The sequence below is a fragment of the Lathyrus oleraceus genome, chromosome 3, assembly GCF_024323335.1.
Source record: "Lathyrus oleraceus cultivar Zhongwan6 chromosome 3, CAAS_Psat_ZW6_1.0, whole genome shotgun sequence".
Taxonomy (NCBI): domain Eukaryota; kingdom Viridiplantae; phylum Streptophyta; class Magnoliopsida; order Fabales; family Fabaceae; genus Lathyrus; species Lathyrus oleraceus.
In genome coordinates, this window is record NC_066581.1 from 390,185,812 (window position 1) to 390,257,900 (window position 72,089).

The 72,089-nt window shown below is 34.9% G+C and overlaps 2 protein-coding genes and 1 pseudogene across 3 annotated transcripts; 2 read left to right on the forward strand and 1 right to left on the reverse strand.

Annotated features, from left to right (window-relative positions):
* Positions 1 to 10,446: 10,446 nt before the first annotated feature.
* LOC127127895 (rust resistance kinase Lr10) lies at positions 10,447 to 12,969 on the reverse strand. The gene is made up of 2 exons (XM_051057172.1): positions 12,077 to 12,969; positions 10,447 to 11,748 (listed from the first exon to the last, which is right to left on the reverse strand). The coding sequence occupies exons 1-2, from the start codon at positions 12,921 to 12,923 to the stop codon at positions 10,637 to 10,639; spliced, it is 1,959 nt and encodes a 652-aa protein (XP_050913129.1). The 5' UTR covers positions 12,924 to 12,969; the 3' UTR covers positions 10,447 to 10,636.
* Positions 12,970 to 13,279: 310 nt separating this feature from the next.
* LOC127127897 (nucleolar GTP-binding protein 1) lies at positions 13,280 to 24,767 on the forward strand. 2 transcript variants are annotated; one of them, XM_051057173.1, is made up of 14 exons: positions 13,280 to 13,463; positions 13,617 to 13,747; positions 16,008 to 16,128; positions 16,223 to 16,287; positions 16,360 to 16,473; positions 16,663 to 16,737; positions 17,166 to 17,204; positions 17,281 to 17,352; positions 17,539 to 17,652; positions 19,472 to 19,543; positions 19,640 to 19,676; positions 21,008 to 21,120; positions 23,557 to 23,763; positions 24,281 to 24,767. In XM_051057173.1, exons 1-14 carry the CDS (start codon positions 13,391 to 13,393, stop codon positions 24,356 to 24,358), a joined length of 1,311 nt encoding a protein of 436 aa, XP_050913130.1. In that variant the 5' UTR covers positions 13,280 to 13,390; the 3' UTR covers positions 24,359 to 24,767. The 2 variants fall into 2 exon arrangements, with proteins under 2 accessions (XP_050913130.1, XP_050913131.1); XM_051057174.1 differs by having other exon boundaries at positions 13,390 to 13,463; positions 15,932 to 16,128.
* Positions 24,768 to 35,041: 10,274 nt separating this feature from the next.
* Positions 35,042 to 36,579, forward strand: LOC127127898 (metal transporter Nramp6-like; annotated as a pseudogene).
* The last annotated feature ends 35,510 nt before the right edge of the window (positions 36,580 to 72,089 follow it).

The window sequence follows — 72,089 nt, forward strand, 5'->3', positions numbered from 1 at the left end:
GTCATAAAAAGAGAGTTCCAGGTCGGCACCCTGGTCCTCAGAAGAAACCAGAAAAACCCGAGAGAGGGCAAACTGGCGGCCAACTGGGAAGGCCCTTACCGCGTCCGCGACAAAACGAGCAACGGGGCCTATTACCTAGAAAACCTACAAGGAGAACAACTCGCTCGACCATGGAACGCAGAAAAACTTAGACAATATTACAGCTAAATACACCACGGGGAGACGTGGCAGGTACGACCACGCTCTTCGTCCCCAAAACCCCAGGGAGGAACCACGAGACCCGGGAACGATCCGGGGTCACATAACAAACACAACCCTCCCCGACGGTTGGGATCTTGACCAAGACTCAACGTCGAAGTACCAAGACTGGCAGGGCACCCAGCTCGCGATGGGAGGACCCAAGCCTCGGGACCAGGGTTCGAACAACGGACCCGGGCTTCGATACCCACGGGCACAAAGCCCGACACTTCGTCGGTTCCCTAAACCGAGGAGATTAACAAAGTCGAGCAGAGTACGAATTCATACAAACAAGTATCAGACACAAACGAGCACAATGAATGATAACGAAAATATTCATACATTAGAAACGATAAAAGCGGCCGAAGCCAAGTACGCCCGAAGGCCATATTACAACGCCCGAAGGCCAAAATACATAAGGCACGCAGGCCATGATGACTAAAACATATAAACTAAGACTCCGCTCGGAGCACCTCTTCATCTTCTTCTTCTTCTTCTCCCCCCAGCTCCTCCTCCGCTTCAAACGGGCAGATAATCTCACCATCCCGGACGCAGCAGTTATAGGCCGACCCTACTGTCACCAACTCAGGGTTCAGAAGCCCGAGCTGCTCGACAGCATTGTCGAAACCCTCTTTGAAGCAGGCCACGAGATCTTGGTTGAGAGTCCGAATATGCCCTAGCAGCTCACCGCGCGAACCAAGGGCGCGTTCCTCCTCGGTCTCATCTGCCAGAGGACGGACCTTTCCCTCGAGAGACTCAACCTGAGCCCGTAGGCCAGCGTTGTCCTCGGTCAGCTTCTGATGGTCGACCACCTGCTCTTCCAACCTCGCCTTAGCGGCCTTCAACTGGTCCCTCTCCTTTTCCACCTCCTCCAACTTCTGGCTCAGCCCTTCCTGCAGCTGATGCTCTTCTTTGTAGTCCGACAGATCTTTCGATAGCCTTTCCTTCTCCGTCCGAACCTGCAAAAGGGCATCCTCCAGCGAGGCGGTGGAGACCGAAGTGTCGGTCAAAACCATGGCCGTCTCCATCACCCGGATGACAGCAGCAATATCCCTGGCCAGATCTTTCCTCCGGGCAGCAACATCCTGGTCCAGAATAGCCTTGGCCTCAGGCGCGGGCACAACAATCGACTCCTCGGCCTTGAAGAACGACCGTTCCACATAGCAGGGAGGTAGAAGATAGCTCCCCGGTCCGTTCGGACTTCCTGGAGACGACCTGGTAAGGGCCCCAGCCGGACGCTTCCGTTTATGGAGGGGAGAAACCGCTGGCGACGGACTGCTATCAGGAATGTTGATCGGGTTAGATCGAGGAGGAGAGGAAGGAATCACGCTCGCCGCCTGCGAGGGACCGACCCCGGCATCGCCGGCAGTCTCCGAGACACGGGCCACAGTTTTCTTCTTCTTCTTGGGCACCCGGTCAGGAGCGCCGACCTGATTCGCTAGCTTCAGCACCCGATCACGAGCATTGGGCATGGCACCTGCAAATAAATTACACACAAACATTAGCGACCAAAGTCATAAACAGAAATAAAAAGCTAAACAAAGTCTGCCTACTCAATAACGCCAGAGCTTCCTCCTCGGTATCACACTCGAGCAGAGCCTTCGTATTGATATAACGCGTCTCGGTGATTAGCTCCCCGGCCTCATCCAGGTAGGGCACGCCCTGTCGATTCGCCCAGAACCCCAAGCTGAAGCTCTGCACGTAATCGACCAGCTTCTTGTACGCGAGCCTATCCTCCTCGCCGAGCATCGCATACTTGACCCGGTAATGCGCCGTGGAGAGATCGAAATGATCACGCTGCCACCTCAGCGGTATCTTCGACATCAGCGTCTCCTCCCCGTTGGGTTTCCGTTGATAGTAGTATAGAGAGTGAAGGGCAGCCCGGGTAATCGGCATCACCACGTACCACCGGTTTTTGAAATGGCGAACAGAATCCTCGTACGTCTTGAACAGACGCACGGGCTGCTTGAAAGAAACCCAACTGTGGCGACCACGGGAACCGGACCTCTGGAGATGGAAAACGTGGAAGAAGAGAGCCCGGGTGCAGCCAATGCCGAGGAACTGGCAAACTAACTCGAATGCCCGCATAAATGCGAGAGCATTAGGATGTAGTTGGGACGGCGCCAGCCGGAGCCACTTGAAGACCGACATCTGGAAGGAATTGAAGGGCAGTCTGATCCCCGCTTCACGGAAAGCAAATTCATACATGGTGAACTGCTTCCCCGGGAAATGATGACAAATGCGGTCTTCTTCCTTGGGGGCGCAGCAATACCAGTTTGGTGGATCCTCCCGGCTTATGGTCTCGACCATAGCGTAAGCAACGATGGCCTCGTCACAGAAGTCTGATCCCTCCTCCAAGGGCTCGTCCGCAACCCATGCGAAGTCGACCTGCCTGGAAGAGGAGGCGTGTTCGGTACCATCTCGGACACTCCCGTCAGGGAGACGAGCGATTGTCGCGTCTTCGGTGGAGGACCCAGAATCTTCCTTCCTCGGTCGTAAGCGCCCGGTAGCACCTGAAACGCAGACAGAAAGAGTGAATTCGACGTCATATCAAATCCACCCTTCCACCGCAGGTCAAGTGAAATGGCGTAGCGGCGACGGACACTAACCGTGCTCAACTCGGTGGCGCGCGCATTCTATGGAGACCGGGCATAAACTTCATACAGCCTATGCGAGTATTGCCCGGCATATGAAGTTTATGCCCGGTACAGTAGGATCCCAACCCTATTTTCTACCATCTAACATACACCTACAGTCCACTACGCTGTTCCTAAGTTAAACCTAACCACATTTCTACAAAAATAGCATGCGTTTGACAGAAAACAACAAGGAAAAACAGTGGGTCACAGTGGAAAATCATACCTGACATAGTTGAGTTGAAAGGGGTACGGTGGTGCCCGAGCAGAGGACGGTGGTTCAGATAGGAAGACGGGCGGAGACGGCGGTCCAGACGGTAGAGCGAGCAAACGAGAGAGAATGTGGAGAACTCCGGTGAACGTGTGAGCGAAAAAAGTGGAAATGAAGTTACTCAACCCCTTTTTTATAGGGCTTGGCACGTGGACCAACACGCTAGGTCATCATTGCCTAGCCTGCCTACGCCGTCTTTGCACACGAAACGAAGCGACCCCACTAATTCTGAGACACGTCTATCAAAGATAAGAAGCTGAAACGACCCGAGCACCTATCCGTCTCCTCAACTCACCAAGACGCCACCTCCCCGCGTCATACCCACGTTTACTACAAGGAAGGTGCAGATCAACCGATCACCTCCAGCCCCGACATTCCCGAAGAAAGGGTCGGTCATGAATAGGTCTGTTACGACCTCACCTGTCTAACGATCAAGCTTCCCCATCGTCTCGGGGAACCCTTAGTTGAAACATAAGTCATCTCTCTGGCTCAGAGACTCGACTTGGGGGGCTCCTGTTCTGGACTGGGCCATGACCCTAGGCACGGCACGGCCCAATGCTCGCCAAGCCCACGTCCAAACGGCCATGTCCACGCGACCACGAGGACACGTCAGGTGGACGACCGTCCGCCCGACGAACGTCTCCCCGGCCCCTTAAACACGTGTCGGACAACGAGCGGGTCCTCCTCATACGATCTCCATCCACTCACCGTCAACCCACGTCGCGGACACCTAAGTTGTGTCGGGCAGAGCCATAACGGCATCTCACTCACCACGTCACCCAACTCCCCTATATTGTCTCCTTAGGGATAGGGGCAGTTGGACCAGGGGGCAGACCTTAGTCTAGGTCTTAACGCTTCTTACGCGTCCCCTGGCAGCTCCTCCTTGGGCCTAGCTAATCCAGCCCATTAGGAGCCTTGGCCCAGCGCTGGGGGCTCACTATAAATACCCCTTTCATGGCAAAGGGGCAGGTATTCTAACTCACACTCTGATAACCTCATTCTGTACCTTTTCTGACTTAAGCATTGGAGCACCTTGCAGGTACACCCCCCTCTCATTTCAGTCTCCGGCCCATTCACCAAGACCTTGGAAGGCCCTCCTGATCAGGTGAGATCAGAAGTTTATTTAGATTTCTAGATCTTACAGATTTTGCAGAATATTTAAAGGCAAAGGACTTTGACTTTTTGACAGGTTCATCTATATTGAGCTCCATCTCATGACTCTGGAGATTGTTGATAAGACTTTCAAGACTTAATATATTAAAATATTTAGCCTCATGGATAACTGTTACCTTGGGTCTGAATTTGAAAGGAAGACTTCTAAGAATCTTCTTGACATGGCCAAAGGTAGTATAACTCTTGTTCAACACTTGAATACCAAACACAATAACTTGAAACCTAGAAAACATGGTTTAAATGTCTTCATCTTGAAAAACTCATATTGTTGAACTAAAAGGTTAGCCTTGGCTTCCTGAACCCGTTGATTTCATTCATATGTAGCACATAGGGATTTAAAGATGGCCTGAGCAGTGAAATTATCACTGACTTTGATATACTCAGAATGAGGTAGAACATCAACCAAGATGCCTCTTACTTTATGATGTTTTCTGTAGATATTTTTCTAAGCAGGTGTGAGAGACATTTTGTCAGACACCATTCCAACACCATTAATTTGAATGTTAATGCCATCTTACAAGATGTCCCATAAATCATCATTAAGACTTATGATGTGGGTATACATCTTGCTTTTCCACCATTCAAATTCAGTAGAGTTTCCACTGAATGTTGGAGGTCTAGCAACATAGTTGTTCCTCTCAGATGTACTTTGATCATGATTATTATCACCACGAGGAAAGCCTTCACTTGAACCAATTATTTCAGATTCATCAACCATGAATAATATGTATTTTTCTCAGGATCTTTTATGTACCAGTATAAAGTGTTTAGCACAAACCTTAATCTGATGCCAACTGAAGGTGAGAAAAACACAAGAGAGGAGGTGAATTATGTTGGCTTTTTCTTCTTTAAGCCTTTTCCAACTTATGCTTTCGATGTTTCTTTACCAAAGTCTAAACACTTAGTTCAGAGTCTGACTTAGAAAACTAGTTTGACTTCTAAAAGACCTTATCATATTTTGAACCAGAATCTGATTTGGATGATCAGAGTTGACAACAGCGAAATATTTAAGTACAAAAGCAAGAAATTAAAAGCAATAACACAAGAAGTTTATCCTAGTTCCTCTCACAACTTGAGATTAGTCCAGTCCCCTTGTACTTCCAAGGGATTTCCAATATAACCAAACTGATTACAAATGCTCAAGCATACAAGCAAGAGACTTATTTGCTCACACACATAAGTATAAGACTTCCTTGCTCAAACACACAAGTTTGAGACTTCCTTACTAAAGCATACAAGCTCAAGACTTCCTTTCTCTAACACACAAGTTTGAGACTTCCTTTATCTAGCACACAAGCTAAAGACTTCAAAGGCTTAAACACTAAAACAAGAGACTTATGACTCCATAACAATCTGTTAAGATAAACAACTACACTTGATCTGCAATCAGAGGTGTATATAGAATACAACTTAGAAAGACTTTAAGACTTAAGAATTTCTAAAATATACACAAAGTTAAGATGTTCGAAGTCCTGTTAATTTGACTGAGTACCTTTTCTTTGAATGCCAATGAACATAGTCTGTAATAGTGTGTTATATTAAAGCTTGGTAGTAGTATTCTTCAGCCCTTCTGCTCCTTATATAGAGAGGGAAAAAAAGAGACGTTGGATACTTTCACCAAAAGGTTGGTTAACCTTTGTACTTGATAAGATATATCAAGCAAACACCTTTCTGCAAAAGGAATGATCCGTTGAAGCTCAGACAACCAAGAGAGATATTTTTTCTTAAGTCTTCACGTGATCAAAAAGGTCCTGAGTCTGCCAGATTTTCCTCGTTTGAGGAGCTTCTGATTTAGAGACTGACTTCCTTCAAAGTTCACACTTCACAGACTGATCACATCAGAGTCCACTTCTTGGCTTCTGAAGCTTCATAGTCTGGGCCACCAAAGATTGACTCTCTTCAGAGTTGACTTCTTCAGAATCTAGATCTCCATCATAGGTAGTATCTTTAGAAGTGATCTTTAGAGACAAAGTCTGATCTTCAGATTCAAATTCCTCAAGAATTTCTTCATCTGTTCTTAATGATATAATCCTGCATACTTGAACATATGTTAGAATACCCAAATTTTCTTTAAATACTTTGTTGTCATCAAAGCCCAAGGGATATGGTATTAACCAATTTTGTTCCAACATATAGGTTTTATGACCTAAATGCCAAAGTGGTCACAAAATCAAATTATATAAATTCTATGAAGACAATTTCCTTTCAAATTGATAAATAGTAGGGGAACTAAAACGAATCACATTCGTGTGGTCAGAAGCACCGAAGGCAACGACTAAGTAAAAACAAAACTTTGACGAAGTAAAAGAGTAAGATTTTCTAAAGACTATGGACCCGATTATACGGCGTATATAGTAGAAGAATATCAAACAAATATTCAAGAAGCCTTGTCATCTCTGAATGTAAATTTATGGAAAGAAGCTATTAACGATGAGATAAATTTTTTAGAATCTAACATGACTTTGCACTTAGTAAACTTGCCTCCTAGTTGCAAAAACAGTCATTCGTAAATGGATTTTGAAAAAGAAACTAAAATCTGATGGAACGGTTAATAAGTACAAGGCCCGCCTTATAGCCAAAAGGTTTTGGGAAAAGAGAAAATATTGATAAGTACTTAGAAGTGATCTTTAGAGACAAAGTCTGATCTTCAGATTCAAATTCCTCAAGAATTTCTTCATCTGTTCTTAATGATATAATCCTGCATACTTGAACATATGTTAGAATACCCAAATTTTCTTTAAATACTTTGTTGTCATCAAAGCCCAAGGGATATGGTATTAACCAATTTTGTTCCAACATATAGGTTTTATGACCTAAATGCCAAAGTGATCACAAAATCAAATTATATAAATTCTATGAAGACAATTTCCTTTCAAATTGATAAATAGTAGGGGAACTAAAACGAATCACATTCGTGTGGTCAGAAGCACCGAAGGCAACGACTAAGTAAAAACAAAACTTTGACGAAGTAAAAGAGTAAGATTTTCTAAAGACTATGGACCCGATTATACGGCGTATATAGTAGAAGAATATCAAACAAATATTCAAGAAGCCTTGTCATCTCTGAATGTAAATTTATGGAAAGAAGCTATTAACGATGAGATAAATTTTTTAGAATCTAACATGACTTTGCACTTAGTAAACTTGCCTCCTAGTTGCAAAAACAGTCATTCGTAAATGGATTTTGAAAAAGAAACTAAAATCTGATGGAACGGTTAATAAGTACAAGGCCCGCCTTATAGCCAAAAGGTTTTGGGAAAAGAGAAAATATTGATTTTTTCGATACTTATTCTCCAATCACTAGACTTATATCCATTAGGGTACTGATCTCAATTGTTGCTATTTATAACTTAATAGTACACCAATTGAATGTTAAAACAACTTTTTTAAAGGGCGACTTAGAAGAAGAAATCTATATGGACCAACCAGAAGGGTTTGTAATTCATGGCAAGAAAACAAGATTTGTAAGTTATATAAGTCTCTATTTGGTCTAAAACAAGCTCCAAAGAAAGTGACAAATGTATTTATTACAAATATGAAAAATGACATTCACACTATCATATGTCTCTATGTAGACGATTTACTCATATTTGGATCAAACCTTCATGTAGATAATGATGTGAAATCATTGTTGTGCCACAAATTTGATATTAATAATATGAGGTGATCATGCTAGTATAAATAAGAGAAGCATGAATCCTGAAGCGATAAGAGGATGAGATAATAAAAACTCTTAATGAGATCTATACTTTATACGAGGGAGTATCTAACTACATGGGCACTATTGATATGCTCCTTCGTGTGATTGTGGAACTTAGGTTAGTTCCTATAAAATTTAGAGGCACAGTTTCTAGAGTTTTCACTAAATTGGGATAGACGTGCAAAACCATTAAAACAAGGCTTATTAGAATACACCTTAAGAAAAAGTTGTGTGTGAGTTTGATGTCTCAGATAGAGTTCAAGACAATTGTGTCATTCTTGTTGAACCAGAATCCTACTTATTTTGCAAATGTTTAAGTCGTATACATCTCTGTTTATGCACAATTTTAGAAATGTTTAATGTTACTTCTAAAATGACTTTTTAGAATTCAAGTTGAGATTGTTGGAAATCAAAGGATTAATGGGGATTGGAAGAGATTAGTTACTTTAAAAGGTAATAAACAAAAACAAGCATGAACTAATGTGTATATGTAAATTTAAAAAAGTTCATTAAAGTCCCATATTAGAGGATACCAAACTTTAATAGTGCTTATATGTGAAAGATTTGCCTCTTGGGTGTGTCAAAGAGGTAGGCAATTTATGAAAGGGTAGGGGCACACCACCCTCAACCATCACACATGCGCGCCTACCACCGCCACAATTCAATCGATCGACCGACTCGATTTGGATCGGACTTGAATTTGGGGATCCATTATTTTTTTTTTACCTAAAGTAGTGAAAAATTATTTAATATATTTAATATTAATTAATTTAACTACTGGTGTTATGTATATTAATTAATATTAATTAATTAATTATGTGTGGTAATCCTAAATTTTGACAAAGTTACAATGTTTTGCCTTGCCTTCAAAATTTCAATGTTTCCTTGTTGATCAAGTTCTATAACAATTAGTATTGGGTCGAACCCGCTCCACTCTCCTACGGTTTCTGCCATTCAGATCAGAATTATGCCTATAAATAGAACTTTTCTCCTTTTATTTTCTTTACTTCTGATTTTCGCATTCCGAAATCTTACTCCTCTCTCGTCTTTGTTTCATCTAAACTTTTCTTTTCGGTTTCTGATTCGATAGGCTACCTTGCGTAAGATACAATTGGTTTTTATCAGATACATGACTGATTTTTATAACAAATACTTCGTATTTATACCATTATCCACTAATCTTTATGTCATTAGAGGAGATATTTCTAGACCGATTATCTATCATACAAGTAGTCATTATATATTATAAAATAAAGTTGTTTTATCCTAGAGGCGTCATAAAATTACTTTTAAGTAAGTAAATATGTGAGATGCGAAATAGTGTCTTGCCAACTTGTGTTTAGTCTAGTTTAGTCTATTTTTATACTTGCTACTGGTTGAGTTCAATGGGTTTAACATGCTAGTCCATTGTTCAATCTTTTTAGAAAATATTTATTTATATATTAATGTAAATAATTTATTGATATTTAAAAATCAATAATTTTAATTTTTTTTACTATTTGTATTTGTGAAATATTATTTATTATTTGATTGTTTCTTTGATATTAATATTAATAAAAATTATAATTTTATAAGTTGAATATTTAAGAATTGAGTAAAATTAAACCGTTGAATTGAATTGAACCTAATAATTTTAAATCAAATCAAAATGCTTGTAAGATGACTTTTTATCAAAGACACGATCAAATAATACATTTGATGTAAAGTGTAATATATAGTAGGTTAAAAGTTAACATTATAAAATGATAAATAGTATTTCACACATATAAATAGTAAAAAAAGAAGATTAAATTAGACTAAACAATAAAAAAATTCAAAGTCAATAAATAATATATTAATGCTGATGCGAATAATAAAGTAAATATTAAAATATATTTATTTGAATTAGTTCAATTTTTAAAAATTAGTTTAAAATTCGATCAAAAAGGTTTTGTATAAAATGACATCTAAATTTTTTTAAAATCAATTTGCAATTTTAATATTTGCTTATAAAAGAAACTCTATAGTGTACTTTTTTCGTTTTAAAATAAATGTTATATCTGACATTTTGACATTTTTATAGAGACTAAAAATATGATAAATAAAAGACAAATTATTTTTATTGATTATTGGTATATTCAAATTATCATATGTAAGCTGAGAGATTATTGGTATTTTTTATTGATTATTGGTATATTTAAATTATCATCCATAACGTAAGGTGAGAGAATTAGTATCAATTAAAAGATTAAAATTAGAAGGGGAATTAAAAACAACATTTATTTTGGGACAATTTTTTTTACAAACACTTATTTTAGAACAGCAGGGAGTCTTTGACGAGACCCAACACAATTTTCTCCTTGTTAACAAAACTACTTTTGTGCATCATTCAAGATCATGAGTGTATTTTTCAGGAAGAGACATAAGCTACTAAAACAAATCAATGTTCATATGTTGATTCATATAAGTTTCTTAACAATAAGCTAATAATGTTTCAGAACAAATAGCTGTCATAACAGAATTCAGATAAATCAATTATGGTCATTAATCAATGTAACAAAAATAACAGATTGATGTACAAATTGTTGTAACCAAAAAACTGTATAGTAGAGCATATATCACATTTGGTGAATCTGAAAGTTACTCTATTTCAGGAATAACTTCTAACTCAAAACTCGAATGCCGGGTTGGAATAACAGCTTTTGTTCTATCATATCCAACAGAGTCAAAAGGAGTAGGGGGTGCCATTAATTTTTCTCCTTTCCCTTCAAGCATTTGTACCACAGTTTTCATAGACGGACGATCCACCGGATTCCACTGAATACACCAAAGTCCCACAAGCGCGAGTTTCTTTGCAATTCTAACACCCCCCTCATCCTCAATATTAACTAGCACATCTTTTCCTTCAATCAGATTATGGATCCATTCCGGATACAAAACTTGGAATGTTTCCTCCGCCGACACATTAGTATTCTTTCTTCCACCAACCATCTCGAGCAACAACATTCCATAGCTATAAATGTCAGACTTATAAGACACATTTCCAAAGTTTCTTGAGAAAACTTCAGGTGCAATGTAGCCCAAAGTTCCTCTAGCTGCGGTCATAGACACGGTGCTTTGATTTTTCGGACACAATTTCGCAAGTCCAAAATCAGTAAGTTTGGGACTCAGATTATCATCTATTAACACATTGTGTGGATTGATATCAAAGTGAACTATTCTATGATCACAACCAATGTGAAGATACTCAATCCCTCTTGCAACACCAAGAGCAATTTGTTGCAACTTTTCCCAACCGAGAAAAACATCCTTGTTCTCCGGTGGTGCCAAGAAATTTTGCAATGACCCATTTGGAAAGAAATCATAGACAAGCGCACGGTGGAATCCGTCGGCGCAAAATCCAAGCAAACGAACTACATTGACATGATGAATTTTTCCCATGGTTCCAACTTCATTAATGAAATCTTTTCCATCTCCTTGTGTTTCGTTGAGTACCTTCACAGCAACCAAAATTTCTTGGGATAACATGCCTTTAAACACTGCTCCATGAGCTCCTTCTCCTAATCTCTCCTTAAAACCATTTGTTATTCTCTTAATATCAGCATAAGTGAATCTTGTAGGTTTCATTGCTCTATAATCCTCTAAGAACTTCTCTATCCTTGCCATGTCATCTCCTTTCATCTTAAAATAGCGATAAATGTGAAGCAAACCATTCACCAATAGCAGCAAAATCATGGAACCAACTACAACCCCTGTTCACGAAAATCATGTCACAAACATAACAAATTATCATCAAGTATATCCTTTGTTCATCCTAATCATGTGACATATAACTCAAAACTACTTTTTTACCATAATTTTCAAGTTAGTCCTTTTATCATATCTTATTGTTCTAAAACTTATTTTGCAGCAAGTTGTGTTCTAAAACATTAAAACAATCATCTAACAAATAAATGTTTCTTTCATAAAACAATAGCATATGACAGTTAAACTAGTTGATGACCGATAATCTAGCTAATAGCAGATGACTGATAAGTTAGCGGATAGCATAAGAGAAATTGATGAACGAACGTTGCATACCAGCAGTAATTAGAAGAACAGTAGATCTAGCAATCCCATTTGATGAACAAACAAAACATTCAACTTCACCACTTCTAGTACCATTCTTCCATTGACATTTCTTCCCTTGAACTTCACAAAAACTACAATTAGGTTTAGACCATTCCATAATCAAACTCTCTGTAAGATCATCACCCTCCCATTCTTCAATCATCCAACCCACATTTAAAACATCACTCACTTTTCTACAAGAAACCAATTCAGGATCAATAAAATCCGCACCAGAATCACGCTGCTTAATCAAACATCCATTTTTCGAATCACAATGAAAGAACGAAACATTGCGCTGTATATTAAACTCATGGAAGTGAAACTGGAAAGGCGAAACCGACGAGTTTCCTAGTTTGAATAACTGATTTGAAAGACAGTTATTTGGGTCGTAGATTTGAAGTTTTTGTGTTTTGTAGTCTATGTGTTTGATGAAAAGCTTGAGTGAAAGTTTGGGAAATTCTAACACTGTTTGATGTTTATCAGTACATGATAATTGGAAGTTTTGAGGATAGTGTTTGGTGTGATTGATGTTGTTTTTGAGATGAAATGGAAATTGAATGTGAAGATTACCACATTTCTGAATGCATCCATTTTTTGATGTTACTGATTTTCCAAATATGAGAAACAATAGAGTTACAAGAAGAGGGAATTTGTGAAAATTGTTCATTGTTTTAGATGATTGATTCCACAAGTTTGTGTTGTTGTTATTATAGTTTGAAATGATTGTTATTTTTGTATAATATTGAAATTTGCATGTGGGATAGTGGAGATGGGTAATGAGTTTGTTGAATGTTGAATACTTGATGATCATGATCATGTGGGGAGTTGAGAGTTGTAAAGTGAATGATATATTATTCTAATAAGTATTGAAGAAGAAAAGCCATCATAGTCAAAATTGTTATACTTTGACAAATTTGTGCATGTATTAATATATTTTTAATTTTGAAAAAAAAGATTAATTATTATATATATTGTCATTGTAAAAATTTTTACACCGTTTATATTATAAATTTAAAGAATTTATCTAAATGCTCATGCACAAAATTATACTAGTATATTTCAAAATTTATGCATGAGATTTGTAAATTAATATACTTTGAAAATATTATAAATGTTTATTTTAGATTGATGAGTTTGTAAATAATAATAAATAATAAATAATAAATTAATAATTTAACGAAAAGGAATAGTACACCCTCCGTTATTGTTAGCCACTGAAGTGAGAAAATAAGGAGAAAGAAGGTTCTCTCTTTCTTAGCCGTTGCCGCCTCTATCCCCAAAAACATGAAACCCCCTTCCACTCTTTTCCTCAAAACCCAAATCCCTTCTCCCATTTCACTCTTCTCAACTTCCAAAGGTACACTCTCCGCAAACGTTCCTCTCCCAGTTTTCAAATCCCCGTTTTTCGATTCCAAATAGTCGTTTCTTTTTCTTCATTTTTAGCATAACATTTTCAATTTCACACTGTATATAGTTTGATTATAATTAGGGTTAATACATAATAATGCAGGAACGTTCAATGCTAAATTGCTTCCTAACTTGTGCTTTTGTAAGAGTATTCAAACGAGTTCGTATGAAGTTGCTAAAGGAAGTTACGTTCCTACTCCTACCGTGGATTTGACAAAAGAAAATATTATAGTGGTATGTGTTGATTTTACACAAATTTAGTCGAAATTGTTTTACAATACTGGTTGAATCAAATTTGAAGATGGAAATGGATTAACAAATGGCATGGCCACTAGATTTTATGAATTAATATGTTCTTGTTTGTTGTTTTGTTGTTTTGTTGTTTTTCTATTCATTTTCTTTGGGAAACAGTGTTTAAACTGGAATTCACTTTCTATTGGTAAATTAATGATAGGATGGTGAAGTTATTGATAAGGGGAAAGCATTTCTGTATTGTTTGGTAGCTCAGTGAGTTTTTTTTGTTGAGAGAATCGAGCGAAACTAGGCAAAATGCTGAGTTCTTAAATGCTTTCACCTTACAGGCTCTCTGCTTTGGAGAGTGCGTGCCATGGCGTTGATCGGTTGAACCAATGATTTACTAGGTTAGTAGGCCAACAGGGGGAAAGAGGATCGAGTATGTGTCTTCACATCCACATGGAACCTCACGTGCTGGGATGTCTTCCATCGCGCTTCTATACATTTATGCAATCATTCGATTTAGAAAATATCTTGGGAACTGTGAGATTTTTCATTTACGGGCCTTGCCCCAATACGGGTTTGACTATTAAGGTTTAGGGAGGATTTAAACACCTGACATGTAATGGGAAGAAAAGACACATATTGAACAGACCTAGAGTTTTGGTCTTGGTGACTGATTCTGGGGATCATTAGAGTAGACCTACGGTTCATACAAGTGAAAAATCACAAATATGATTAACATGAATGGGAAATTATAAATGAAGACCTTATAAAGCTTGTGCCAGTGTCATGTTATTTCAACAATGTTTCAACTTTTTAGGCCTCATGATGATATTGGACCTAATAATGTACTGGTGCAAAAAACAGTGTCAGGCCCAAAGGTGTGAAGAGTCTACACACGTGGAGGGAAACACGTATCAAGTGGGGAGTGAGTCCTTAGCTGAGCTGGCAGTTCTAGAAGAGAGAGTATCTTTTCTGTTACAAGTTGAGTTCTAATAAATAGAGCAGTAATGCGAACTTGTGGATTATCTGGGATTTCGCTTAGGGTCTGTTTGAAGTTGGTTTTTGGAGGGGACGATTTTGGAGGGTTGCGTCTATATTTTGATATATATTTAATATTTAAAAAAGTTTAAAAACAATATGATTTTATATGCTAATGTATTATATTGTTTTAAAACTTTTTGAAAATATCAAATACGCATCAAAATATAGACGTAGCACTCCAAAAACCAACTCGCAAACAGACCCTTAGAATTTGTTAGAATGGAGAGCAAGGGCTCTCTATAGGGGCTTGGCCCTGTGGCAGTATGAAACTCTTTCACCTGTAATTTCCCTTCAATTGATATCAATAATACTCAAACTCAATACTTCTCTCATTTGTGTGTTTGATTGTGTTACTGCATTACAATTTCTTGGTACATAACATAACAAACTGGTCTGACTTGCCGGATACGAAGAACGGGACCGGTGCAACTTCTCATTGGATGCCACCCAACAAAAAACAAAAGTGTTTTGATGTATCTTGTTTAAATTATTTTAATGTGATTGGTCATGTTAGGACAAGACTAACAGACACTTGATTGAGAGAACATTGGAACTAATAGAAGTTAGTTTGATTAATGGAAGTAGAGGAAGATTGAAGACAACTTTAGGAGAACCAACATAAAGAGCCTTGCTCTGTATGATTAATTAGAAATTTGGTTTTTGATAAAAAAGAAGTAGAGGAAGGTTTTGTTTTTGTTGTCTATTTCTTTTCTTGTGTTGATGTATACTGGGGAGTGTGGATAATCAAAGGGGAAACTTGTTGTCTCATATGGACATTATATTGAAAACAGAAAGAGATGGGTGGATCAATACTTACTGGACAATGAAGAAATAGAGAAGAAGGATGCTTTTGTACATAATCTCATTGCAAAGATTGCTGTAGCGGATTTGTTTTTAAAATGGTTATCCTTGACCGTGGTTTCTTGGGACAGTCGGTGGATGTGATTATTTGATTTCTGCGTTATTTCAAGGATGCTTCAGTTTCACCTTTTCTGTCTGTGCTTTTTTTTAGCATGACTATGTTTGTGATATTGATATTGTCAGATTGAAGTGTCAATGTGTCTTATTATTTTAGATTTTGGCTTCAGCCTTCACAGCCTCCATGTTTTGATTTTTCAAATCTATCATCCAATGTAGGAAAAGCCATCTAGAACAATTGAATCTGTTGGAGCAAATATTGACTACTGTTCCCTCTTTAACATTCAAATTGTAGGAAAAGCCATCTAGAACAATTGAATCTGTTGGAGCATTTCAAAAGTTGCCTATAGTAATGCCATCTATTGACATTCTGGGGTCAGCACTGAGAAAGGCGAGGAGGGTTTCTGCAACAAAAGGTTCTTGGCCTTTGTTCTTCAATCCCAAATAGACTTTTCTGTTTGTATCCTAAACCCTGTGGTGGACTCTAATTTTCAAGTTGGCACAATGTAGGAATTGTCAATATTGCAAAAAGAGAGAAAAACAAAGGTGCAAAACAGCTTGACGCGCTGATGAAAGTATGTTGTTAAAACTTCTAAACTTGTCATGATTCAAGTAATGTCTGATTCAACTTCTATTGTCCATCTTAGGAACTTGCTGTTCCATTGAGGACATATGTGGAGAACTTTCCTAATAAAAGACACCTTCATCCTTATGAAAGGTCACTTATTGAGCTGACACTTGGTGATGGGTACTATGAAAAGGTATGTCAGAAAAATTCCAGAACTGAACTCATGTTTTTAACTTTGGCTAGCATGTTCCCTTAGTTTTTGAAGACATATACTGTTTTGACTATTCATCTTTCCTATTTAAAAGGCTACATGAATAGTTAAATACATGCAAACTTGTTTTTTTAGACATTTTCTAATTGCAGATTTAAAATTGTTCTACAGGTGCTAGGGAATGTAGATGGTTTGAGGAAGAGGATAGTATCTGTTGGAAAGGAACATGCTTCACTTTGTGCTAAGGTTTTATTTAGCAATTTGCATTTTGATTTCGACCAGTTTCTTTGCTGGGTGTTTTTGGTGTTTCATTCTTGAAAATGTTATCTGCATGAATATTTAGAAAGTTTTAGTAGGAAAAAAGAAAGGAATCCTTTTGCTAGGTCTATATGTCAATTGTGATTTATGTCTGTTAAAGGTATGGGTATCTTATCTTCAAATTTATATGATTTTATGATGTTTAAAATTTTCCAAGGAGATCTTTATTAGAATTTTGTCGTCACATTTGTTTCATCCTAATGTCAGGTAGCATTGCCCATGCCAGTCTATTATTTTTTCTGGAAATAAATTATTTCGGGTGGAGAGTTCTAATGTCTCTTTATATAATTATCTTTTTACTTTGGTGATTTTATTTTGTCATCCTTTGCTTTAACTTGTAACCTACCATGTGACAGTCTACGACAAAGCGTGAAGCAGAGGAAAGACTGAATGAGGTGAGGTGTATATCCTGTGAAGGAATATCTGGTTTTTAATTTCTCTGATTTCACAATATATGTTGGTGTTATGCAGGGTCTTAAAATAATTGAAGAGAGTTTTGGTCAAGATCGGAATGTTGTCGACGACTTGTTAAACATAGCGAAGGTAATCTGCTTTCCAATATATGAAATCCTTGTCCGTCTGTCTATTTTTTTATTCACCCGTGCAATTTCTGTATTATACATATTGCTATGCTTAGTTGAGTGGTCAGTGAAGCTTATTTTTCTGTTCAATTATTTTCCACATGAGCTTAATCCACATCATCTACCTGATAGCTGATAAATGTTTCAGACTCTGAGGGCAATGCCTGTAATTAATTTGGAAACATCAACTCTCTGCCTTGTTGGAGCCCCTAATGTAGGCAAATCTTCTTTGGTTCATCTACTCTCTACTGGCAAGCCTGAGGTATGCACAGCTGAATTTGAATATTTCTTTGTTAAAATCCTTCTTACATACTCTGTTTTATTTTATGCTTCTTAGATGGTTTGAATTGAATATTGATCTTGCTAAGGTAACCGGTTCTTAGAAATTGTGTCTCATGCATCTCTGATTTGTTTATGGGTCTGTCAAAATATTTAACACATAACAATATCAATAAGGATGCAGTTTACCTTGGTTGAAACTTGAAATTGCCACTGTTCTTCAGAAATGCACAAGGGCCTTATATCACGATTACTGTGTTATTTTCCTTCTATTCTTGAGAGCATGGACTTTTTTACTAGACTTTGAATGCAAGTAAACTGATATGGACTTTTCAGACTATAACTCATTGGTCATAACTTGGTGTACCAATATTAAAATCAAATTTGGAATTTAGAGTGTTAGATGCAAATATATATTCCTTCCAACTCATAGAAAAGTGTCTCATTTGCACTCTTTTTGTCGCAAAAAATTGCCACTTTAGAATGATAATGCAACATTTATTATTTTTTTCTCCTACTATACCCTTATTTATTGACCTACACTCCACTAACTACAATTAAATAGAATACTTTAATAAATGATACAAATTTTATCATTAAAATCAACAGGTCAGATCATTTTCTTAAAAACCACACACTTTCCAAATACGACATTTTTATGAGATGGAGGGAGTAGCTAAAAACTAAAACAGTTTTGATAACATATCAATAGAGTACTCATCTACCCAATTGGTGATTGAGAAGGAAAAAAGGAGAGAAAATCACAGACAGAAAAATGCTTTATTGATGGCCTCAGCCAGGTGACGGAGATTGTACATTCTTGAGGATGATCCAAGAATGAGTGCTCCTCAACTCTCCGTTATTCTTGATTTGAATACCTTCCCCAACTAGTTTGGTTTCCTCCTTATTTATAGAATTGCCTTTATAACTAACTGCATTTGCATTATGTTACCCCTTTTATTCTTCCTCACATATACTCTCTTAATAAGGGGTCTTTTTAATCAATTACCCTTTAGAGTTTTAGGAGCAAAATCCATATTGATGTACTTTCTTCATTTTACCCAAACCTCTCCACTACAGGAAATGTCAAACTTCAGATCTTTGCGGGTATCAATTGTTCATACTCATAGGTAAGATGTTAATTTGATCCTATAGCTCTAATGTGTTTTTGTTGGTCATTCTTCCTTCAAAAATGTTATTAGTACTGTCACCCTCCATGTAATAGGTTCTTTGTCATAGGATGTAACAACCTTCATTGAAAAGGTTTATTTCACTCAAACTTATCTTATGGAGAAGATTTTTAGAAAGATAAAGGAAATTAGTCTTGGGTTATTTAATCTTCCAAACTAGTCTAAACCATACTAACCCGAAATTGAGCCCCGAGTGAATCACGTTGGTGTCTCAATCATCTCTATCTTCTTTTGAAGCTGGACCTAATTTAATTGATATCAGCCTTCCCAATGAATTTGAGTTTGAAAATGAAGTGTGATTTGGAAAAAATCTGGTGTACACAAACTAGTCAAAGGTCATTCCAAAATCTATGTCTATACGGATCCAAGAGTCCAACTCAACTCTTTCAAATAAGTTAACAATTTCCAAAATTCTCATTTTACACCAAGTTCCAAATTTCATCATTTTTATCTTTTGTTGGTTGTCGTCTTCATCAGATATTAACCTAAGCTAGATTAAATGCTTTGCTTTGGGCTTCAGCAGATCTACTTAGCTGCAGAAGATTTGAAGATTCCACAATCCATATAATCTTTTCTCATGCTTTTTCCTTTCCTCTCTACCTACTATTTCAGATTTGCAACTATCCCTTCACAACAAGAGGAATTCTTATGGGTCATATTATTTTTAACTATCAGAAGTTTCAGGTTAACAAAATAATCTTGACTCATTTGCTTTTTTGCATATTTTCTCTTTTTACTACATATCATGCAGTTGTAATGGCATGCCTGATATGATTGTAGGTAACAGATACCCCAGGCCTGCTGAAGAGACATGATGGTAAGAGTTTTTTTTGCTTCAAATTTTCTAGCATTTGTTCGTCTTGTTTGGTGAGCCTTTATATATCCAAGGTTTTTACTCTGGTTTTAGGATTAATTTTCCTTATAGGGGTGTAGTATTGAGCAGGGTGAAGAATGATGGTTATTTTTATTTTACCTTAGTTCTTTAAGCTCCTAAAAATTAGGAGTGCTACATTTGTTATCTCTTAGGCTATGTTTGGATTGATGAAACATTATGGAGCGGAGTGGAACGGAATGAAACATAACGGAATGAAATGGAGGGGAATATATATCCCACTCCATTGTTTGGGTATTTTATCAATAATACCCCATTCCATTGCATACGCCCCAAATCAGATGGAACAAAAATGAAAGTTTGGATGGAATAGATTCCATTAAGTTCCATTCCACTCCATCTATTATTTGCAAATCCAAACAATAGAATCTCATTATTTACCACTCCATTCCATTCCACCACATACCACCAATCCAAAACATACTCTTAGGCTATGTTTCGGAGTTGGGTTTTGGAGGAAAAATGAGGGAAAGGCTTATTTTTCATTTCTAAATCAAAGGAATTATAAAATATTTCTAAATTGATTAAAAGGGTGATTTAAATATTATATGATTATCTATCATGTCATAAATTCAATTTCTATAGATAGACTCACAGCCCTTCAACAATTTCCTTTCAATACCCTCCAAAATCCAACTCGCAAACATGTTATCTAGCTGGTTTGATAGCTGGAAGTGTGTCTAGTCATTAACTCACTGTTATCTAGCATGTTATTTATTAATTATATTCATTTATTTCTTGATTAAGGATTATAGTTACTGTATCCGATGGGTAAGCTATCTCAAACTGTGAGGAAAATTAACAGTTTGCAATTATGGCCAATTGATTTCGAAAGGGGTTGTTTTAAGGTAGTTTTCAGCCGAAGTTAGAAGCAGGGCCTGAATGACGATTTCATTGAACAATCAAGTATTTTAATTTCTTAGTATTGAGGTATCTATTACTAGTCCAGGAAAAGAAAATATCGCCCTGTTCTCTAACCAATAATCCCTTGATTTAGGGGATTTTCACGGATTTAGCCTAATTACAAATTACAAACTAACCGCAGTTTATTATACTAATTCTTATATACATTCCTAAAACATCACAGAAATTTCCATATTGTTATTGGGTAATATTATGGATTGTTGGTGGATCTTAGTTCTACTGTTCGTCATAATTATTTCTAATAAATTATAATTGATTTCTTGGTCTCTAGTCTAGTTTTAACATAACCATTCTTCCTTTTGTAATTTTTTTATTTTGTTTTGTAATCGTAGATGACAGAAATAATTTGGAAAAGTTGACCCTTGCTGTCCTTCAGCATCTACCAACAGCAGTTTTGTATGTTCACGACCTTTCAGGGGAGTGTGGAACCTCACCTTCAGATCAGGTGTGCTTTTATGACAATTGAATTCTTAAAATAAGCAAAAATTAAATGTGAAGTTGATCTTTAAATGGCTATAAAAAAGGGTTGTCTTGTTTATTGTTTTCAAATTTATGCCGCATGACATGATTTCCTTTGAGCTATTAAACTATTTTTCAGGGACTGCAGCAAAGTTGTGTTGGATGTCACAACTTTTAACTCATCTAGGAGCCTCTTTAATACATCTTATCTTAGAATACATATTGATGCATCCCAATGATCAATATAAGGAGATTGCATAAGTTAACTAAAACTACCCAACTGCCAAATAAGCTTTCTTCAATATAAAAAAGGGTGTGGTAATGCTTAGATAAATAAGCTTTCTGACCAATCATTGATATCTCTCAAGATCTGGATAAGGCTCTCCTTGATAAGGATCATAAGACTATAACAGATCTACAATCTAGCATTCTTATTTCTTTAAGGATGTCTTATGCATACATGCTATGTGAAATGACAATTCCTTTCTTCGATTGAACAACTTGTATACCAAGAAAGTATTTAAATTCCCAAGATCTTTGGTCTGAAGGTGATTCAAGAGGTACTGTTTCTGAAATTTTTGTATGGTCATTGCCTATGATGACAATATCATCAACATAAACCACCTAATAAACACATTTTTTTTGGAGAAGCATGACAATAAAAAAGTGAATGATATTCTTAACATTGAACATCTGAGTTGGAATGCATAAAGGGAGAGTCTGATTTTGCAAATAAATCAAGATCCCCCTTGAGCACCAAACTTAGGAGGTTGCTCTATGTAAATTGTTTCTTCTTGCTCTCCATTAAAGAGTACATTTTTAATGTCAAGTTGATGTAGTGGCCAATGAAGGATAGTTACCATGGGAAGAAAAGGATGTGCCAAAGTAATTTTTGCTACAGGTGAAAAAGTATTTCCATAGTCAAAAGACCATAGATTTAGGTATAATTTGGCCACCAATCTAGCTCTGAGACAACCAACTTCTCCATTTGAGCCAACTTAGATGGCATACACCCATTTGCAACCATCAATTTTCTCATTTCAACCATATATTTGGGTATATCCTTTGCCACCAATCTAGCTTTGAAACAACCAACCTTTTGAGCCAACATTGATAGCATGCACTCATTTGCGACCAATAGTTTTCTCTATTTGAACCATATATTTGGATCTGTCCTTTGGCCACCAATCTAACTTTTGGACGATCAAATTCTCCATTTGTTCCAACTTTGATAGCATACATGATACATCCATCTCCAACCAACAGTTTTCCTTCTAGGAGGAAGAGAAACCAACTCCCATGTACCACTGTGCTCAAGATCCTGTATTTTTCAATCATAATTTGTTGCCATCTTGAATGATTAAGAGTCATCAAAACAATGATAATGAAGACAAATGAAAAATAAGGAGACAAACAATGATACCTTAAAAAAGTAATGATAACATGAAGATTCCGGGTAGATTGAATACATTTCCTTAGAGCCATGGGAGAATCCTAAATTGTGTCGGGTGGCTCCGCCGTATGAGTAATTGATTGAGCAAGACATGATTCTTGTGATTCTTCAAGTAATGTTGGACCAGAAATTGATAATTGGCTAGAAAGAAAGAGTGTTGATAATGATGAATAATCAAGTATTTCAAAGATAATTGATTATTGCGATGAACTTGGGCTAGCGATGTTGATCAAGGTGTGAAAATCAATTGTAGAGATTTTTGACAGATTATCCAAGCTTAGTAAATGATGGCACAAACTTTAATCATTTTCCTCATTTCAAAGTAATTTGAGATATTGGTGTGAACTTCAAGTATTCATTTTCTCAAAATTTTATTTTTTTAGCTGAAGCATCACGAAATTGTAAGTCCTACTGATCTAAACCTGCATTGCTTGGACTTGAGCTTGTCACTTTCATATTTTCTACTGTTTAAATTGTTTGTATTTCGAATTTCAACATTAGAATCATTAAATCTGTGGATATCCATTTATTGCGGGTTGCAATCCTTGCTTACGGTTGTCTGCTGACTGGTATTTATGTTGGACATTTCAGAGAAATTTGGATACTCCTAGTTATGTTTGCAAGTTTTTAGCTTTTTGGACTTTTATGTAGATGGGGACACCATAACAATCAATTAAAGGATAATAATTTTTTTGTTTATATTGATTAACTCATGTTAATTTCATAATATTCATTATTGATCTTGATTTAAAATTCATGTTTTATATTAATTTTAATATATGAACTAACTAATGGTGCCATATCGTGTCTGATAATTTGTAAAGTACTCCCTCCCAACTTATCCATGTAATGCATCATGTTTATGTCTTTTAGGTGTAATTGGATTGTAAATTAAATATATAGTAATTGTAATTTTTTTGAAAGTTGTCTTTATGGTGAGACATGTCTTGACGATGGTTGCTTATGCAGTTTTCAATATACAAAGAAATCAGAGAAAGGTTTCCTGGACATCTATGGCTTGATGTTGTCTCCAAAGCAGATCTGTTGAAGACCTCTCCTGTGATATATGCAACAGAAGATCGTGATCTCACACAACATGAGTTGGAGAAGTACCGAAAATCAGGTCCTGATGGAGCTATTAATGTGTCTGCGACAACGCAGGAAGGAGTACACGAGGTGAGAAAAATCTATACTAATTTTTCGTAGTGTAATGCTTGGTATTAGGTAAGAAGAAAGTGACTATTTGAAGCTTTAAGAGACGCCCAATAAAACCGAGGAATATCATACCGAACACCAATTGAATAGTTTAACGGCGTCTCTTTTTTTAAGAGTTCAGTTTTCCATCTTTTGCTCCTTTCTCAAGTCCCTGAACTTAGAAAGTCTCGTTTATGTAGTACACCATTTCGTTGATTTTGGGTTCACTTTCGGTTTAGGACTTTGAAAGTGTGGCCAAGAAAGATACTCTTGTTGGACTAGCATGAAAGTTTATTTAGACTTGGACAGTAACGACTATTTAATTTGTGCGATAATGGAGTAAGAGCTACACGCAGAAGCATATTTTTTTAGTAGTTTTTGTTGCAATCTTTAAGGAGACACCTATTCTATATTTGTGATTGACTCTTTGCTTTTTGTATGAGGTGGCGAATAGGGCCGAAATTGATTAACTAGTTTGACTATTGTTTTTATTGTGTAGCTGAAGCAGAGAGTGAATGAGCTTCTCAATTTGCAGATGGCGAAGATCAAAGATGTAAGCAACAACCAAGAGAAGTGAAAGCCGCCTCTCTGATTTCCTGCTCAAATTAGGATGTTGAAATCTTCATTTCTAAAAGTTAAACTAGCAAAAGTGGTTTCAGGAACCAGAACTGCAAGCAAGGAATTAGGACTGTAGAGGAAGTAAACTGAGGTTATACCGAATCTCGCAGAAAGTTGATTAGTTGCAAAGAAGTGAGTGAGATTTTATTTGCATATTGGACAATCTTTACAAAAACAAGAAATGCTTGTTTCTTGATTGGCCTTTATTTTGTTAGTTGTAGCTTTGATGCATCTTAAATCCATAGTTAGGTTTTTCATCCTTGTTTGTGCATGATCAATAAGCTTCTGTGCTCTCCCAAAACAGCAGAGTTTTTTGAAGGATTCTTTCATTGGATCTAACTATAAGCAAATACTCCATCAGCTTTTTATTACAAGTCTCTATGGTAAAAAAATTGTACTAAATCATAAATATTAATAATATTTTTCCTATTCTATTTTTTAAATTTATTTTTTCAAGAACAATTTTATAAAAATTCTACATAATTTCTCTTTTATATATAATAATGATTACTCTATCCTAAAATAATTATGGCATTTAGAAAAATTATTTGTTCCAAAATATTTGTTACTTTACCTCTCCTCTATAATTTTAATTTTAATTTTTTTATTGTACACTCTAATTATTATTTTTAATTCATTGTTTTTTCACCTAATTTGAATATATCAATAATTGATATTGATAATTTGATAAAATTATTATTCTCTCATTTTCATTTATATTTTCTTATTTGGTGTGAAAGTCAAGTATAACATTTATTTTAAAATGGGTTGAGTATATTTTTTAATATATAAAAATGTTAAAAAAAATTTATAATAAAAAATAAGTAATATTAACTAAATTACTTATTATTATAGCAATATCCTTCAATTAATTCACCTTCCATTTTCCATTTTCCAACCATTTTAGGGTATTGCTGTAATAATAGGTAATTTAGTAAATATTACTTATTTTTTATTATAATTTTTTAAAACATTTTTATATATTAAAAAATATACATCGCATATTGTTCGCATGAGTGTTTTACCGTTAGGGGAGTCTTTGATTTAGTCGGAGTTAGTTGATTATGAATTTTATGTTCGCGTTTGGTACTTCGCATACTCTGATTTTGGATATTTTTCCATTAATAAAATTTGATATTCAACCGTTTATATTTTGTATAATAAATTAATTGGATGATCTCATTAAAGTAAAGTATGACCATTTGAAAATTGACATATAAAGACCAATTTCATGTGATTTTCATGTTGCACATTTTATGATTGATCTATGTCATTTAGTTGTGTCACTATTAATGATTATTAAAGGGCTTAGTTAGGATTGATATAACAAAAAATACTTTGATTTTATATATTGACATGACTAATGAACGAGATACTTTAGATATGCTTAAAGAATATAATGATAAAATTTAAGCTCATAAAGTCTAACACATGGATAAAGTTACATATGTGACCAGTGAAGATTGTTAGAATTTTTGGGTCAATTGCAGTGGTCTAATTAATATTAATATATGGTTTAAAAATATAAATATAATAAAATATGAGATTATTGTGTAGATATTATAAGTCAATATGTAATTTGACGAGGAGACAAATTAGAATATTGAAAACTAAAAATAACCCTAAAGTTATTTATAAGGATTATAAGGATTATGGTCCCTTGTTTGTAGATAACATGAAAACGGCTCATCCAAAAAGTTCTTTCTTCATTCCCATTATAGGGGATTCAAAGAGCTATAAGGAAACTCTATAAATTGAAAGGTCAAATATCCGCAAACCTTCGATGGTTCACAATGGTAAACTTAGGTATGCTTTCACTTTTATTTTTTGATTGAATTCTGATATGGATTATCGATTCATAAGAATTACTCCCTCTGGTCTCATATGTAAGCAAAAAAAAAAAAAAGCTCACCCTTTAAGAAAGTGGCTATATATTCATTTAAGTAATGGAAAATATACATTTTTTCCATATTTACCCTTATTTATTAATTTAGAAATAAATTAATATTTTTATTATAACCATTTAATGGTTAGTCAATTTTTATTAATACCATTTAATGGTTAGTCATTTAGTGGTTATATATTCCACTTACTCTTACTAAAATTTCCTGTAGAAATTTGTCCCGCCTAAAAACAACACTTCATTATCTTTTGGTTCTCATAAAAATGCCTCTTAATATTGATCTAAACACTCCATATATTGATCATGAAATGATGAAATGCAACATAGCACCATCCATTAATCTAAATGATCCTTCTTCAAGTAATTTTAACTTGTCTTTTAAGGACCTACATGGTAGTTCATCAAATGAAGAATACATGGAAGAAGCTAATATGTTCAATTGTGAAAATGATTTTGAACATGGTTTTTTTAATATTAATGAGGACATTGATGTTGATGCTTTATATTCAAATGAAGTTCATGTCATGGAAGAAGGTAATATGCTCTAATACTTTTATGTTAGATAATTTTCGAACAACTTAATTAATTTTTTTCACTTTTAATACTGTTTTATAAAATTGCAGAGAGTGAATTTATTCCAAATGAAGAAGATGGAGAGGAGACTGAATTTAATCAATATGAAAGTGATGGAGAAACTGAAAGTATTGCAGCTAGTAAGATTTTTTATCATATCATTATATTTTTGTTTGTTCATATCATTACTATGTCATCTTTTTTTCATATCATATCATTACTTTTTGTTTTCTATTCATTACTACATTGCCATATTTTGTTTATAAATATAAAACATGCATGAGTCATGCATTAGCAACAAACATGAGACATGCATAAATTAATATAAATGGAGTGTCATTATTTGTTTTCTATTCATTACAGAGCCATATTTTGTTTGCCAATAAGAACATGTAGTAACAAACATGAGACAGTAGCAGCGTAGCAGCATATACTTGTTTCTTAATTATTTTCATTTGTTGGAGTTTGAATTGTTTCAGGAACTTTATTGTCTTCGATACCTAAATCAAAAGATGGAAACTCATTAGCTAAATGATGTGGGTTTGCCATTTTTAGAGTATAAAAAAAAAAGGAAGAACAAGACTCATGGAGTTTTGTACAAGATGATACTGCACCATTTATAATAGGATATGACTTTTCAAAAGCCAATGATAACAAATGCAACGTTTCAGAATAAATGCTCTTTTGGAAGTGTAAAAAGTGGAGTTATTATAGGAATAAACATGAATATTGAAAAACTAAATTTGAGGGTAAAATTGGAATGGTATATTTAATTGTAACCATTGTAATTAATTTTTGCTTATATTTGAGACTCCAATTTTTTTTTTTTTTTGCTTACATATGAGACCGGAGGAAGTATTTTAGAGAGATCTATTCTTGATTTCTATATCTATAGAAATAATAAGATTATGAACAAATCTAACAAAAATAATTTATAGTTGTATTTAGTTTATTAGTTCTTTAAGAATCTTAATAATTATAAATATTTTGTCATTTCTCATTATAACACTTACTTAATTTGTTATCTTTTATTGAAAGTATAACATTTGTTTGGATTAAATGCTTTGTTATTTAATTTCTAATTTCGTCAATGCTCTTTTAACACATGTATTTTTAGTTGTTGAATCTCTAGTTCTTGATTTTGGTGCATATCTCGGTGCTTTTTAACTTCACATTTTTTTTATGTTTGATTGCTTTTAGAATTCACCACTACTATAAATACTTGAATATATAGTCAAATAGAGATATTATGACTCTTCACTTTCTTTCTCTTTACAGGGGTGACTCTAAGATTCTCCTTTCCTCTTACTCATTGTAATGTATTGCCTTCATTAAAATCAACAAGTGTATTCTGAGTAATTATAGTGAAAAATATAATTTTCGATAAAGTTTTATATATATTTCTTAGCTACAACAAGTTTTTGAGTTAAGAGGATACATTATATTCATTGAATATGTTAGACGGTCTTTCTAACAACACAATTTTTGATTTATTGAAATTACTTGATTTATTATTATTTTTGTTTATTTATTTGATTATTGAATAATATTATTTAAATAAAATAAAGATGGTGGGAGTGTGTGATGTAACACCCCATTTTTCTAGAAATTATTTATATTAATTAATTATAACTTTATGTATGTATCTAATTATTATTTGTGTGATAATTGAGATATTTTAGGAAGACAATGGTGGGTGACTCTTAGGTAGAGAGTGTGGAGGATAATTAGAGGTTGGTAGATTCTTTTAGAACTATTTAATGGATTAAAATAATGTTTTAGTATTATTATTTGAAAGAAATAATAAAATAAAAGGAGAATATTATTAGTATTATTTTTATTAAAATAAAATTAGAGTCAAGAAGGGCATGCCGGTAAATAAGAGGTTAACCGAGGACAATGGTGAAAATTTATAATCGAGGGAGATTATGTTAATGCTAAAAAGGTTAGTAAGAGGTTGAAAAAAATTTACGTAGAAAAAAATCAGAATTCGGTGAGAAGAGAAGGAGACAAAAGTTATGGCATAGGAAGGACTCCATTGAAGAACTTTAGGAAGGAAGAACACATCAAAACCATAATTTCTGCTAAGGATTGATGTAAGGGTGAGAAATTGTTTCAATGATAAGGGGTGTGATGGAATGGTAGATTGGAGGAATCCTTAACCTCTTTCAATTCTGATGTTTATGTTATAATTGTTGATTATATGGTGAAATTGTGTGAAATTCATGTACCCTATGTATGCATATATTTTGTTTTGATGTTGTTGATGATGCTATGTCATTGATTAATATTTGAAGGTTTTTCCCTTGATTGTGTTATTGGTGATTTAGAGATGGTGAGTATGATGATGTGTTGTAATATGATGTTGATTCATGAAAACTATGGATTAGATGATGAATTAGGAAGATATAACCACGATAAATTGGATTTATTTGATGGATTTTCGTAGCATAAGTTTTTAGCACATGAAGGAGTGTTTTAATGGTTTAAAAACTGTCTTTTAGGAAAATTTCACAGTATATGCCAACCTATGAAGGTCATGAGCCGACCTGTAGATGTTATGTGCTGACCTGAAAAGGTCATGTGTTGACCTGAAAAGATCATGTGCCGACCTAAAAAGGTCATGAGCCGGTATGAAAAGGTCACATGTCGACACATAATTGCTAGAATGTTATTTTGCACTGTTCGACGGTTTTGGTCATAACTTTTGATTTGTATACCCATATGACGTATCATTTGATGCATTAGAAAGCTAACACTCAGATATATAATATGATAGTGATATGTGAATTGTTTGAGTATTATTACTATACCTACTGTGTTGGTGAAATGTTTGTTCATATGTTCGGTTAATGAATTATTGATATATCCCGACTATTTTGGTCATAACTTTCATTCTGTAAGTCCGATTATGATTCCGTTTGAAGTGTTAGAAAGCTAAAGCTCAAATATATATAACATGGTAGTGATTGTTGATATGTTTGAATATTATTCAAGTTCCTACTATGTTGATAAATGTGTTAGTTTATATGTTTGATTGATGAATCGTTGCATTGTTGTAATATCATAGTGTGATAATGATGTATATGTCAATAATGTTATGATAATGATGTTAAGGTGTTGATGATTTTCTACTGTTTGTTCATATTAGTGACATGGTAACATGAATTGATTGTTGCATGATAAATAATGTGATGCTTAAATGATGAGCTGTGTGCGAGGATCCTTCTTGTGAACCTTGTTGTGTTAATGCATGTTATTTGAGAGTCATACATCATGGTGTATGGGTTTTGGTTTAGTTTTAATGAGCCTCAATCCTATGGTGATGGATCGGGTGCGAGTAGATAATTCCTATTATGGGAGATTAGTGAAGCGTTACCTATGGTGACAGTAACGAGTTTTTGTGAGCCTCAATCCCATGGTGATTGATCGGGCGTGAGTACCTAATTCCTATTATAGGGGATTAGTCAATCGTTACCTATGGTGATCGTAGAAATTTTGTATGCTCCGGTTCCAAGAGGGAATTTGATCCTATGGTGGGGATCGGAGAGCGAAATGAACCCGAGTATTCATATTTGGTACCACATGCATGTCGAGTCGGGGTTGAGTACATTGCATAAGTGTTGCATTTGTATTGATGTTGTTGTATATCATGTTAATGATGATTGAGATGTTGTTGTGTATGATGTTAATGATAATTATGATATGGTTGTGTATGATATTAATGACAATTGAGATGTGGTTACGTATGATGTTGATAATAATTGAGATGTTATCGTGTATGAAGTTGATGATGATTGGGTGTGAGAATGTGATATGTTGGTATGTATGATTATGTAGATGTGGTACTATATTCTTCATTTTATACTATTTATTATTGAAATGAATTCTCACCCCTTCTATTTGAATGTTGCCTTTACATGGGCATCACGTTGATACTTAGGAGTAACATTGTTGAAGTAAGTGGAATCCAACTCATGGAGTTGCTTCTTAGTTTAGCGCTTTATTTAGTAGCGTATTGCTCTGATCATGTAACATCATATTATGAACGCTTGCCTTAATTTTATGATATGTTTTTGTTGAAGTCGTAAGACTAATTTTATTGTGGTGCATTCTTAAGCATGTTGAGAGGATTGATTATAACTCTCTTATTTGTTATTAAAGTTAAAGTTTGAGACCAAATGCCATTACTCACCTTATCTTCCATATTTTTTTAATGATATTTCCATTGCGATGATACTTTGAAATGGGGGTGAGGATGTGATTACAGGTTCAATATGAATTGATATAACACATGTTATGGAGCATGATTTGTTTTTGATGTGTGTGACACCATTGTGGTTGTGATTTTAATTAAATAATGTGATAATTGTATGTGGGGTATAGAAGGGTATTACATTAGTGGTATCAGAGTAGGTCGGTCGGTCCAGACAGGTTATTTAATTATGTTTGTTCCCTAGCATTCGACATGTGTGTTAGAATACTATCGATGCTTGTTTTGTTTTCCATTTCCAGGTTGGGAATGAAACAAGCGGAGGAGAAGCGTCTGCTTCTCTTAGATGTTCCAGTTGTAGAGAGATTGGACATCATGTTGCTACATGTGAGAGTGCAGTGCTGGCTAGTTCAACTATTTGAGAAGGTTTTTTCTTTTCTTGAAGCCGAACAGAGGTCGGATTCGAGGATGGTGTCATTAGAAAATGGTGTGATCCTTGAAGTAAGACGGTCAAGTGTTCTCGTTGTTCACTTCCTTGTGAGAGGGAAGATGATGTTTTGGTTAGAGATGAGCCAGTGGTGTGTTGAGTATCCTGGCGTGTTCCCTAAGGATGTGTATGGTTTGTATTTTGTTGGAACAAGTTGATGTTATTCTTAGAATGAATTGGTTGGAGTTAAACCAAGTGTTTACCAATTGTTTTGATAAGTTGGTGCGGTGTGCCACTGATCGCAAGAGCTCAGGCGGTGTGCCACTGTGTTGTTCTTGACATTGAAGATGTTGTGGATTTGAGATTCCTGTTTGCCAGTCAAGTTGGGATGTCTTTAGGGAAAACAATCAAGTATTCTTGATGTTGCTTCTTGGGGAGTAGAGAGCAATGTGACGGCTAGTGTATACCAGTGGGTGTGATTCTTGATGTTCTCCTGAAGATATCTATGACTTTCCTCCATAGTGTGAATCTGAGTTTGATGCAGGTGAAGAGTTTACGTTTGTATCAACTAAGAAAGAGAGATAGTTCATGAAGGATGGGGAGAAAGTGTTGGTGATGTTAGCTTCATTGGAAGCCAAAGTCAATGGAGTAGTTCGTGATCTCCCTGCAGTGTTTCCTGAAGATATCAATGATTTTCCGCTAGAGTGCAACCTGGTACTAGTCCGGTGTCGATGACTCCTTATAGGATGTCTGCTTCCGAGTTGAGTGAATTGAAGAAGCAACTGGAAGATCTGCTTGAGAAGAAGTTTGTTTGTCTGAGTGTTTCACCGTGAGGTGCGCCAATGTTGTTAGTGAAGAAGAAGAACGATAATATAAGGTTATGTGTGGAACATCTTAGAATTGTATTGCAGACGTTGAAAGAGAACCAGTTATACGCAAAGTTTTACAAGTGCGAGTTCTGATTAAGAGAAGTGAGTTTTCTTGGTCATGTGATTCTAGTGGTGGTATAGATGTGGATCCATCGAAGTTAAATGATGTGTTACAATGGGAGACTCCGAAGTCTGTCACTAAAATTAGAAGTTTTTTTTTGGATTGGCCGGTTACTTAAGAAGTTCATTGAAGGTTTTTCAAAGTTAACATTTCCGTTAACTCAGTTGACTCGAAAGGTCAAGTCTATGTTTCAGATATGCATTGTGAAAAGAGTTTCCAAGAACTCAAGAAGAAGTTGTCATATGCTCTAGTTTTAATTTTTCCGAATCCAAGTGAGTCCTTTGTTGTATATTGTGATGTTTCAAAGATGGGTCTGAGAGGTGTATTGATGCAGAATGGTCAGGTTGTGACTTATGCTTCAAGACAATTGAGAGTTCATGAAAGGAATTACTCTATGCATGATCTTGAGTTGGAAACAATGTTATTCATGTTGAAGATTTGGAGGAGCTGTCTGTTTGGCTCCAAATTCAAAGTGTTAAGTGATCACGGGAGTTTGGAATATTTATTTGATATGAAGAGTTGAATATGAGGCATATGAGATGACTTGAACTTCTGAAGGATTATGATTTTGATTTGAGTTACCATTCGAGTAAAGATAATGTTATAGTTGATGCGAGGATAGGAATTCTTTACACATGTCAATGCTTATGGTTCGAGAGTTAGAACTGATTGAGCAATTCAGAGATATGAGTTTAGTGTGTGAAGAAACTCCTAATAGTGTGAAGTTGGGTATGTTGAAGCTGACGAGTGGTATCCTTGAAGAGATCAGAGAGGGTCAGAGATCTGATTTGAGTTTGATAGATCATCTCACATTAATCAACCAAGGTAACAGAGGTGATTTCCGAGTCGATGAGAATGATGTGATGAGGTTCAGAGGTAGAGTTTGTGTTCTTGATGTACTCGAGCTTAAGAAGAGTATTCCTGAGGAGGGTCACATAAGTGGATTGATTATTCATCCTGGTGCTACGAAGATGTATCAAGATTTAAAGAGGTTGTTTTGGTGGATAGGATTGAAGAAAGATGTTGATGTGTATGTGTGTTCGTGTTTGACTTGTCAGAAGTCGAAGATTGAACATCAGAAGGCGATAATTATGATGCAATCGTTGAATATTCCAGAGTGTAAGTGGGATAACGTTCATATGGACTTTGTGAGGCTGCATGGTATACCTTTGAGTACTGTGCCGGATAGAGATCTGAGATTTACATCAAGATTTTGGGAGAGTTGCAAGTTGCGTTTGGAACTAAGCTGAAGTTGAGTTTCGCTTATCGTCCGCAGACGGACGGTCAAATAGAGAGGACTATCCAGTCTTTAGAGGATTTACCAAGAGCTTGTGTTCTAGAAAAAGGAGGTGCTTGGAGTAGTTATTTTATGTTGATTGAGTGTACCTGCAATAATAATTTCCATGCTATTATTAGGATAGCACCGTATGAGTCGTTGTATCGTAGGCAACGTATGACTCCTTTGTTTTGGTATGAGTCAGGCAAGAATGTTATGCTTGGACCCAAGTCTGTTCAGCAGACGACTGAAAAGATCAAGATAATCCAAGAGGAGGAAAACACTTAGTTTCAGGTGGAAGTCACATGCTTTTGAGAGTTACCCCACTAACTGGTGTTGGTCGAGCCTCGAAGTCTCGAAAGCTCACTCGGTCCTTACTGTTGTACCCTAAAATTTGCCAACCCATTTTCACTTTTCATCTAACCTGCATATATACCCATCCATATCTCATGCATGTGCATCATTTATTCAGGACCAACATTTTCTAAGAAGCATCATAAATTCAAGGTTTGTGGCAAATGAAAAACAAGGTTTTGGCTGGAGGATTGTGGTATTACTCATCATGTGGAGTGAAACCCTAATTTCTTGATTTTTTGGGGACTTTAACTCTTGAGGCATACATCTTGACATTCATCTGTACATCCCAACCCTAATTCTTGACTTTGCTATTACAGGATCTTGTACCTGACCTTCTATGCATGAACTTGGCTTCAAAACCCCAGTGGTGGGCCCATGATTTGAGGTGTAGCTTGTGGAGCTTTGTGCTTGGTTTAAAACCCTAATCAGGGGTCATTGGTGTCTGGGTGCTATGTTGGTTAACTTTTAGACTTAGGATTCATCAAAATCCTAGTTGGTAGATGCTTAAGGTCTTGAAGGTTGGATCTTGATGATCATTCCATATCCAAACCCTAATCCTTGACCCAAGGCCCTATTCTATTCATTGCATTGCTTGTGTTTGGCTAAGTTGAGGTTATCCATTGTTTTCTTACTTACTTGTTCATGCATTCATGGCCATATCATCATGTTTCATCTCTAAGCATAACATAACACAAGATTCATTCAAGACATGTAATTTCTTATAAGTTCGCTTGTGACTTTGGGTATTTTGTTTGGGATTACATTCATTCTTATTTTGGAGGCCCTACTTCGTTGGTCATTAACATATCATTAATGGTTAATCTATGTGTGGTATTCCTAATCCATGTTGATTTCCATGCACATTCATGATCCTTTGGTTTTAGCACTTCAAATTTATTCATTCAAGTTCATGGTACATGTTTCACTCATAGCCATTCAAACATGTTTTGCAAGCAAAATAAGGCATTGATCCATTACATTCAAGGGCATGTTACAAAGAGTTTCATTCATACAAATGCCCATTCCATCATTTTACAAATACAAAATAGCAAAAAATGCAACTTTGACCAAAGATTGACTTTGATCAACAATTGACTTTTAGATCAACTTTGACCAAAGATTGACTTTGATCAACAATTGACTTTTAGATCAACTTTGACCAAAGTCAACTCACATACTTCTTTTAGCCTAATCCTAAATCTTCATTGTTGAGTCTTCATATTTCATCATCTCTTCCATTCCAATTTTCTCATCCTACATTTTTGAAAGAGAATATAGCTGTCCCAGGTTCTTCTGGTTCTGGGCAGCCACAATTCATTTCCAACACTGGATATCAAAGCCTTTCCAATGCTCCGCTTATTGACACAACAAATACTGATCAAATTATTCCTGATAGAACAAGCTAAAAATATTTATTTGCATACATGGGTCATGGGTTTCTTGTTTCCATTGCTTATATAGACCCTGGAAACTTTGAGACAGATCTACAATATGGGGCACAATATAGATATGAGTTACTTTGGATCATATTGGTGGCATCATGTGCTGCTCTTGTAATTCAATCAACGGCTGCAAATCTTGGGGTGATCACTGGAAAGCCCTTAGCGGAGCATTATAGAGCTGAATATTCCGGCGTGTCTAACTTTATTCTTTGGGTTATTGCTGAAATCGCCATAGTGGCCCGTGACATCTCAGAAGTGATCGGGACAGCCTTTGCATTAAATATGCTCTTAAACATACCTGTTTGGATTGATGTCTTTCTGACCAGACTACATTGATGCTCTTAGCATTACAGCAATATGGGGTTAGGAAACTTGAATTCTTGATTGCATTTCTCGTGTTTACAATTGCTGCCTGTTTTTGGGCTGAGCTTGGATATGCCAAGCCTGATGCTAAAGAAGTTGGGAAGGGTCTTTTTGTGCCACAACTAAAAGGGAATGGAGCTACTGGTCTTGCAATTTCACTCCTCGGTTCTATGGTTATGCCCCACAATCTCTTCCTGCACTCGACATTGGTACTTTCTAGGAAAATACCTCGATCAGTTCGTGGAATCAAAGAGGCTTGCAGTCATGGGTGGCTCTGCTGGGGCTGGGAAGCTCATCATAATTGCATCTATGATTTTATCATTTGAGCTTCCATTTTCTTTGGTTCCACTCCTCAAGTTCACAAGTAGCAAAACCAATATGGGGGCACATGTTAACTCTACCATGATTTCCTCGATTACTTGGATAATCGGTTCCCTAATTATGATTATTAATATATACTACTTAATAACTGGTTTCATCAAGCTACTTCTTCATAGTGACATAGAAATTATGGCCAAGGTGTTTCTTGGGATGTTAGGATTTTCAAGCAAGACAGAGTTTTCACAAGATTCACCAATGTTCATAACCAGAAGTTTCACATTAGTAGCAAATCCACCTGCCATTTCACAATAACAAACAGATCAACAGACTAAAATTAAAAGAGGCATTTACATTTCATTACATTTTCGTTTTACATTCCAATTTCATTTCAGAAATAACTAACTTCTAAATTTGTAACTAACAATTGAATCTGAGGTGAATTACATGTGAATTTCTTAACTGAATCTGAGTTCTATAAATTAACATCATTCACGCATCAATTGGGGGATTCATTTTTTCATCACCATCATATCAAAATCTCATAGCATAGGGATCAAAATCGCTCAACAACACGATTCATTCTTCAACAATTCACAACTCCTCTCTCAATTCTCACGCCATCTTAATCTCACGTAGCAATCACATCTCACTTCTCTCTCAACTTAATGCAAGCAGTATGGAGAATCAGAGTAGAAGAAGCAGAATTCAGTGAAGAAGGCGGAAGAAGAAGAAGAATCATACCGGTCCACCGTTGGAAGCCGAAGAGCACAAATGCGTTGTCGAATTCGAGTTCTTCTTCTTGTTCAAACTGGAGCGGCGCAAACGTGACGTTGATGGAGTGGGCGCGCCGACGCGGAGAACGAAAACGGCGCCGCGCGCAAGCGTTTCCAATGGATGCTTTTCTATGTTTTCTCTTCATCTTGAATGAGGAATCCGAACGTGAAAGAGAGAATTCGGTCCTTCATGTTGTACGTTTTTGGATGCCTTGGATGTTTGGGCCTAGGGCCCAAACGGTTCCTTACTATGCACACTCCTAATCCTTGATACACCCGCTCCTGTCCATGGGAAGTAGATTTCCTGGGTTTGGATATGGGCCTTAGTATATTCAGGCCCTCCCTCGTTTGCAGCACAACCTCCAAATTCGGGCTTGCACCCCTTGCTGATTCTTGGCCCATTTTCATCTTTCTTTTTGATTTTTTTGTTGCATAGTTTAGTTGGTGATTATCTTTTTAATTTCGTTTAGTTAATGTTTAGTTTAGCTTAATTGAGTTGTTAGGATTTGGTTAGGATTTAGGATTTAGGTTAATTAGTATTAATTAGGTTGATTAGGGATTTAATTTTGATTAGAAGATTTTGATTAACTTTGATTAATTCTTAGAAATATTAGGCTTTAATTAGTTATTAGCTTTAATAAGTTTTTAGAATTAGGGCTAATTAGATATTGTAGGATTTAGAGCAATTAGATTAGTTTAGAATTTAAAATTGATTTTAATTAGGATTTCATAATTAGAAAATTAACTCAATGTTAAATTTTATGAAAATGACCATTTTGTCCCTTAAGGGTTTGTTTCACTACTTTAGCCATATAACGTGACATGTTCCCTTAGGCTTAATCTAGACTTAGCATTTTAATTAGTTTTAAATAAAGTCTTTGATTTACAATTGCATGCTCCTTTAGGAATAACCTTTGAATTTAAGTCTAACCATGAGTAAGATTAACCATAGAGTTTAAATTAATTCAAACATTCAATTCAAGTTGATCAAAAGCAATTTTGATCAACTAAATCCTTTGATCTTGTATAATCCCACAATCTAATTCAAGTGATCAAAAGACCCTTGATCACTTAATAAGACTCTTCCTGTAAACTATGGAGCTCGAAGCCTCAAGTCATACTCTCGATCAAGGCATCCCCAGTCATATCAAGCAGCGAATCATACAAGACACATCGAAGGTGGTTCTACAAGAGCTTGCCAATCAAAGTTAGAATTATGTGGCATGAGCCTTAAGCAATAGAGAATGATTGAGAGTGGATAATTACATTAACTCAGTCTGAGTATCTTTGGGTACGGGACGTTAGACCTAGTTGCTCATCGTATTCATCTTTATTCATAGACTTTAGCACAATTCAAATCATATGATTGGAAAGTCTCTCCCTTCACAAAACAACGATACAACAAAGAAAAGACTCCACCAACAACTTATCAATCATGGTTCACGTTGTACGACACGAGCCTTAAGAAATAGAGAATAAATGAGAGTGGAGAATTCCATTAACTCATTTGGAGTATCTTTGGATACGAGACGCTTGACCAAGTTGCTCATCGTACTCACCTCTATTCATAGACTTTAGTAAAATTCGAATCAAATGATTGATAAGGTATTCATCATCACAAGGAGCAACTAGGATTCTCCTCCAACAACTTGAAAGTTAGAATGAGAACTACATGCCACGAGCCTTAAATAGTAAACAATTGATGAGAGTGGAGAACTCCATTATCTCATTCTGGATATCTTTGGGTATGAGACGCTTGACCCAATTGCTCATTGTATCCATCTTTACTCATAGACTTTAGTATGGTTATTACCAAGTAACTATCAAGTCTCTTCATATTCAATCAATCACTCTTCTTGCCCCCAATCATCTTGTTGTCAGCCCCAGTGGCTGAACTACGAAAACTTTGACTTTCTCATTGCACAATGAGAATACACAGGCAGGAGAATCCAGATTCTTTGTGAGCTATCCTATTTATTAATCCATCATTCTTCATTCATCAATCAATACCATTTTTTTGAGATCATAATACTTCTCCTTGGACTCCATGTACATCCTTTTAGGACGATATAACGGCAAACCACCTTACAAACCAAGAGTTTTTTGGACCGTCCCCAAACATTTAATTCATTCTTTTTTAGCTAAGACGTCGTTTAATCTTCGGCTCAAAGTTTATCTTCCTTCATGGATCCAAGATACCATTCTTCTTTGATCTCAAACTGTTTGTTCCCCAGCCAATGATATATTGTTCTTTGTACTCAACAATACTTTCTTTTGGGCCCCTTATATACCCTTTTAGGACGATATAATGGTAGTCCACCTTGTGAACCAAGATTTGTCTGGCTCGTACCAAGACATTTAATTCATTATTTTTTGGCTAAGACACCTGTTTTCTCTTCGGTTCGAAATGCACTCTCCTTTATGGGTTCCCATGTTACGATTCTGTTGGCGCAAGTTATACTTTTCATCACTATCAATCTCTCTATTTGTTCTCATGGTTAGACGAATTACGAATGCTTTGACTTTCTCATTGCACAGTGAGAATACGTAGGTAGGAGAATTCAGATTCTCCGCGAGCTACCTTATTTATTAAAACTCCATTCTTCATTCATTCAATCAAGACCATCTTTTTGAGATCAAATATACTTCTTCTTGGACTCCATGTACATCCTTTTAGGACGATATAACAACAGTCCACCTCATGAACCAAGAGTTGTTTGGATCATCCCCAAACATTTAATTCATTCTTTTTCGGCTAAGACGTATGTTTACTCTTCAGTTTAGAGTCTATCTTTATTCATGGATCCAAGATACCATTCTTCTTTGATCTCGAACTATTTGTTCCCTAGCCAGTGATATATTGTTTGTTGTACTCAACAATACTTTCTTTTGGGCCCCATATATACCCTTTTAGGACGATATAACGATAGTCCATCTCATGAACCAAGAGTTGTTTGGATCATCCCCAAACATTTAATTCATTCTTTTTCGGCTAAGACGTCTGTTTACTCTTCGGTTTAGAGTCTATCTTTATTCATGGATCCAAGATACCATTCTTCTTTGATCTCGAACTATTTATTCCCTAGCCAGTGATATATTGTTTGTTGTACTCAACAATACTTTCTTTTGGGCCCCATATATACCCTTTTAGGACGATATAACGATAGTCCTCCTTGTGAACCAAGAGTTGTCTGGCTCGTACCCAGACATTTAATTCATTCTTTTTCGGCTAAGACGTTTGTTTGCTCTTCGATTCAAAGTTCACTCTCCTTTATGGGTTCCCATGTTACCATTATGTTGGTGTAGGTTATAATTTTCATCACTACCAATCTCTCTCTTTGTTCTCATGGTTAGACGAACTAAGAATGCTCTGACTTTCTCATTACACAGTGAGAATACGTAGGCACGAGGATGTGAATCCTTGGCGAGCATAATCCTAATTATTCCTCCTTCCGCCTTAGGGCACCATTCATATCTTTCATAAACTATTATCTACCTTCGATTATTAGACCGTTCACCCCAGTGACGTATTGTTTCTTTGATACCGAAATACATTTTTCCTTTGACTCCATGTACATCCTTTTAGGACGATATAACGTCAGTCCGCATTTGTACCTAGAGTTGTTTGGCTCGTATCCAGACATTTAATTCTTTCTTTTTGGGCTAAGACTCCATTTCCCTCTATGGTACAACTTCCATTTCTCCTATTGATTCCAATGTATACCTCGACCTTTGTTTTCAAACTATACATTTTCAGTCACTTATTACCAAATCTTCAATTATGTGACTTTGGTCATTTATTCTGTTCATATCCGTGATACATTCATATTCTACCTTCACTCACTCCATGATATACCCTATTATTTGAGCCAAATACACCATCTCTTTGAGCTCCATCTTGCGTCACCTTGTGAACCAAGATTTTTTTGGCTCGTACCCAAACACTTAATTCCCCTTGTTTTTGGTTATACCATATAATGGCAGACGCTTCCGGCTAGTCCACATATCGGTCAACGCCATTTTTACTCTTGGGTTCATATTTCACCCTCTTTTGGAGTTCAAATAATATTATCCTTTGGTTCAGACCATGCCTGTATCACAATTCTTTTCATCTCCCATCACTAGTTCTATGAACTACGGAGCTCTGAATTCCTCATTGCACTATGAGGATACGTAGAAATGAGGGCCTCAATCCTCACCCAACACTCTATCTATTATATTCCTTTCCCCTTATTCTTTTGCGAGTAATCTTTAGATATAACACCTATTCGAGCAAGAACAATCAAAACGGTTCCCACGGAGTACCATGGATGTTAGGCGTGCTAATACTTTCCCCTTGCATAACCGACTTCCTTACCTATCATATCTATTTCCCCTAGGTTTTATCAATGTTTTCCCTTTCCTTCGGGAATAAATAAAGTTCGATGGCGAATGTGCTGTATGTTTGAGCGTGCGATGCATTCAGGTATATTTCTGCTAGCTTTACTTACCAGATTTTACAGAGGATAGGATGAGTATCCTATCAGATTTCCTTAGTGAAGTTAGTGTGGGGAAGACCAGGTAGTGGAAAATTAACTTGGGAGTTTGAAGAGCTATATGAGGGATTCATATCCCAATCTGTTCACTTGAGGTAATTTTCAAGGGCGAAAATTCTTTAAGTGGGGGAGAGTTTGTATTTAATTATTATATGTGTGATAATTGAGATGTTTTAGGGCGACAAAGGTGAGTGACTCTTAGGTAGAGAGTGTGGAGGATAATTAGAGGTTGTTAGATTCATTTAGAACTATTTAATGAATTAAAATAATGTTTTAGTGTTATTATTTGAATGAAATAATAAAATAAACGAAGAATATTATTAGTATTATTTTTATTAAAATAAAATTAGAGCTAAGAAGGACATGTCTATGCAAGAAATAAAAATATAAATAAAAATTGGATCTATGTCCAATGGATCACAACTACCCAAAAAAAGTATTTTGTTTTGGTTCGACCTGTCATTTTATATGAAATACCGGACAATAACAATTTTGTAAACTTTTCCCCAAGATCTATTCCAGGAAAAGGATAATCTAGAACTAAAAGTTGTCAATTATATTCTTTATGGAAATGGAAAATCCATTCGAGGAATTTCAAACATAAGGATTCAATTAGTTCAGACTTGTTTAGTCTTCAATTGAGAAATAAGAGGTTAAGTGAGGGAAACGATGAAAATTTATAATTAAGGGAGATTAGGTTAATGATAAAAAGGTTAGTAAGAGGTTGAAGAGTTTTTACGTAGAAAGAAATCAAAATTTCGTGAGAAGAGAAGGAGACAAAAACTAGGGCATTAGAAGGACTCTATTGAAGAGCTTTAGGAAGGAAGAACACATCAAAATCAGAATTTCTACTAAGGATTGAGGTATAGGAGTAAAATTGTTTTAATGATAAGGGGTTGATGGAAGGGTATAATGGAGGAACCCTTAACCTCCTTAGGATTGGGTGTTTTAAATCTCAATTCTGATGTTTGTGATATAATTGTTAATTGTATGGTGAAATTGGTGTACCCTATGTATGCATATATTTTGTTTTGATGTTGTTGATGATGTTATACCATTGATTGATGTTTGAAGGTTTTGCCCTTGATTATGTTATTGGTGATTTAGAGATGACGAGTATGAAGATGTGTTGTAATATGATGTTGATTCATGAAAACTATGGAGTAGATGATGAATTAGGAATCTATAACCATGAGAAATTGGATTTATTTGATGGATTTTCGTAGCATAAGTTTTTAGCACATGAGGGAGTGTTTGAATGGTTAAAAAACTGATTTTTGGAAAACTTTCATAGTATGTGCCGACCTATGAAGTTCGAGAGCCGACCTGTAAATGTTATGTGCCAACCTGAAAAGGTCACGTCCCAACCTGTATGAGTCATGTGTCGACACATAAATGCCATAATGTTGTTTTGTACTGTTCGACGATTTTGGCCATAACTTTTGATTCGTATACCCAAATGACATACAATTTGAATCATTAGAAAGATAACACTCAAATATATAACTTGATAGTGATAAGTGAATTGTTTGAGTATTATTACTATGTCTACTATATTGGTGAAGTTTTTGTTCATATGTTTGGCTAATAAATTGTTGATATATCCCGATAATTTTGGTCATAACTTTGATTATGTAAGTCCGATTTTAATATCATTTAAAGTGTTAGAAAGATAACACTCAGATATATAACATGGTAGTGATTTTTGAGATGTTTGAAAATTATTCACGTGCCTACTATGTTGATAAATGTATTGGTTTATATGTTTGGTTGATGAATCGTTGCATTCTTCTAATATCGTGGTGTGATAATGATGTTGTTATGTTGATGATGTTATGATAATTATGTTAAGGTTTTGATGAGTTACTACTGTTTGTTGATATTATTGACATGGTAACATGAATTGATTGTTGCATGATGAATGATATGATGCATACATGATGAGATGTGTGGGGGGATCCTTTTGGTGAACATTGTTGTGTTAATGCATGTTTTTTGAGAGTCATGCATTATGGCGTACGAGATTCAATCCATTTTTGGTAAGTCTTGAACCTATGGTGATAGATTGGGTGCGAGTAGCTAATTCCTATTATGGGGGATTAATGAAGCGTTACCTATGGTGATGGTAACGAGTTTTGGTGAGCCTCGATCCCGTGGTGATGAATCAGGTGTGAGTAGCTAATTCGTATTATGAGGGATTAGTGAAGCGTTACCTATTATGATGGTAGAGATTTGGTGTGCTCTGGTTCCAAGAGGGAATCTGGTCCTATGGTGGGGATCAGGGAGTGAAATGAACCTGAATGTTCATATTTGGTACCACATGCATATCTAGTCAGTATCGAGTACATTGCACAAGTGTTGTATTTGTATTGACGTTGTTGTATATGATATTAATGATGATTGAGATGTTGTTGCGTATGATGTTAATGATAATTGAGATATGGTTGTGTATGATGTTAATTATAATTGAGATATGGTTGCGTATGATGTTGATAATAATTGAGATGTTGTCGTGTATGATATTGATGATGATTGAGTGTGACAATGTGATATGCTGTTTTGTGTGATTGTGTAGACATGGTACTATATTCTTCATTTTATATTGTTTATTATTGAAATGAATTCTCACCCCTTTTGTTTGAATGTTTCCTTTACATGGGTATCATGCTGATACTCAATAGTAACATTGTTGAAGTAAGTGGAAGCCAACTCATGGAGTCGCTTCTTAGTTTAGTGCTTTATTTAGTAGCATCTTACTCTGATCATGTAACATCAGTTTATGAACGCTTGCTTTAATTTTATGATATGTTTATGTTGAATTCATAAGAATAATTTTATTATGGTGCATTCTTAAGCATGTTGAGAGGATTGATTATAACTCTCTTATTTGTTGTTAAAGTTAAAGTTTGAGACCAAATGTCATTATTCACCTTAAATGTTAAAGTTTGCGATGATACTTTAAAATGGAGTGAGCATGCGATGACAAGTTTAATGTGAATTGATGTAACCCGTGTTATGGAGCATGATTTGTTTTTGATGTGTGTGACACCCTTGTGATTGTGATTTTAATTAAATAATGTGATAATTGTATATGGGATTTAGAAGGGTGTTACATGTGACATTGAGGTGAGAGTGTGGAGGGTCATTAGAGGCTAGTAGAGTTTGATTAAAATTATTAGAATTTATTTTAATAATTAAAATAATAATGTTTTAGTAGATTTATTTAGTTTAATAGAAAATAGATAGTTAGGGGCCAAAATATGATTTATGAGGTGTGGAAGGGAGGAAAGAGTAAGAGGAATAAAAGTTTGGGTCATAATTAGAATTTTAATAAGATTTACCCTAATGATATAAATTATAATCATAACCTAGTTTAGAGAGTTTTATCAGTATGTATAACTAGTATTGGAGAAAAGAGAGGAGGCTAAAGAAAGTGCAAGAGAAAGTTTAGAACTTGAAAGGGATTAAAGAATCAAAAACCAAAATTTTGTACTGCGGAGAACTATCTCAATAATGAATATATGGATGAGGGGTATAATTGAGGAATCCTTAACCTCCAAGAGGGCATTGGGATTTTAACATCAATGTTTGTTATTTTTTTTAAATTGATGTGACTAAATAGAAATGTTGATTTGACTAAAAAGATAAATAGAGTATTACAAATACATCAATTACTTTTTTTTGACTTTTTATTTTGCAAATTTAATTGCATTGCACGCATATTAAGAATTGAGACATATATAATTACCATTTTGCATTTTATTACTAGTAACATATAAAATCATAAAATTAAACGGAAAAAAGAGTATATAGTTACAACATAACAAAAAATAACTTTAACTGGATTTTAAATATTTTAAAAAATAAATAAAACTTTACATATTTTATAATTTTAATTTGGTGAGATGTTCAATTATTAAAAAAATAAATAAATAAGTTTTCCACAAGATTTGACTTTCTTATATTATATAAATTTAATATCTAAAATTTAAAGTGTTTTTTTTATGTATAGTATCCTTTTTATATTTCTTCATATATAATTTATTTTAATTTTCATTACAACATTCAATAAAATTTAAGAGGGGGATTTATGGTGCCGATTTTTAAATTGGAATATTATACCTATTTTTAAAAAATAAAAGGATTAAAATACCTAAAAAAATTAATTTTTCGTAAACTAAGAATTATCTATTAACTAATTCTTTATACCTCTTGAAATCAATTTTAAATATACTTTTTATACATATTCTTTTTAAACTTAATTTTTTAAATACTATTTATATTTTAAATCAAATTTATATTTTGGATACATATCAAATAATATTCTTTTTAAAACTTATATATTTGTTTAAATAATATATAGATGTTAAATAAAATTTGTATTTTGGATATGTATTAAATAATTAAGGATATATTGTTATAATTTATAGATAATTTATATGTATTTAGATATAATATTTACCATAAATTTAAAGAAATATGTAATTTTGAAATTCTAAAATGTATAATTATTTTAAATGTTTTAGATTTTTTTAAAAATAAATATTAATAATTTGGTTGGGATTTAAAAAAAAAATATTGAATAGACTAAATAGAAAAATCCTATACATCAATAGCATACATAATATTTGGCTTCAGACAAATTTCAATTATTGTTCCTGACTTCAGATAGAACAAAAATCTTGTTTTAAAATGAATATTATTCATATTTTATATAAGTTTTTTTTAATATTTAACTTATTAAATAAAAATATTGATTTGACTACACAGAAATATAGAATATCATCTATACATCAATTACTTTTTATTTTTTCTTTTGTAGTGTTTGTTACATTTACGGGTAACAAAATTGGTCTGATCCATTGAACAAATGTCCGTTTTTGCCCGTACTTTAGTAGGGGGCACACCAAGAGTATGTGTTCACCCCGCTCCGTCCCATTTTGATGCGGACTTTTGCGGACATGGATCTTAATTTAAACTTTGTATTTTTAAGCTTAAATTGGGCAGTGCCTGCAAACCCGCCCCGTCCCGCCATCACTTTTAGTGTCGGGTGGATCAAAGTTTTAGGCCCGTATACATGCCGCATTTTTTTGGGGTTTCTGTAGAGCGGTTCTAAACAAGACAAGTATGCCCATTTGCCAACCCTAATTACATTACACATATTGAGAGTTGAGACGAATATGATGGCTATTTTGCATGTTATCGTTCATAACAAACAAACTCATAAAGGTATATTTAAATAGATTTTAAATATTTTAGAAAAAAGAATGTTTTATAACCTTAATTTGGTGAGGTGATCAATTATTAAAGAATAAAAATAATTATTATAAAATACTGAAAAATATATAAAAATAAACATATAAAAAATATTTATTTGACTAACTAAAAAATTATATATGTCAATGGCATAAAATAATATTTTAGATCAGAAAATTTTCAGGCATCAATCACTTACATTTATATTTTGAATCATATATTTTTCATGCATCAATGCTAGATATTAATACTTTGTAGCATCAATTATCTTTTTATTCATTTCATTTGACTAAACAAAAATCTACTCAAAAATTGAATACAGTCAATATTTATCATTTTTTTAAAAATTGATGTCACTACATATAAATATTTATTTTATTAAACAGAAATATAGAGTACTTCATACATATCAATTACTTTTTTGATTTTTACTTTTTAATCACAATAAACTAAGAAAAGTAAATGAGATTGAACTTTATAATAAAAAGGAGTAAATTAAAATAAAAATTAGAAAATAAAACATAAATGTGCATTAATTATTTTTTTATAAATTGATTTGACAAAAATAAATAATGATTTGATTAACTGAAAAAATTCTATATATGAATTGCTTAAATTAATGTTTGGATCAGAAAATTATTGTATTTGATTTGACTAAACAAAACATTGATTTGACTACACACAAATTAAACACCATCAATGTTTGTTAGTATTTTTTTTTAAATTGATGTGACTAAATAGAAATATTGATTTAACTAAAAAGATAAATAGAGTATTACATATATATGAATTAATTTTTTTGACTTTTTACTTTTCAAATTTAATTACATTACACGCAAATTAAGAATTGAGACATATGTAATGACTATTTTCCATTTTATTATTAGTAACACATAAAATCATAAAATTAAAGGGAAAAAAGAGTATATAGTTACATAACAAAAAATAAATTTAACTGGATTTTAAATATTTTAAAAAATAAATAAAACTTTACATATTTTATAATTTTAATTTGGTGAGATGTACAATTATTAAAAAAATAAATAAATAAGTTTTCCACAACATTTGACTTTCTTATATTATATAGATTTAATATCTAAAATTTAAAGTGTTTTTTTTATGTATAGTATCCTTTTTATATTTCTTCATATATAATTTATTTTAATTTTCATTAAAACATTCAACAAAATTTAAGAGGGGGATTTATGGTGTCGATTTTTAAATTGGAATATTATACCTATTTTTTATTAAAAGGATAAAATTACCTTAAAAAAATTAATTTTTCATAAACTAAGAATTATCTATTAACTATTTTTTATAGCTTTTGAAATCAATTTTAAATATAATTTTTATACATATTCTTTTTAAACTTAATATTTTTAAAAATACTATTTAGATTTTAAATCAAATTTATATTTTGGATACATATCAAATAAGTATTCTTTTTAAAACTTATATATTTGTTTAAATAATATATAGATGTTAAATAAAATTTGTATTTTGGATATGTATTAAATAATTAAGGATATATTGTTATAATTTATAAATAATTTATATGTATTTAGATATAATATTTACCATAAATTTAAAGAAATATGTAATTTTGAAATTCTAAAATGTATAATTATTTTAAATGTTTTAGATATTTTTAAATATTTAAAAAAATAAATATTAATAATTTGGTTTGAATTTTAAACAAAAATATTGATTAGACTATATTAGAGGATGCAAACCTAAACTCTTGGTTGCTATTTTAAATATAAAAAATTGATTAGACTAAATAGAAAAATTCTATACATCATTTGCATACATTAGTTTTGTATCACATATCTTTATATTGTTCATGACTTGAGATTGAACAAAAACCTTGATTTAAAATAAATATTATTCATATTTTATATAAGTTTCTTTTTAATATTTAACGTTATTAAATAAAAATATTGATTTGACTACACAAAAATATAGAATATCATCTATACATCAATTACTTTTTCTTTTTTCTTTTTTAGTGTTTGTTACAGGGGTGACAAAATTGGTCTGATCCATTGGACAAATGCCCGTTTTGTCCATACTTTAGTAGGGGGCACACCAAGAGTTTAGATTTGCATCCTCTAATGTGTCCACCTCGCTCCGCCCCATTTTTATGCGGGCTTTTACGGACACGGATATTAATTTAAACTTTGTAATTTTTAAGTTTAAATTAGCTAATGTCCGCAAACCCGTCCCGTCCCGCCATCACTTTTATTGTGGGGCGAATCAAAGTCTTAGGCTCGTACTCACGCCGCATTTTTTTGGATTTTTATGGAGCGGTTCTAAGCGAGTATGCCCGTTTGTCACCCTTAATTACATTACACATGTTGAGACGGTTGTTTTTACATGTTATTGTTCATAACAAACAAACTCATAAAGGTATCTTTAAATAGATTTTAAATATTTTAGAAAAAAAAGAATATTTTATATCCTTAATTTGGTGATGTGATCAATTATTAAAAAAAAATTATTATAAAATACTAAAAAATATATAAAAGTAAATATATAAAAAATATTGATTTGACTAACTAAAAAAATTCTACATATCAATGGTATAAAATAATATCTTAGATTAGAAAATTTTGAGGCATCAATTGCTTACATTTATATTTTAAATCAGATCTTTTTTATGCATCAATGCTAGATATTAATACTTTTGCAGCATCAATTATCTTTTACTGTATTTCATTTGACTAAACAAAAACACTGATTTAACTACTCAAAAATTGATGTCACTAAATATAAATATTTATTTGACTAAACACATTTATAGAGTACTTTATATATATCAATTACTTTTTTGATTTTTACTTTTTTAATCACAATAAATTAAGAAAAGTAAATGAGATTGAACTTTAAAATGAAAAGGAGTAAATTAAAATAAAAAATAGAAAATAAAATATAAACGTGCATTAATTATTTTTTTGTCAATTGATTTGACAAAAAAAATACTGATTTGATTAACTGAAAAAATTCTATCTATCAATGACTTAAATTAATGTTTTGAATCGGAAAATTTTCATGCATTAATTCCTTACATTTTGCATCAGAAATTTTTGAGGCATCATATTAATATTTTGCATCAATTTTTTTTGTTTGTATTTGATTTGACTAAACAAAAACATTGATTTGACTACACACAAATTAAACACCATCAATGTTTGTTATTTTATTTAAATTAATGTGTGACTAAATAGAAATATTGATTTGACTAAAAAGATAAATAAAGTATTACATATAAATCAATTAATTTTTTTGACTTTTTATTTTGCATATTTAATTGCATTGCAAGCATATGAAGAATTGAGACATATGTAATGATCATATTGCATTTTATTATTAGTAACATATAAAATCATAAAATTAAAGATAAAAAAGAGTATATAGTTACAACATAACAAAAAATAACTTTAACTGGATTTTAAATATTTTAAAAAATAAATAAAACTTTACATATTTTATAATTTTAATTTGGTGAGATGTTCAATTATTAAAAAATAAATAAATAAGTTTTCCACAACATTTGACTTTCTTATATTATATAGATTTAATATCTAAAATTTAAAGTTTTTTTTTTTATGTATATCCTTTTTATATTTCTTCATATATAATTTATTTTAATTTTCATTACAACATTCAATAAAATTTAAGAGGGGGATTTATGGTGTCGATTTTAAAATTGAAATATTATACCTATTTTTAAAAAACAAAACGATTAAAATACCTAAAAAATTTAACTTTTCGTATACTTTTTATACATATTGTTTTTAAACTTAATTTTTTAAAATATTATTTAGATTTCAAATCAAATTTATATTTTGGATACATATCAAATAAATATTCTTTTTAAAACTTATATATTTGTTTAAATACTATATACATGTTAAATACAATTTGTATTTTGGATATGTATTAAATAATTAAGGATATATTATTATAATTTATAGATAATTTATATGTATTTAGATATAATATTTACCATAAATTTAAAGAAATATGTAATTTTGAAATTCTAAAATGTATAATTATTTTTAATGTTTTAGATATTTTTAAATATTTTTTTAAATAAATATTAATAATTTGGTTGGGATCTTTGGGTCTTAAACAAAAATATTGATTAGACTAAATAGAAAAATTCTATACATCAATTGCATACATTAATATTTGGCTTTCAGTTGGAGGAAAAAGAAATGACAAAGCTGTTTTTGAAGACGTTGAGTCCGTTCTATTACGATCGGATGGTTGCAAGTGCGCCTAATGACTTCACTGAAATGGTAAATATGGGCTTGAGGTTAGAAGAAGGTGTCCATGAAGGATGGTTGAAAGAAGGTAGTTCATCTGATGGTTCCAGAAAATATGGGAATGGTTTACCCAAGAAGAAGGAACACGATGCAAACGCTATCTCACAAGAGATACGTAGAAGACTTTTGAGGAACAGTCAACATCATCAGCACATGGCGTCTGTAACTCTAGTGATTAATTCTGCTCCCGTAGCTCAAGCAGCACCGAGTTATCAACCGTGTTTCTAACAACCCACAAATCAATAGAATCAACAAAATCGTACCTAGAGGCATGTACAATTTGATATGATTCCAATGACCTATATAGAGTTGTTTCCTGCTTTAATTCAGAAGAATTTGGTGCAAATAAGAACTCCACTGACTGTTTTGAAAGAGCTTCCGTGGTGGTATAAAGCTGATCAATATTGTGCATTCCACCAAGGAGCACCTGACCATGATATTGAGAATTGTTTTGCCTTGAAGGCCGAGGTAAGAAGGTTAATGCAAAGTGGTATCTTGTCATTTGAAGATTCCAATCCCAACGTACAAGCTAATCCGCTGCCCAAACATGGCAATGCAATTGTGAACATGGTCGAAGGATGTCCTGGGAAGTACCGAGCTTTTGAATTCAATATAATCAGAAGATCCTTGGTTGAAATGCACACTATTTTATATGAATTGAGCTATTATAAGCATGATCATGCTTCTTTCCAGGTTTGTTCCAGAGATCCCCCACGATGTGCTGTTGTGAAAAGAGACTTGCAGGAGATGTTGGATAAGAACCTTATTCAGGTAGCGAGGGATAAAAATGAATATGAGCATGAGGTGAACGTCATAGTTCCCCGTTTTAATCTCCCAGAGCTAGTTGTGATTGCGTATGATGGTCAGAAGACCACTGTTTCTCTATTGATTATTCGTTTGGCAGGCTCTACAACTTACGAGTCTGATAAAGTTGTGCCTTACAAGTATAATGCTACTATGATAGAAGATGGTAAAGAGGTGCCTATTCCTTCTTTTTCACCCGTTGTGAACATCGCAGATGTAAGTGGTGTGACCCGAAGTGGTCAGATATTTGCTGTTGCAGCTCCCAAGAGGACTGAAGATACGGTGATAGAGAAATCAAGTTTAGAGAAAACTCCTATTATACAAGCCGGCCAATCCAGTATTGTGAATCAGAATGTTGATCAAGACGAGGTGCTGAAATTGATCAAGAAAAGTGATTTCAATATGGTGGACCAGTTGTTGCATACTCCGTCCAAGATATCTGAATTATCCCTACTGATGAGTTCGGAAGCATACTGAGAAGCTTTGTAGAAGGTCCTAGAGCAATCCTATATGGACCGTGCCGTGACAATTGATCAATTTGATGGCATTATGGCCAATATTACCGCATGTAACAATTTGAGCTTCAATGATGAAGAGCTGCCCGAGCAGGGGAGAAATCACAATTTGGCCCTACATATCTCTATGAATTGTCAGGAAAATGCCCTGTCCAAGGTGTTGGTGGATACTGAGTCCTCTTTGAATGTTCTGCCTAAGTCTATGCTGTCTAACTTGCTTACCAAGGTGCTCCGATGAGATTCAGTGGAGTTGTTGTGAAGACCTTCGATGGCTCGAGGAAGACTGTAATTGGGGAAGTTGATCTCCCGATAAAGATAGGTACATGCTTATTTCAGATCACTTTTCAAGTGATGGATATTCATCCCGCCTATAGTTGTCTCTTAGGACGTCTGTGGATTCATGAGGCTGGGGCAGTTACATCAACTCTACATTAGAAGCTGAAGTTTGTGAAGAATGGGAAGTTGGTGATTGTGGGTGGCGAGCAAGCCATGTTGGTGAGTAATCTCTCTTCATTTTTGTACATTTATGCCGACGAAGCCAAAGGAACGTCGTTTCAAGCCCTTTTTGTTGATAATGTTGCTGTTAAGAAGAATGGTGGATCCATATCATCCTTGAAAGATGCCCAATTTATGGTGGAGAATGGTCAATCTACTAGATGGGGACAAATTGTTGAGCTTGCTGAGAACAAGAACAAAGCTGGTTTGTATTTTTCACCTGGTGCAACATGAAGAGATCTGAAGCGAATTCAAGAAGTGTTTCATATTGCTGGCTTCATTAATTCTAAAGATCAGTTTGCTTCCGCCATCTTAAAAGACGATGAAGAGCAACAAGTGCTAGACTTTGTGACATGTAGATTGATGTTCCAAAATTGGATTGTTGTTGATGTTCCTTCTATTATTCACTTGCCGAAGTAATATGTTTGTTTTTGTTATTTTCAAAATCCTTTCACAATGCCCAAGGTGAAAGTGAATCTATATGGGCTTTGTTTCAAATTTCATTATCATTAACAAAATTTTATTTCGTTTATCCATATTATGTTTTTTCTTTTTGTTTTTTTTCTAGAAAAATGGTAACATAAAAAAATAAATAATAATCACTTTTATATCTGCATCACAATGTACCTTTATTTGTTGATATTCTAAAATCAAGCATAAAATTATTGTGCAGATTAATTGTTAAACCCATTGAAAATAATGACCATATGCCCTCTCCCAAATTTGATTTCCTGTGTTTGAAATGGAAGAAGAGGATGATGAAGAGATTCCTGATGAGATTTCTCATTTGCTTGAGCATGAAGAGAAGACCATTCAACCTCATAAAGAGCCATTAGAAGTGATCAATATGGGTCCCGAAGATAACAAGAAAGAAGTCAAGATTGGAGCACTACTTTGTCCAGATGTTAAGAAGAGGATGGTAGAGCTTCTTAGAGAATACGTGAATATGTTTGCTTGGTCTTATCAAGATATGCCAGGTCTTGATACCGATATTGTGGAGTATCGATTGTCATCGAAGCCAGAATGTCTGTCGGTCAAACAAAAGTTAAGAAGAACTCACCCTGATATGGCTGTCAAGATTAAAGAAGAAGTTCAAAAGTAGCTTGATGTTGGGTTCCTTATTACTGCTGAGTATCCTTTGTGGGTGGCTAACATTGTACCCGTTCCAAAGAAAGATGGTAAAGTTCGGATGTGTGTTGATTATAGAGACATGAATAGAGCTAGTCAGAAAAATAATTTTCCTCTGCCACACATTTACATGTTGGTAGAAAATACGGCTAAGTTCAATGTCTTCTCCTTTATGGATGGGTTCTCCAGTTATAATCAGATCAAGATGGAACCCGAAGACATGGAAATACGACATTTATCACATCTTGGGGAACATTTTGCTATAGAGTGACGCCTTTTGGTTTAAAGAATGCTGGTGCAACGTACCAAAGAGCCATGAATACTCTTTTCCATGACATGATGCACAAAGAGATATAAGGTTATGTTGATGATATGATTGCTAAGTCAAAGACTGAAGAAGATCATGTTGAGTATTTGTTGAATCTTTTTCAACGGTTGAGGAAGTTTAAACTTTGGTTGAATCCTAATAAATGTACTTTTGGTGTCCGTTCAGGAAAGCTGTTGGGTTTCATTGTTAGCCAGAAAGGTATTGAAGTAGATCCTGATAAATTCAGGGCTATTCAAGAGATGCTTGTGCTAAAGATAGAAAAATAAGTCATAGGGTTCCTCAGACGTCTGAATTATATATCCAGATTCATATCTCACATGACTGCCACGTGTGGGCCAATCTTCAAGCTTCTTTGTAAAGATCAAGGTTTGGTTTGGAGAGAAGACTGCCAGAAAGCTTTTAATAGCATCAAGGAGTATATGCTTGAACCTCCTATCTTGTCTCCTCCAGTGGAAGGAATACCTTTGATTATGTATTTGCTTGTGTTAGAAGAGTCCATGGGCTGTGTACTTGGACAACAAGATGAAACTAGTAGAAAAGAGCATGCCATCTACTATCTGAGTAAGAAATTTATAGACTATGAGTCTCGGTACTCCATGCTTGAAAAGACTTGTTGTGGTTTAGCATGGGCCATACATTTACGACATTATATGATCAATCATACCACTTGGTTGATATCTAAAATGGATCCAATCAAGTATATCTTCGAAAAGCCTGCTTTGACCAGAAGGATAGCTCGTTGGCAGATGCTATTGTATGAATATGATATTGAGTACCTTACTTAGAAGGCGATTAAAGGAAGTATTCTTGTAGATCATTTGGCTCACCAGCCGATTTATGATTATCAATCCACCAGGTTTGACTTCCCTGATGAAGATGTCATGTACTTAAAAGCTAAAGATTGTGATGAACTGTTGCCTAAGGAAGGACCAGAGCCCAAATACTAGTGGAGTTTAATGTTTGATGGAGTTGTTAATGCTTATGGTAATGGAATTGGGGAAATAATTATTACTCCTAAGGGTTCTCATATCCCTTTCACTACAAGATTGATGCTCGATTGTAAGAATAATATGGCAGAATATGAAGCTTGTATCATGGGTCTTGAAGAAGCCATTGATTTGAGAATTAAAATACTGGATGTGTATGGAAATTCAACTCTAGTGGTCAATCAGATTAAAAGAGAATGGGACATGCATCATCCTGGCTTGATTCCTTACAAAGATTATGCAAGGAGGTTGTCAACTTTCTTCAACAAAATTGAGTTTCATCATATACCTTGCAAAGAGAATCAGATGGAAGATGCTCTGGCTACTTTTTATTCTATGTATAAAGTAAATCGTTAGAATGACGTGCCCAATATCACAATTATGCGCCTTGATAGACTTGCTCGCGTGTTTGCAGCATAAGAAGTTACAGATGATAAGCCCTGGTATTATGATATTAAAAGTTTCCTCCAGAATTAGGAGTATCCACTTGGGACATCCAACAAAGATAAGAAGACTTTGAGAAGAATGACTGAAAATTTCTTTCTAAATGAAGATGTGTTGTATAAGAGTAACTTTGACATGGTTTTTCTCAGATGCATGGATAGACACGAAGCAGGCATGTTAATGCAAGAAGTTCACGAAGGGTCCTTTGGTACTCATGCCAATGGACATGCAATGGCTATAAGTATGTTAAGGGAAGGTCACTATTGGATGACAATGGAATCTAATTGCTGAAAAAATGTGAAGAAGTGCCATAAATGTCAGATTTATGCTAATAAGATTCATGTGCCTCCGACACTTCTCAATGTTATTTCATCTCCATGGCCTTTCTCTATGTTGGTAATTGACATGATTGGTATGATTGAACCCAAAGCTTAGAATGGACATCGTTTCATCCTGGTAGTTATTGATTACTTCACCAAATGGGTTGAAGCAACATATTATGCTAATGTGACCAAGCAGGTTGTGGTCAGATTTATCAAGAATCAAATTATTTGCTAATACGGTGTTCCAAGTAAGATCATTACTAATAATGGGTCGAACTTGAATAACAAAATGATGAAATAACTTTGTGATGACTTCAAGATTGAACATCATAACTCTTCTCCCTACAGGCCCAAGATGAATGAGGTTGTTGAAGCTGCAAATAAGAACATTAAGAAGATTATCCAGAAGATGGTTGTGACATATAAGGATTGGCATGAGATACCCCTTTTTGCTTTGCATGGATACCGTACATCTGTATGCACTTCAATAGGGGCAACCCCTTTCTCTCTTGTGTATGGAATGGAAGCAGTGCTCCCTATAGAGGTTGAGATCCCATCAATGCGAGTCTTGATGGAAGACAGTTTATCTGAGGCTGAATGGTGTTAAAGCAGATACGACCAGTTGAATTTGATTGAAGAGAAAAGAATGACGGATTTGTGTCATGGTCAATCATATGAAAAGAGAATGAAGAAAGCATTTGACAAAAAGGTTCGACCTCATGTATTCAGAGAAGGTGACCTTGTGCTCAAGAAGACCTTGTCTTTCAACAATGATTCTAGGGGCAAGTGGACTCCTAATCACGAAGGCCCGTATGTTGTTAAGAGATCTTTCTCTGGTGGTACATTGATTCTTATAACTATGGACGGTGAGGAGCTCCCTCGTCCCGTGTGTAGCAGTAAATTCATGATCATCAAGCTATGGATAAGCTAGACATCAAATAACAAGAGTCACCACCGTGCTTTTATTGTTTCCAAGGGAAAAGGGAAAAGTACGAACAAAACCCAAAAGTAAGAAGTTTTCAAATCAAAACTAATAAAATGTCAGAGATTACAGGTAAGGGGGTTGGTTACACAAAGGGAAGGTGTTAGCACCCAAAGTGTCCTAGGTACTCCTAGGGAGCCCTTTTTTGTGTGCATATGTATTTTGTACAAAGTGATGTTTACAAACAAATAGAATGGAGGGATGAGAAAAGAATTCATTAATTATATTTTTGTGTTTGACAAGACCTTCGGACTTGTGCCTACGTACCAATATAAAAATGAGGGATCAAAACCTCATAGTTCGTGATACAAATTTCAAAGTGGATGCATTGCTTTTAACAAAATTAAGTTTGAAAGGCACAAAGGCCTGAAAATGGTTTGAATGAGTTAGTTCTTTTTGGCTTTTTTGAAAGTTTAAGTCAAGTATAATTAAGTCTATTTACAAGTTTTGATTAAGAAAAGAAGTTTGAAAATGCAATGGCATAAGGCCAAAGTTTCTATCTTTTTGCAAAGTGGTCAAAGTTTAGAACAAAACTAGTTCAATCAAAGAAGATTTTAAAAAAAAGGAGGGAGAGATTTTGAAATTAAAGAAATGGGGAGGAGATGCAGATACTAATCCTATGCACAAAATTAAAAGTTAAGAGTTGAAAAGATCTGACAAATGGGTAGCAATCCAATAGACAAGAATGTCAATAGAAACCCAAATTCCCTTGGACATTTAGAATCCAACAACATACAAATGCACAAATATATCTTGAAGAGCAATGCATCAAATAAAGATAGCCACATCCAAGCTTAGCCACTCCATGATCTTATTCAAATTAAGCCCATGTAACATATGAATTCCATAAGTCACAGGTTCAAAATAATAGCTTCACAATGATCATGTTGCAGATGAACTCAAAGGGATCTTGAATGATGTATCAGATGAAGTTTCAAAATTGAAATCACTTGGTTTCACAAAAGTTGGCATTGGCCAAGTCCTTTAGCATAGGGAGGTTGCTTAGATTCTAAGTCCAATTTGTCCAAAATCAAGCCAACAGTCCACACAAAAGTTTTTTAGGGTTTTTGTTGTTATTATGTACATTAATGGTCAAAGACCACACAAACAAACAAAATATACACAAGAATATATCACACAATATGGTCCAAATGGACAAAGTGAAAATTGCATTAACATAAACAATTAGAATAGTATGAATAATGGCAAATGAATAAAGACTAAAATTAAATTGCATTAAAGTAAATGACTTGAAATTAAATGTTAGTTGTTAATGGGTTAGAAGTTAGTATTGTTTTGCTTTTGCTTTTCATTTTTAAGTCATTCTTTGGAGAACACTCAACCCACTTATCACAAGCATGGATCCTTGAACCAAGACATCTTCCAAAGGAAGGAAAAAAGGCCAAGTTTCCACACAATACCATGAAAGAGGGGAGACTTACAATCTCACTAACTAGAATGCTATGCCTTTTGTGTCAAAATTTAGCGCTATGTTAAGCAATCGTAATTGGACTTATGTAGAAGTCACAACTATTTGAGGTCGGGCAATAGAATTTTGGTGTTAATGCATGTTAGAGACATAGTATAATGGACTATGCTCATGAAACATACCACACACAAAAAGAATATGCAAAAGAGGTGGTCTAATCTCATCCATACTTATGTTGATTTTGCAATCAACTAGCCTTAGGATTTAAAGACATCATAGGCCAAATGAGATGAATGCATAAAGAAGGGGAAATATATGAAGAGGGAGGGGAATGGATCAAAACTCAAATTGGTCAAAGGAGGACTTTTACCAAATTAATATCATTAATTCATTTTGGGAGATGGAATGTACATTCCATCAATCCCCTAAATCCAATGATATTAACTCAACAAAGCCAAATTAACCTTGACCAAGGCCCAACAATAAGAGTCAAACTTATACAAGTTATCACTAGAGGTCAACACAATTATTTTGTATTTATTCAAATTAAAAATACTAAAATAAGACATTTAAATTAAATATGGTTTGTCAATTAAAACCTCATCAAAACACCAAAGAAATGGCCATGAGATTTATCATAGGTCAAACAAGGTCAAAGGACCTTGGAGAAAAATTTCAGAATTTTTAAAGACTTAAAAGTATTTTTAAACAATTAAAAATATTCACAAAATCAATTAAATCATGAAAAATATTAATAATGATCCAAAAAATAATTTTAGTTCAAAATATGAAAGAAGAAATTATTTGAAATTTTTTGGTGAAACTCTCATATTTTTTGGATCAATATTAAAATTAATATGAATTAATGAAAATCAAAGGAATAAAAATTAAAATCAGAAAATCAAAAAAATGTGGACCACTTGATCTCCCTCATTAATTGAGGTGGTAGATCAAGTGGTCTGAAACGCACGTTCCACCAAACACACGAGTCAGTGCGCTGTACCAATGGTAATCACAATGGGCGCTCAGGATTAAAACATTTTGAAAGGATCCTGTGGCTGGGAGACGTGCCAACGCACCGCCGGAGCTAGAGCTCCAGTCTTCTTCTTCGGTGGACCTCACCGGACTGGTCCACCCTTAACCATCACCAAAATAAAAAAGGAGGACATGATCTGAACGAAAAAATGACGTAGAGCACGTATCTGACCTCAATTTTAACTAACTCCACATATATAGAGAGATATGAGGAGTTGAATTTGGAGGTGTGTCAATTGAGTTGCTTCGATTTGACCTCTAAGCAACTCAATCTTCTTGCCTACATTGGTAGGACTTCAGACAACCAAAGATCCAAGAGAATTGATGAGAATTGAGTGAGAATCGAAGAGATGAAGTTTTCTGAAAATTACCTTCAATGTTGTGCAGAACTTGATGTTGCTTGCTTCAAACACGATCTGATCACACTTGAGAAGCTTGCAGGAAGTGATTAGCAATGATGCAAGGCTTTGGATCTTGGAGTTATTGAATCTCCAAACAGTTGAGATTCAAACTCAATTTTCAAATTGAAAATTATCAGGTTTTCCTTTAGAATGAGAGGGTTTGAATTAGGGGGCAAAGTTGGCGCGCAAGGTGTGTTTGAAATGAGCTTAGAGGCCATGTATTTATAGCATTTGGGATTGATAATTTCACACTTGAAAATTTACTAAATTTGGCAATTTCATGCATAAGCTTGCATGGGCGTGTACAAGCCCATGAAACTATCCAATTTGGTCCACTTGCATCTGTGCTGAAGTTCAAAACATGCTTGGATGGCAAGGCAAATTGTAATGTGATTTTGGATATTTGATTTCTTCCAATCATGCAACTCTGTTAAAGCCATGCGCAAACCTAACAAACTTCATCCAAAATGCATAAACTCGGGTTATTTGGAAATCTTAGATCAAGGGGAACAACTTTGATGTTCAACACTTTTTTTATTTGGAACTTGGATCATGTTGAATTTGAAGGTGGAAGTTTGGAAATTTCAACATGTTGAAATTTTTTCTAAGTGTCAAGCCATATATCTCAATATTCCACCTTGCTTAACTCTTTATGTGAGCTTCAAATGAGAAACATGTCTTCATCAAAGTTGTAACTATTTCAAAGACCTTAAAAATGGTCATCAATTTCATGTCATTTGGATTTAGAATGATAGAGTTATGCATTTTTGAAGTTTGGAAAAATCATTTGTTCAATGGTATAGGTCAAAAATGACCTATAATGTATCCTCATATCACATGCTCATAAAAGTTGAATTTGCTCTCACTCAAAACATAAAAGTTGAAGTAGACATCTTTAATTTAATTGTGCAACTTGTAAATCTTTCATATCATAAAAATTGAGCAAGTTATGGCCTTGGGAAGTTGACTTTCAAATTAGGGTTTAGACAAAATGACCTATAATGTTTCAACATAGAAAATGATTTTCCAAGCAAAAATAGCTCTAGGTATCAACATGAAAGTTGTATGGAATGTCAGTTTTGATCAGATGAATTCATCTGGCCAACCACCATCAACCAACTTGCTAACCTTCAATTCTCTTGACTTTCTTGGCTCATGGTAGATCATATATGCATAAGATGATGAATTTTGAAATGTCCCTTGAGAAATTTGATCAATTGACGAGATAGCTTGTTGGAGAAGTTACTCAAGATACCCAGTTAAACTGGGGTTTTCAAGGCAAATTACCCTCAAACTCTTGAAGAACATTTGATCAATATAACATGTTGGAATCAATGGAACTCATATATGATGCTTATAACCGTTCTTGGATCAATTCATGGTTATGCTCTTTGTCATGAGAGCCTCAAACCTTAGATATGAACTTGATAAATCAATGTGATCATACCCTACCTATAAAAGAGTTAGGCAAATGTAAAGACATATTTTTCGTATTTTGGTTAGTAAAATGATAATATACAAGTATGATACAAGCACATGGTGCTTGGTGATCTCTCCCAAAACAAACCCAATGAGAGAGGGGTAATGAGAATGGCAAGGTATGATCCCAATGCTAATGCTTATGATGAAATTGCAAGAGGGATCTTAGGGTCAAAATTGGGGTCTTACAGCTGGCCCTATTTAAGGACATTCTAACTGAGGAGGTGAGGGTTAAAATCTTCGACTCGACTCAGTAGAAATGGGCTTAAATAACAACATAAAGAAACAAATTTTGGTCCGTAAGAGACCTCATGATGCATATGATATGAATGTAAAAGTTAATGCTCTATGGGGAAATATTGCCATAGAGGAAAAGAAATCAGAGAGACCGAAAGTCTGCAGGAGTATAATGCATTCCATGAGGAAAATTCACTAGGGAGACAGAGACTCTAGGGGAATAAATGAGGTTATGCGTAGGCTAGGCTACGACTTAAAACTGTTGGGGGACTAGAGGAATCCCATACAAAATGGAAAGACTTAGCCGGGGAAACAAAACATCTACAGGGAAAGCGAGTAGATCAGGATAACATTGGAGTACTTGAATCATGCAGGAAAATCGATTTCACTTAAATAAATATGCACTCAACTCAACTGGGGAAGAAATAAACTTCAACACAGGAGGAGTAGAAATCTATTATCTACTACTTGCTACTAGATAAGGAGATAATAAAGATCTGACAGAGAAGACATCCGTCATTTGTTAGGATGAACATATCAAGGATGACTCACTGGGAACCGCCAGAAACTTTGGCCTTATGCCATTGCATTTTCAAACTTCTTTTTCTTAATCAAACTTGTAAATGAATATAATCATACTTGACTTAAGATTTCAAAAGACAAAAATAACTAACACTTATTCAAACTCTTTTAGGCCTTTTGTGCCTTTGTTAAACTTAAAATTTCATTAAAAAGCAATCCACTCACTTTGAAATTGTTACCACGAACTACGAGGTTTTGATCCCTCATTTATGTTGGTACGTAGGCACAAGCCCGAAGGTCTTGTCAAACACAAAACTATAAATAATGAATTCTTTTCTCATCCCTACACTCTATTTATTACAAACATCTTTTATACCAAAACACATGTACAAACAAATAAGGGCTCCCTAGGAGTACCTAGGACACTTTGAGTGCTAACACCTTTCCTCTGTGAAACTAACCCCCTTACCTGTGATCTCTGGCATTTTATTAGTTTTGATTTTTAAACTTCTTATCTTTGGTTTCGTTCGTACTTTTCCCTTTTCCCTTAGAAACAATAAAAGCACGATGGCGACTCTGGTTTAATTGACGTCAAGCTTACCCATAGCTCGATGGTCATGAATTTACTGCTACAAAAATTAAGTGGCGACTCTGCTGAGGATTAGTGTCCAGTGGGTTTAGCCTACTTATTTGTGTGTATATAATTGTATATTTGATGTATGTATATTTATTTGTATGATATAATATGCTTGTTGTGCTGGGTGATCTCTGAGTGGTGAGATAAGTTCTAACCTGAACTTGAGTGCAATTGAGATAGGAGGATGGTATAGTCATGTTTGAATTGTGTGGAGTAGTCCTTAACAAGTTGGCTTGAGACCCATCTACTCAGTGGAGACCCTTTTGGAGCTATTGATGTCACACAAGTTATTTGTGGTTAGGCATTACTTTCTCTGATTAGGGGTCTGAGAAGCTGAGGACTGTAGAACATTTAACCCATCTTGGCCTATTTAGGACGTAGTGCGGAGACTGCTCAGGTGTAGACTTGATAATAGTTATTACGCGATACTACACTCAGACGAGTTTCTCTTGAGAATATTATAGGTTGATGAGTCAGTCATCCTAACCTGTGATATCCGACAGATGGAATTAAGACTCTAGGAACTTTTTAGAACATGAACTACAGGTTTTTTATCCTTAGTACACTCCTTTAGGATGGTTCTTAACCTGAATCCATGCTCGTAACTCACAACAAACCCTTGATTCTTGGTTGATCCAATCAAGTCTTGTCAATATCAATGGAACTTGGGTGTTGATGAGGTGAAAACCATAATCCACCAAAATGGATGATTGATCTTGACTTGTGTGTGATACCGTATTTGTGATTATTGCATTCATGCGCATCATAACATTCATCACACAAAAAAAATAACTTCAAGGAACTGAGGTTTTATTTGCAAATATTTTCAGACCATGGATTATGGACGACGGAACACTAAGAAGTACAGTTTCATATGTCCTAATTTAAAAGAGTTAAGGAAGCTATCATCTTTTGTATTAGATACCTTAGACTTCAAACAACTTCATGGAAAGATTCTATTTGTGTTATATGATGATGTAGTGGAAGGACTCTTGAGTGTGTTGGTTCAGTTTTGTGACCCTCTCTACCGTTGCTTCACTTTTCCTGATTATCAGCTTCTGCCTACGTTGAAAGAGTATGCCCATCTCTTGGAAATACCCGTTTCTGACAAAGTGCCTTTTAGTGGATTGGAAGAGATTCCCAAATCTCATCTTATAGCTGAAGCTCTTCATCTGAAGAAGTCTGAGATTGAGGCTCACTGGGTGAAGAAAGGAGGAATATTTGGGTTGACTTCTGAGTTCCTCATCAAGGAAGCTACTGCCTTTTCTCAAGCTGGTAGTGTGGAAGCTTTTGAAGCTATCGTTGTGTTGCTCATCTATGAGTTGGCTTTGTTCCCTAACATTGACGGTTTTGTTGATGTTAACGCCATTAGAATCTTATTGATTGGGAATCTTGTGCCTACTTTGTTGGGTGATATGTATTTCTCTTTGCATCTAAGGAATTCTAAAGATGGTAGAACGATTGTGTGTTGTGTTTCTCTTCTGTACAAGTGGTTTATTTTGCACTTGCCTCAGACGCCTACTTTTATGGAGAACAAACAATGTCTAAGGTGGTCTCAGAGACTTATGACTCTCACTAATGATGATATTGTTTGGTATGATTATACATTGAGTAGTGTGGATATTATTGATTGTTATGGTGAATTTTCTAATGTGCCCCTCATTGGTACAAAAGGAGGAATCAACTACAACCCTGGTTTGGCTTATCATCAACTTGGGTTCCCCTTGAGAGACAAACTTAATAACCCTCAGTTAGAAGGTCTTTTCTATCAAGAGGGTAAAGATCCCCAACAATTGAAACAGAAGATGATTCATGCTTGGTATAATGTGCATAGGAAAGGAAGATCCGAGCTTGGTCCATGCAACTGTGTAGCTTTGGAAGCTTACACTCTTTGGGTGAAGAAGAGAGCTTTGGAGTTGAAGATGCCTTATGCTTGTGAGAGACCTATGTCTATGGTTGTGTCCGAGCCATTAACTCTCCCTAACTAAGATGTAGAGGAGTTGGAAGACGCACTCGCCAAAATGAAGCAAGAGAAGGATATGTGGGAAGAGCGATTCCGTGCTTTGAGCAGAAAGCATGAAGAGTTGCAGCGTGAGTCTAAGGACAAAAATGCACTTATTGAGCTTCTTGAAGACCGAGTAATGAAGAGATAGAGAGAGCCATAGGGTCCGTCTTCCTCTAGTATGCCTCAGTCTTCTGTTGCTTGGAAGAAGATTATAGATCAGCTTGTCCTTGAGAAGGCTCAAATGAAGACATCCTTTGAGTATGAGATTCAACGCATCCGAAGGAAGTACGCGCCTGCAGTCAGATCATCTGACACTGTTGTTAGGGGATCCTTAGGATGACTAGTTTCCTTTTCTCTTGTATTTGTATTTTGGTTTCTGAAATTGTACTCAGTGTAATCCTTCCAAATTATATAAATAAACGAGATTTTTATGGTAAATCAAATTGTTACAATTGTTATTATATATTTGCAAATAAAATAGTATGTTCCTTGAGAATAAAAACAATCAAAACATTGCATTTCATGCATCCTTTGCATAACAGGTTTTTCTTCCGCCAGATGTCTTATTGGTTATTCTTTTGTGCTTTTGCCAAGCTTACTCATCGATACAATACTCACGCCAATCATCCGAGAATCATGGAGCATTTAGATCAAGAGAACCGAGAACTGAAGGATGAGATTTCCCACTTGACTGCCATGATGGAATCTGTGTTAGCTTCTCAAAGTCAATCTTCTCCAACACCTGCAACTCCTCCTCCTCAGAGGACTATCATTTCAAAAGTTGTTACTTTAACTGTGCCTGCCACTCAGTTTGCTCCTGCCATACCTGCCGGATTCCCTTGGGGAATGCCGCCCAACTTTGTGCCTGAAGGTTTTGCGCCTACATTTTCTTCCATGCCGACATCTAGCCTGGTCATGTCTGTTCCTCCTCTAGTTGTTCACACATTGCCTCGTGTTGAAGACACCATCTACCATTCCGAGCCGTCCGAGGGTCCGAATGTTCATGAGAAAATGGACGAGATGAAAGACCGATTCCTTGATTTGTGAAAGGAGTTGAAGACCTTGAGGGGAAAAGATTTGTTCGGTAAGAGTGTTGTGGAACTTTGCTTGGTTCCCAATGTCAAAATCCCGATGAAGTTCAAAGCCCCTGACTTTGAAAAGTATAAGGGGAACACTTTTCCACTCATTCATCTTGTTATGTTTGCTAGAAAGATGTCGATGCAAATTGATAATGATCAGCTGTTGATTCATTACTTTCAAGATAGTCTGACTGGTGCCGCTCTGAGGTGGTACATGGGCTTGGATAGTGCGAGTGTCCGCATGTTCAACGATTTAGGTGAGGCTTTTGTGAAACAGTACAAGTATAATATGGATTTGGCGCTGGATAGAGACCAGTTAAGGTCGATGTCTCAGAAGGACAAGGAGACGTTTAAAGAATATGCCCAGAGATGGAGAGAGCTAGTTGCTCATATCAACCCTCCATTGGAAGAAAAGGAGATGACTAAGATTTTCCTCAAGACCCTGAGCTCATTTTACTATGAGCGAATGATTGCTAGTGCCCCAGTGATTTTACCGAAATGGTAAATATGGGGATGGGGTTAGAAGAATGTGTTTGTGAGGGACGGTTATCTAAGGAAGAGGCATCATCAAGCAATAGGTATGGTAATAGTTTCGCTAAGAAGAAGGAAGCTGGAGCCAATGTAGTATCAGTTGGGAGGCAGATGAGGCCTCGTGTCAGAAGAGTTCCGCAACCTCGTCAACATCATCATCAAGTATCATCTGTTATTCTACTATTTTCCAACAATCAATTAGTTCCAGTTCAACAACAACGTCAACAACAGCCACAACAAAGAACAAACAACTACAACAACAACACCAATAATCAACAACAACAGAACTTTGAGAGGAAGAAGGTCTCTTTCGACCCAATTCCTATATCTTATACTGAATTGTACCCATCTCTGGTTCCCAAGAACCTTCTTCAACCAAGAAATCTGCCGCAAATTCCATAACCACTTCCATGGTGGTATAAGCCAGAGCTTCATTGTGCCTTTCACCAAGGGGCTCCTGGCCATGATATTGAGAATTTCTACTCACTGAAGTATGAGGTCCAGAAGCTCGTGAAGAGTGGGATGATGTCCTTTGAGGACCGTGCGCCTAATGTTAAAGCAAACCCATTTCCTGCTCATGGTAATTCCTTTGTCAACATGGTAGATGGTTGTCCAGGGAGTTTCTGGGTGTTTGATGTGCGACGTATTCGTCGATCTTTGGTTGAGATGGATAAGACCATGTGTACTATTAGTGATCGTAAGGATGATCACGATAGTTGTGCAGTCTATAGTGTGAACCCCAGAGGATGTTTGATTGTCAAGAGAGATATCCAGAGGTTGATGGACAAGAATGTGATTCAGATTCAACAATCAAGGGATATAGATGATGTCAATGTGATAGTTCCAGTATTCATCCTGAGAGGGTTGTAATCCAGTTCGATAACAGCAGTAGTAACAATGTTAATAGATTGGTATCATCGTTGGTAATACGGTTAGCGGGTCCAGTCCCGTACACATCCGATAGAGCTATTCCGTATCAGTATAATGTGACTATGTTAGAGAATGGTCAAGAGGTTCCATTACCTAGGACCAGTTCTGTTGTAAGTATTGCTGATATAACGAAGGTGACCCGTAGTGGTCGTGTTTTTGGGCCTGTATTCCCAAAGGATATGGAGGATGTCAGTAAGAAGGTAGATGTGCCTATGGTGAATCCAGTTAGCGCTCCAAGATGTCAGTCTGGTGAGAACAGCAGTTTAAAGCCTAATGATGATGATGAGGTACTCCGTTTGATAAAGAAGAGTGAATTTAATATGGTGGAACAACTGCTCCAAACTCCTTCCAAAATTTCAGTGTTGTCTCTGCTCATGAATTCTGAAACACACAGAGAAACATTGCAAAAAGTATTGGAGCAAGCTTATGTAGAGAATGATGTAACAGTAGACCAGTTCAATCATATTGTGGCTAACATTACTTTCTGCAACAACTTGAGTTTTTGTGATGAGGAACTTCCTGAGGAAGGTAGAAATCACAACTTAGCGTTGCACATATCGATGAACTGCAAGGAGGATGTGCTGTCAAATGTACTGGTTGATACCGGTTCTTCATTAAATGTACTCCCGAAGTCAAGTCTTTCCAGATTGTCGTATCAAGGAGCTTCGATGAGATACAGTGGTGTGATCGTCAAAGCTTTTGATGGTTCTCACAAAACTGTTATAGGAGAAGTAGACCTTCCAGTGAAGATAGGTCCGAGTGATTTCCAAATTACTTTCCAAGTAATGGATATCCACTCGATCTATAGCTGCTTGTTGGGAAGGCCGTGGATAGATGAGGCGGGAACTATTATGTCAACTCTGCATCAGAAGTTAAAATTTGTGAAGAATGGTAAGCTTGTTATCGTCGGTGCAGAGAAGGTTCTGTTGGTAAGCCACATGTCGTATTTCTCATATGTTGAAGCTGAGGATGAGATTGGAACTCCATTTTAGGATCTATCTATTACTGAAGAAAAGAGAGTTGGGGCACCCATGTCCTCTTTTAAAGACACGCAAAAGATTATTAAAGACGGTAATTCTGGTCAGTGGGGCCGGATGGTAGAGGTCGCCAAGAACAATAGCAGAGCTGGTTTGGAATTCCAACAAGGGTCGTCAGTTGAAGACGTGCAACCTAGTTTCTGTAGTGGAGGGTTCATTCATAGTAATGAACAACACTCAGTTGCAGTGATCGAAGGGGATGAAAATGAAGACTGCACCAATTTTTTGACGCATGGAAAAGCTTGCAACAATTGGACCGCTGTCGATTTTCCTATTATTGTTCATCATTCTAAGTAATTGCTTTTATTGTTTTTGAAAATCATTCTCCTATGCCTAAAGGAGAAGTGAACATTGTTTGGCATCTTTTAATTTGATCATCAATAAAATGCAATTCTATTCATCCACATCTATGATGTTTTTATTTTTACCTTTTTCCTTTATGAAAAATGGTAATCACAAAAAAAACATAAATAAATAAGTAAACAATAATTGCCCATCTGCATAACATTTGGTCGCAATTCATTTCTCTAAAATCAAAATATCAAATCATTTTGCAGGTTGGTTTCTAAACCCATTGAATACAATGATCCTACTCCTTCTCCAAACTTTGAATTCCATGTGTTTGAGGCGGAGGAAGAAAGTGATGAAGAAGTGTCTGATGAATTGACTCGCCTACTGGAGCATGAGGAAAAAACCATTCAGCCATTTGAAGAGAAAATTGAGTTAGTCAACTTGGGTTCCAAGAATGATGTAAAGGAAGTCAAGATTGGATCTCGACTGTGTCCTGAAGTTAAGAAGGGGTTGGTTGATCTTCTCTAAGATTATTCAGATGTGTTTGCCTGGTCCTATCAAGACATGTCTGGTTTGGATTCTGAGATTGTGGAGCATAGATTTCCGTTGGAGCCAGAATGCCGGCTAGTCAAGCAGAAGTTGAGGAGGACTCATCCTGATATAGCAGTGAAGATCAAAGAAGAAGTGAAAAAGCAGATTGATGATGGTTTCCTTATTACTATTGAGTATCTGCAGTGGGTGGTCAATATTGTGCCTGTTCCGAAGAAGGATGGAAAAGTTTGTATTGTAGTAGTAAATTCATGACCATCAAGCTACGGATAAGCTAGACGTCAATAAAACTAAAGTCGCCACCGCGCTTTTATTGTTTCCAAGGGAAAAGGGAAAAGTACGAACAAAACCCAAAAATAAGAAGTTTTCAAATCAAAACTAATTAAATGTCAGAGATTACAGGTAAGGGGGTTGGTTACATAGAGGGAAGGTGTTAGCACCCAAAGTGTCCTAGGTACTCTTAGGGAGCCCTTTTTTGTATGCATATGTGTTTTTGTATAAAATGATGTTTGCAATAAATAGAATGAGGGGATGAGAAAAGAATTCATTGATTATATTTTTTTGTTTGACAAGACCTTCGGGCTTATGCCTACGTACCAACATTAAAATGAGGGATCAAAACCTCGTAGTTCGTGGTATCAATTTCAAAGTGAGTGAATTGCTTTTAACAAAATTTAAGTTTGAAAGGCACAAAGGCCTAAAATGATTTGAATGAGTGTTAGTTCTTTTTGGCTTTTGAAATTTTAAGTCAAATGTAGTTAATTTCATTTACAAGTTTGATTAAGAAAAGATTTTTAAAAAATGAAATGGCATAAGGCCAAAGTTTCTAGTTCGCAATGAGGTCAAAGTTTAGAAAAACAGTCACAAGCAAAGAAGATTTTAAAAGGAGGGAGAGGTTTTGAAATTAAAGAAATGGGGAGGAGATGAAAAGACTAATCTTAAGCATAAATTTAAAAGTTGAGAGTTGAAAAGATCTGACCAATGGGCTACAATCCAATAGACAAGAATGTCATATAGAAACCCAAATTTCCCTTGGACTTTAGAATCATACAACAATCAATACACAAACATCAAGTTGAAGAGCAAGGAATCAAATAAAGATAGCCACATCCAAGCTTAACAACTCCATGATCTTCTTCAAGTTTTGCCCATGTAGCAGATGACTTCCAAGATGGCATAAATCACAGGTTTAAAATAACAGCTTCACAATGATCATGTTGCAGATGAACTTAAATGGATCTTCAACGATGTGTCAGATGAAGTTTCAATTCACAAGCATTTGGTCTTCTTAAAGTTGGCATTGGCCAAATCCTTTCCATAGGGAATGTTGCCTAAATTCTAAGTCCAACTGTCTCAGATCACACTAACATTCCACACAACATATTTTTTAAGGTTTTTGTTCTTATTATGTACATTAAGGTCAAAAGACCATACAAACAATCACAATATACACAACCACAAAATATGGTCCAAGTGGACAAAGTAAAAATGGCATTAACATAAACAACTTGAATGGTATGAATAAGGCTTAAAAATTAAAGTGTATTAAAAGTAAATAACTTGAAATTAAATGTTAGTTGTTAGTGAATTAGGAGTGAGTATTGTTTTTGCTTTTGTTTAAGTCATTCTTTGGAGAACACTCAACCCACTTATCACAAGCATGGATCCTTGAACCAAGACATCTTCCAAAGGAAGGAAAAAAGGCCAAGTTTCCACACAATACCATGAAAGAGGGGAGACTTACAATCTCACTAACTATAATGCTATGCCTTTTGTGTCAAAACTTAGCGTTATGTTAAGCAATCGTAATTGGACTTATGTAGAAGTCACAACTATTTGAGGTTAGGCAATAAAATTTTGGTGTTGATGCATGTTAGAGGCATAATATGATGAACTATGCTCATGAAATATACCACACACAAAATAAAATGCAAAGTGGGGGACCTAATCTCATCCATACTTATGTTGATTTTGCAATCAACTAGCCTTAGGATACATAGACATTATAGGTCCATGACATGAATGCATAAAGAATGGGAATGAGATGAAGAGGGAGGGGGAATGGATCAAACACAAATTGGACAAAGAAAGACTTTTACCAAGTTAAGATCATTCATTCATTTTGGGAGATGGAATGTACATTCCATCAATCCCCTAAATCCAATTATCTTAACCTAACAAAGTCAAATCAACCTTGACCAAGGCCCAACAACACAAGTCAAACTCACAAAGTCAATTAAAATGGCTCTACACAATTTATTTGGTATTTAATCAATTAAAAATAATAAAAATATTGCATTAAATTAAATATGGTTTGTCAAATTCCTAAAACCTCATCAAGAGACCAAAGAAATGGCCATGAGATTTATCATAGGTCAAACAAGGTCAAAGGACCTTGGAGAATTTTTTTCAGAATTTTTCGAAACTGAAAAGCATTTTTAAACAATTAAAAATATTCATAAAATCAATTAAATCATGAAAAATATTAATAATGATCCAAGAAATAATTTTAATTCAGAAAATGGAAGAGAATTTTATTTAAATTTTTTTGGTGAAACTCTCTTATTTTTTTGGGATCAATATTAAATTTAATATGAATTAATTAAAATAAAAGAAATAAAATGAAAATCAATTAAAATTAGAAAAAACGTGGACCACTTGATCTCCCTCATTAAATTGAGGTGACAGAACAAGTGGTGGAAAATGCGCGTTCCACGATACATGCTAGTCAGCGCACTACATAACTGGTCATCACAAGCAACG

Excerpts from the sequence above, each read along its gene's own strand:
- LOC127127895 (XM_051057172.1), bottom strand. The coding sequence starts at position 12,923 with ATGATCATGATCATCAAGTATTCAACATTCAACAAACTCATTACCCAT. Across the intron at positions 11,749-12,076 it reads TGTTCTTCTAATTACTGCTG|GGGTTGTAGTTGGTTCCATG; the intron begins GTATGCAACGTT and ends TTTCGTGAACAG.
- LOC127127897 (XM_051057173.1), top strand. The coding sequence starts at position 13,391 with ATGAAACCCCCTTCCACTCTTTTCCTCAAAACCCAAATCCCTTCTCCC. Across the intron at positions 16,288-16,359 it reads AGCTTGACGCGCTGATGAAA|GAACTTGCTGTTCCATTGAG; the intron begins GTATGTTGTTAA and ends TGTCCATCTTAG. Across the intron at positions 17,353-17,538 it reads ACTTGTTAAACATAGCGAAG|ACTCTGAGGGCAATGCCTGT; the intron begins GTAATCTGCTTT and ends TAAATGTTTCAG.